This window comes from Pinus tabuliformis, chromosome 1_1 (genome assembly GCF_031772625.1).
Source record: "Pinus tabuliformis cultivar Carrire ecotype Pingquan chromosome 1_1, CPIR1, whole genome shotgun sequence".
Classification (NCBI taxonomy): domain Eukaryota; kingdom Viridiplantae; phylum Streptophyta; class Pinopsida; order Pinales; family Pinaceae; genus Pinus; species Pinus tabuliformis.
The window spans coordinates 975,738,415-975,810,503 of record NC_142297.1 but is presented as its reverse complement, the minus strand read 5'-3'; the positions used below and the strand labels follow the sequence as shown (position 1 = coordinate 975,810,503).

The following is a 72,089-nucleotide window of genomic DNA, read 5'->3' as shown; positions in this document are numbered from 1 at the left end:
AGGAGGGGCATGATGATGAGCACTGTTGGATTCTGCATCCAAAGCTGAGACCTAAGAAGTTCGAGGGCAAGAAGAAGAAGACTGCTGCAGCTATTTAGAAAGATTTGGGGTCAGACTCAGGAGATGAAACAATCATTGTAGCCACAGGTATAAAAGGTAAGAATTCTAAAGCATCTACTAGTAATTCTGCTCAATCTGTTATTGATGAAGAACATGAGAGAAAAAGACATGAGCTTTTCCATATTCGAGTTGTTTCCAAAAATCAAAAGATTGATACCTTGTTTGAGAGTGGCTCACAAGTAAATCTGATTTCTGAAGAAATTGTAAAGAAATTGGGATTAACAACTACACCTCATAAGAAGCCATACCCATTAGGATGGTTGAATGATAAAGCACAACTACAAGTGACTAGACAGTGCAAACTCAAGTTTTCTTTTGGGTCAGCATTTGTAGATGAGGTTGAGTTAGATGTAATTCCTTTAGATATATGTGGAATTGTTTTAGGAAGTCCCTACTTGTATGATAGAAAAGCTATTTTCTATAGAGCTGAGAACAAGTATCTACTTGTTAAAGATGGAATCGAGTACTTTGTAACGGCTCATAAGCTCAAGAATAACTATACTCTCATCAACTTAGGACAGATGAAAAGAATGATAAATTCATGAAAACAGTTCTTACTAATGGTTGTAAAGGAAAATAAATTTGATAAAACCAATGTATTTGGGGGCTGTAATGCCGATCAGCAAGCTGATATAGAAAAGATTGTTTTAGAGTATGATGTCTTATTTCAAGAACCTAAAGGTCTGCCACCCAAAAAGGGAATAGTACATGATATTATTTTGCAACAAGATGTTCCTTTGCCTAACATTAGGATGTATAGGTTGTCTGCTTTAGAGAATGTTGAAATCAAGAAGCAGGTGCAGGAGTTGCTCGAGAAAGGGTTCATTAGGCCTAGCACATCACCATGTGGGTCACCCATCGTCTTGGTGAGAAAGAAAGATGGCTCATGGAGAATGTGCATTGACTATCGAGCACTAAATAAGATAACAATAAAAAATCATTATCCCCTTCCTCGCATAGATGATCTTTTAGATCAATTGAAGGAAGCTGTTTATTTCACCAAGCTGGATTTGCACAGTGGATACCATTAGGTTAGAGTTGCAGAGCAAGATGCATGGAAGGCTGCTTTCAAAACAAAGCAGGGATTGTATGAATGGTTGGTTATGCCTTTTGGCCTAACTAATGCTCCTGCTACTTTCATGAGATTAATGAATGATGTACTCAGACCTTTTCTTGATGATTTTGTTATCGTGTATCTGGATGACATTCTGATTTTCAGTAAAACGTGGGAAGAACATTTAAAGCATGTTAAGTAGACATTAGATGTTTTGAGAAGAGAAAAAATTTATGTTAAACTCTCCAAATGTGAATTTGGCAAAACCTCTCTAAATTATTTGGGTCACATAGTAGGGGGAGGTAAATTCAAAATAGATCCCTCTAAAGTGGCAGTCATTGTAAACTAGCCTAAACCCCAGTCTACTACGGAAGTGAGAAGCTTCTTAGGAGTAGCATAATATTGGAGGAAGTTCATTTCAAATTTTTCCTCAATTGCAACTCCCTTACATGCTTTGACAAGATTGAACAAGGTGTTCCAGTGGGGGGGCAAACAGTAGAAAGCCTTCGACACCTGAAAAGAAAGGATTAGTACATCACCTGTACTAGCACTTCCAGATCTACAAAGACCATTTGAGATCCAAACTAATGCTAGTGACTATGCGATGGGAGCAGTGTTGACACAGCATGGTAAACCCATATGTTATCATTCTGAGACTTTTAATCCTACAGTAGTTAACTATCCTACCTATGATAAAGAATTGTGTGCATTAGTTCAGAGTGTGAAAAAGTGGAAAAATTACATAATGGGCAAAGAAACAGTAATACACACTGATCATCAGCCACTTCAATATCTACACTCCCAAACTAAGTTGCAACAATCAAGACATTACAGATGGATGGGTTTTGTACAACAGTTTCATTTAGTTATAAGATATAAAAAGGGCATACATAACAAGGTTGCAGATATGTTATCGACACCCAATATATATGCATCTACCATATTTAAGAATAATTCTATGCTGCATGAAAGCTACATAGAATAATATGCGCAGGACATACACTTTCAAGATGTATATGCAACATTGAGTCAAGGCAAAAGAGTAGAAGAATTGGACTATCATGTGAAGGACCGACTCTTATATCATTGTGGGAAACTCTACATTCCACAAACTGAGAGAGTAAAGATGATTAGGGAAGCCCACACTTCTCTAATATCAGGTCACTTTGGGGTAAGTAAAACAGTTGCACGGTTGCAAAGCTTCTGCTATTGGCCGAAAATGAATGAAACAATTTCTAGATATGTAAAGGGGTGTGCTATGTGTGCAAAAAGCAAGCCTAGAAACAGAAAACTAGGCTTATACACTCCATTACCAGTTCCTTCTCACCCTTGGGAGAGCATTTCCATGGATTTTGTTGGAGGATGGCCCAAATCTAGGAAAGATCATTATTATATGTATGTTGTTGTGGATAGATTTAGAAAAAAATGTATTTTGATACCTTGTAGTAAACAGATTACAGTTGAACAAACTGCAAAATTATTCTTTGAACATGTATGGGTTCATTTCGGATTACCCACTTCTATTGTATCTGATGGAGACACCCAATTTGAGGGGAAGTTTTGGTCAAGTGTATGGGAAATAATGGACACCAAGTTGAAGAAAAGCACAACTTTTCATCCACAAACAGATGGCCAGACAGAAGTAGTTAACAGGATGGAGATCCAGTTACTGAGAGGATATTGTAGCAAACACCCTAAGCTTTGGGATGAACACTTGTGTTATGTGCAACATGCTTACAATAGAGCCAAATACTCTTCTACACAGGGATCTCCTTTTGAGACTTGCTTTGGTTTCGTGCCGAGGTCTCCTTTGGATTTTTTCTTTGGTAAAGATACCAAGGTTGATAGACACATTGATGTAGACAAGGCAACTAGGTTCATTGAACAGATCCAGGAGATCCACCAGGCAATACAGGAACAACTGGAAAAGAGCCAAGCCAAGTACAAGGCTAGGCATGATAAGCATCGGATGGAGCATAGTTTTCAAGTTGGAGACCAAGTCTGGCTGTATATTAGCAAGGACAGGAAGCAAGGTGAAGGTAAAAAGCTAAAACCTATCAGGTATGGAACCTTTAGGATACTTGAGTAGGTTGGTGAAAATTCCTTTTGCCTTGAGCTGCCAGCTTACATGCACATCTACTCAGTCGTAAATGCAGATTGTTTGAGGTTGTTTGAACCTTCAATGATTGAGGACCCTGAAGAGTAGAGTCAATTACCTTCTGTTAACGACCTGCTACCTAAATATATTAATGAATTGTAGGTAGATACAGTGCTGGACAGGAAGGTAAGGACAATGCGCAGTGGACAAGTGGAATACCTCAGGATTGGGCTTAAAGGTTTGAAGCTGAGCAGTGTGAAGTGGATTGAGATTGGACAAGTGAGACAACAGTTTCCTCACTTAGTCGATGCTTGAAGAAAACCAACTTTTGGTGGTCCAAAAGTTTTTTCAGTGAGAAGGCGATGATCCAAATTGGATCCACAAAAGACTGTCGGGAACCTTGACTGTATCGAGTTGAACAAATCCTTGAAAATTCCAAAACAACGATAAAAAACGCCTTGAACCAGTGGCAATGGCTACCAACGTAGAACGATGAGGACCTTAGTCAAAGCACGCTGACCGAGGTCCATGGAGACTGCACGGGAGGTCAAAGCAGCCCCTGGGAGCCCCGGATTGGGAAAAGGAGGCGCTTAGTGCTAATCGTGTATCGCTGGGCAAACAGGGCCAAAGTGGAAGAGCCTTAAGCACTCAGTTGCGTTGGGAGCCAGAGAAATACAGGCAAAGAAACAAAAAGAGCTAAAGGACAAAGGCGGGATCTGTGCTCTGGAAAACTGGTGTTATTGATCAAGGCGCCCTTGAACAGTAAGAGGTTTTGGAGGAGAGCGAAGCGATCCCACTCAGCGATCGACGCGTGGCAGCAGAGGTGAGAGAAAAATTGTCGTTGATAGAGTGATATCGGTCGAGAAAGTCAATCGCGCTCGACGTGCGTATGATGTTGGATCTAGAGGAGCCCAGATCGGATGGCTGAGATTGTGCCCGATGGAGGAAGCGGAATTAACAGGGGATTAAGCCGAGTTTTAAAGAGATTTGGAGTCTGTTTGACCACCACGATGGAGAAAGAACACATACATGAGATAACGGAAGAAACGAACCGACGGAGCGTGCTGGCACCAGTTAGATGGAGGCACGTGGTCACTGCCTAAGCATTCGTGATGATGCCGAACAAGGAATTCCAAGCACAGCTGCAGAAGGTGAATCGCCGCAGGCGGGAGAGGAACCGAACAGGCATAGGGATCAAATGACTAAAGCCATGAACAGAGATAGTCGGAACAAGAGATCAAGTGGTAAGAGACAGAGAGAAGAGAAGAGTTAATTGGAAACTTGAATTTAGAGGAGTCCAAGCAACTAAGAGAGACAGTGAACACAGAGAGCAGTAAAGCCAAGCAGAGGAGACAGAGGGCTGAGCTGAACACAGGCAGAATCGAGCACCAGAGAGATTGAAGATTCAAGCCTTCCCATAGAGGAATTTATCCGGATCGAGCATCACAGTTGGCTCTATCCATTGTAGAACAAGGGTCACAGAGTTGGTAGGAAGAACAAGAGTTTGTGTACTTCGAGTGGCTTGGGGAATCCAAGAACCACCCTGCCAAGCAAACCTACTTCACGAGAACTCGCATTGAGTCCCTGCATTTGTAATTCTCTACTTAAAGACACAATAAAACAAGGCCACCAATGAGAGCTGGACCAGGGATGTAGCCCTCGAGAATAAGGTGAACTCCTTATTAAAAATTCTTGTGTCTTTGTGTTGCTTACTGTGTTTCTCTGCTGTCTCTCCACTCATTTTTGTGTATTGGAAATTTTATCGATCTGTTGTTTCAATAACATAGAACACACACACCAGCACATGAGTTTGTAATACCTTTTGTTTAATAAATTTTCAAACTGAGGTCACTCATAGAGTGATTATCATATCATAGACAGTACAACTGTAGTTCTATACTAATGTCGAAAGAATGATTACAACCATTGGTTGCATCAACCTTCCCTTACCCCTCCATCTCCTCTCTCTCTCTCTCCCTTCTTACCAACTTCTTATGCTTAGGTTTGAGACACTACTTGACAGTCAAGTAAGCTATCCTTTTAAATGATTTGAACTCTTTCACAATAGCCCTACCTCTGCTTATGTAGCATTCAAGGTTAGGGTTGCCAAGTTTCTCCATGAGTTTCCTTAGGTAAAAGTAATGATGTTTCCATTCTTTTTAGCTCTTTCCCATTTTTCTTCTTCATTAGGATTAGAAATCCCACAAATAGGTTGAAATTTGATGTTTCCTTGCTTTTTTGAGTTGATTTAGGAGAGAATATAGGGATATTTCTTAGTTAATTCGCTCCTCTGACCCTTAGATCCTCATTAGGGTTCACTAACGTTGTCCCCGATGTAACAAGTAGAGTTACTTGGGTAACTAACGCTCCCTTAGGATTGTAGAGAAGCTTTATAAAGTAGGTTGTAAGTATATAAGTAGCGTTAGCTTGGAAATAAGGCTTGTGTACTTGGTCATTGCTTCAGTCATCGTGTCTTTCCCCTCTGAGCTGATGAGGAGGTCATTTTGCTGTATAACAGTGGAGAAGGAATAATATTCGAGGGTCTCATATCATTTGGTATCTTATCATATAGACTACTCGATTGGGTATAAACTAGATCTAAATCTTGAGCACGAGAAATAACTTGATCTTCAGTCAAGACTCCTCCTTTGGCCACATCTTCTGTTATGGGAGATAACAGAGATTTGACAAACCATTTCACTAACAACTGATCGGAAATAGAGGTCTTGACTAACCAATGATGACACCTCCACTCTGAATGTGATCCAAAATGTGAGTAGAGTCTAATTGTTTGAATTTAGCCAATAGTTTTGCTCCAGTTTCATATCTAATGGGAAACTAGAAATGTGTGAGGAAGGTAGTAGCTAAAGTACTAAAGTCGTGAAATGATGGTCTAGGTAATTCAACATACCATTTAGTTGTGGTAGCTGTAAACGTTCATTGGAAAAGACGAAGTTGAATGGAATCATCATTAAGTGAATTAGATTAACACAATAGATGATACGTCATAACATGTGTCAATGGGTCTTCTCCAGGATTCCCATTGAATTTTGGGATATCAGATGACAACTTAGTGGGAATACTTAGCCACCATGGCGAATGCACAATGAGGTCATTAATAAGCCGAGTTATATCTAGTAATTTAAGAGTAGCCAACATAAGGAGGGTTGGGCTATTGATGGTAGATTTTCCCACTAATATAAGGGCTAGGGTGTTGCTCTATTCTAGGTGTATATGGAGGAAGAGGCGCAGACCTTGTGGCATTCATAAGAGAAGTACCAGACATTATTCCCAAATTGGATGACATGGGAGAGGTCTAAGGACTGGAAGCCACACTAGAAAAGGCAACAGATAATGATTTATAGCCAGGTGGGACAGAGGAACCACCATATAAATGAGCTTCTAGTGATTTTACAAACATAGATGAGGATACGACGCTTGATGTCTCAACCATAGTGGTGGACACAATCTAGGAGTTTGAATCAATTGTAGTCATTGTTAGTAATCCCAATGAAGATTGGAACGAGAGGTCCGCAAGTAGGCCCAAAGAATCAGGTAAAGGAAATTGTGTCTGAGGTTGCTGGGACGAAAGAGGATTGGTTTGATAAAAATAAAAAATTTCCCAATGAATAAGAGTAGAAGGACGAGGCTCTTCTTGAGGGATCTCTTCAATGCTCAGAATTTCGTGTGGAAGAGGTTCACCATCAGGCCCAAGATATATTGGTTATGTCTAAGACAAAGGAAGAGGGGAGGAAGGTCCCAAAGAATCAAGTAAGGATTGTTGAGGCTATTCAGGTTCAATAACCTTAGGAAACAAAGTTTCTGACTTGGGGAGATCAGATTCAGTGATCACAGGTAATAAAGTTTCAGGGATTTCTATTTCAATTGTGTCAATGTTACCAACTAGAATAGATGTAGTCTCGGGTTCACAAGTCAAAGGGACGGATGATTATGGTTGATCAACATCGGGAGGAGGGCCAGAAGTAGTTCCCAATTTTCCTAATTCGGTAGTTTGTATTTACCTATGTCTTGGACAACAATTAAGAGTAGCCTCTGGAGGAAGAGGAAGCTTTATTTTCATTCTATGTGAACAACGGGGAGGGGGATTTTGTTATTCCATGTTGGGCAATAAATTTTATTAACACAAAAAGAAATAAATCAAAAAGAGGGTAATCTAGGCATAAAGGATTACCAAGCAACCGTGAACTGCAATATAGATCTTAGCAAATCAAGGACTTAATGTACAACAACCAACATCGCCAAATGATATTTTCGGTGTATCAGACTCTACAAGGCGATAGAATCGGTTACATATGGATGGATAGAAACCTATTGGGGACTCCTAAAATATACATGACAGTACATGGGAGTGCAATCTGTAGTTATGTTGTCTAATGCATAACTGTTCAATGAGAGCGTTCCCATATACTTTACGTTCGTGGAACGAGATTTCACCCATAGGATGCAACGCCTAAAGATAATGACAACTCCTACATTTAATGACATCAGAACACTTCTATAGCCTAGACCTATAAATGTTTGCTATAATTTTACAAATGCTTCTTAGGTTGATTTTGCTGTTTATCTTTGATTATGATTCATTTTTTGGGCTCACCAACAATGTCACTTGAATATCCTAAAATGCAAATCTAACATGAGAAAATAGAAATCCTTTCTCTTTCAATGAACATCTAGCTAAGGAAGGGAAGAAACACTCAACATACAACACACAATATGCATCAAACAAGATGCAAGATGAAATTTCATTTTTGATGCAATTGTTCCTATGCTAATGCACATGCAAAACCCTAGATGCCGATGCAATTTCTTTTTTTTCACCACACTTAATTTTCGAAATGAAGAAAATTAAGATGTAAATTTTTAGTTACTGATTCAATTACACTTTTCAGAATGAGGACTAGAAAAACAGTTCATCAAAGCGACCAACAATCAAACGAAATCAGTTTGCAAGTGACTAGATGATAAGAATAAAGAAACATGAAAACCAATTATTACCAAAGGAAAAAAACACAAATGCAAACCAAACAGAGGCTTTAGAGAGACCACAAGAAACTTAATTCTTAGGGAAATTTAGTTGGAAGTAGGCTGACCAAATATAGGATCAAGAACCAAGCTAAAATTCATGCAAAAATAGGGGCCAATGCTAGTGCAGAAGAGGCACCAGTGCGTGCAATGCTGGTGTAGAGTGGGTGAGGGTGAGGTGCAATGCTCTGTCAAAGGAACAGGGGGTGGTTTGGGCTTCAGAAAGAGAATTCTAGGTTAAAAATTGAAAAAAGGGCTAAATCAAAACACTTCCTAGGTCTCTTCTTAGTTGGTTTATACAACAAAGGTTTGTTAAGGAGGTAATCAAACAAAGGGACAAGGAAACCACCAAGGGAATACTTCATTCTGCAGTGGAGTCGCCAATTTATTATATGGGATTTACGATTGTGGAATAAGTATCTCCCCTAGGTTGGTGGCTAACCTAGAAGAATAGAGAGACAAGGAACACAATTCTCTTCCTTAATGTAAATAGATGATGGAGTGAGGTCTACTTGGAATCCTTCACACACTTTTCTCCTTATTTAGCTTGAAAGCTCCAATTCTAGCTCTGAATGCTAAAATTAGAGCCTGCACAGTCGAATAACACAAACCAAGAAACTACAAGATCTATGTAGTATCATCTAAACACTTCATTTAATAGATTAACATGGTATTGAAATAAGTGAAATAACAAAATCACATATGGGAAAGCAATGAATTATTTTCATTAATAAAAATGGAAGGAGATTACAACCATAAGTAGCAGTTGATCTTGTATAAGAGCTCCTCGAAGTTGTTGACTTGTCCTTTCCTTGTCAGAATATGCACCTCCAATCACCCTAAATTAATGAGATGATGACAACTCACTACATTGGCATAAGGGAAGAATCAATCTCCAAAAGGCAACCCCTAACCACATAGAAGGTTGAGAATATATAAAGAAGTAGGGTAAATTGGGAGTTCTTATCCAATTACCAATCTAGGGCAAGAGATTCACCTTTGATGGAGGGATATGGTAAAAGGATAAGTGGTGAAAAATCCAAAGTAGGGAAGGATAGGATCTAAATGTTTTATCGAAGGTAAATAGTTGAAAGAACTTCTAGAAACTCCTATAAGGGGAAGTTTTTGGAATCTTGATCATTCTCCCAAATTCATGAAACAAAATAGGTGTAAAGGGGAGAAACCTGTTGGTGACCAACACATGCCATAGTGGAGCACCCTGCTGGTGAACACACCCGAGTAGGCTTACGAGGAGCGTTGGTCATCAGCCTAGCTCAGATGAAGTAGTTTAGGGCTTAAACTCCAGGGGATGAAGGGAACATGCTTAGGGCTTTGTGCAAGATGGTGACAAGGGGCAATGAGATGTTGATTGATCCCATTAGGAGGCTCACTAATCAGATGTGACAAAATGGCCTATAACACACATGGCAATGGGCTTTGTAATGACTTGGAAGATTGACACATGGAACATGAAAATTGGTCTAGTGTGATGACTTGGAATCCCTAACACATGGTAGAAGATTACATGCTTCTTGTACACATGGCACGACATATAATTTCATGACATTAACATGTTTATAGAGCATCACTAGGAGCTGCGACATGGCAGGGATAAATAACACCTTTTGATTGGAAAGAAGGTCAAAATCGGTGACACATGACACCTCTCATAGGCTTCCATGTGGCATAATGACATCATGCTGACATCATCACATAGATGACTAGTGACACGGTCATAGATCCTGGTCACATGGAATCAAGGCATTAGGTTTAAGGAGCTGAGTTGGAGCATTCGAGAGAGAATGGTCACATGGTAGGGCCAACCCTTGGTTATATGACAGAAGCAATGAAATAAATAAATTTAAATTCACATGGTTAGGTCCAGCCCCTGGTTGTATGGCAAGAAATGAAGTTAAAGTCACATGGTAGGGTGAAACCCTTGGCTATTTGGCTCACATATTAATGTATGTCGACCCTATTGCATAAGAAAAATCCATGAACATTTGGTTAGCCCTCCACATGGTTGGGACCATGAACCACTATAAATGTGTTCCCAAGCTACTTGATTCAACAACAAGTTATTAGGTAATATATTGGTAGCTCAATGAAGTCTCAATCTTAGTGGAGCAAATTGTTTGAAGTCTAGTGATTACAAGTGTTGTAATAACAATGATTGCATATCATGATAGGTTTTACAATGATAGTGATTGTAGATTGTGTTTGTAGATTTTGATTTTACTTATGCTTTAGTGATTAACAATTATAAATGATGACGATGGATCCAATTTTAAAATGATATGAAATAGAGGTCTGCAAGGAGTTGAAGAAGGAAGTGGATGCCTCCATTGACATTGAAACCTCAATGATCTTGAAACCTAGAGTATGTCGGAGCTCACTCATCGCCGACATTAGAACCTTATTTAGGTTGAAGCCTAAAGCAGGTCAGAGCCCGCTCATCATCAAGGTTGGTGCCTTAATCAAGTTGTAGCCTACAATGAGATATTGCTCACATAATTTGGAGGTTCATGCCTCAATTAGTTTGTGGCATACAATGAGCAGTTGCTTGCATACTTTGACAGTTGGTGCCTCAATCAGGGTGTAGCCTACCATAAGTGGAAATTTTCATTTCTTAGGGGTGGTTTCCTCTAGTAGGTTAGAGCCTACAAATCTATGTAATGAATTGAAGCATATGAAGAAGAAGACTTTGTGATTTTCTCATGTATGTTTCCATGTAAAATCTTGTTTCTCTTTGTGATGTGATGGATTCTTAAGGTGTTATTGATGTATGGGTAAATCTATGATGCATTGCTATATCTAATGATATGATGCTTATGGATATGGTTCATTACTACATGATTGTTTGATTATGAAAAGTTATGAAATGGTAAAATTGCTCTCACACTAATTCATCCTGCCTCTTAGTGTGACCTTTGGGACAACATACATATGACATCACAATGAAGGTACATTTCCATATATTCTTTTTTGGAATGAAATATTTGTATATATCAATTATGAAATCCTTTGTTGTTGAAAAATAATAGATTTTATAGTTTTCATACTACTCCTAGGAAACTAAAGCAATGTGATACTTGTAACCTTCGAAATCATAGCAAACAACCCTTTAATGGTTCCACTTCCATAGCACGTAGAAAAATTGGACTGAAACATTCTAGTTTGTATGCCCCTATGCTTATTCCTTCTACTAATGGTGGTAAACATATGTTGAATTTTATTGATGACTACACCAAAATGTGTTGGGTCACGATGGATTTCAAATGAAACACAATTAGTTATTATCTCCCTTCATATTGATAATGGAAGAGAATATACTTCTAATGAATTTGAAAAATATTGTCACCAACATTAGATTCAACATCAAACTACAATTTTATACAATCCCCAACAAAATGGTGTAGCGAAAAGAATTAACAAGACTATCTTGAATATGCTCCATTCCATGATGTTTTTAAAAAATGTAAAGTTGTGTTTTGGGATGATGTTGTTTTTTTTCCAATGTATGTGAAACTAGATGCCCATCACATCCTCTTAGAAATAAGACTCCTTATGAAATGTGTTATGGGAACATTCCTTCAATAAGGCATCTTAGGGTCTTTATTTACACCTATTATTGATGCAAGGAATTGGAAATGAACCTTCTTGGTGTACCCATATGCCACCAAGGCATATTATTTTTACAATGAGGTAAGAAAGTAGTTTATTCATTCCAGAGATGTGATTTTCCTTGAATCTTACAATATTGACAATATTGTTGAAATGTAGCTTGATCATTTGGATAGATTCATTCATGTAAAGAAACCTTATGAATTTGATAATAAGATTCCACATCTTGAAAAAGGGATCCCTATCTTGGACAATATTCAAAATATCCTTTTTGAGGCACCATATTCACCTCATGAACCTCTAACCACTTCAATACGTGAGGAAGATCCTTTCAATAATGTGATTGAGAGGATTGGACTAATGAATATTGATGCTATCCCTATATCAATCAATGGAGCAACCTGGACCAGGGAAAATTTTAGGGGCTAGCATTTGGAAATAAGATAATTTGCCATGGTTTTTGTGAAAAAATCCACTGATTTCCATTTTCTCTAAAAATGTTTCACCCAAAAATTTTAGGATAAAATTATTTTACCTTAAAAGTCACCAAAATTTTAAAGAGACTAAGTTAAAATCCCTAGAAATTTTATTATTTTTAAATAAATATATCCAATTACAATTTACATATTAAGGAGTAGTAAGATTCACCAAGATTTCTAAATTTTAAGAAAAAAATTCATCCCTAAAATTTTCCCTGACCTAGATCAACTCAGAAAGGTCCCCCAAAATGTCTCATCAACACATTTGAAATTGTTCATCTTGATAAGGTTACAAATATGGAAACTAGAAGTTCCACTAGACATGATGGAGGCGATGTAGATAATTATGATTCAGTTTATATAGATGATATGGATGTTTCATATGATTATGAATTAAATTTATTTACTAACTTTGAACCAAATTCCTTTAAATAATTTTCTTCTCATGATGAATGGAAATAAAATATGTAGGAGTATAATGCTCTGATAAAGAATGGAACATGGTATTTGATGGACCATCCATTCAAAACCAAACCAATTGGATACAAGTGGTTCTACAACAATAAGTTCAAATTATATGGATCATTTGAAGAGCACAAAGCAAGGATTGTGGAAAAATGATTTGCACAAAAATAAGGTGTTGATTATGAAGAAAATTCTCTCCTCACAACAAAATGGTCCACAATTTGAACTCTCTTTTCCTTGGAAGCTCAAAATGGATGGAGAGTTCGTGAAATGGATGTGAAGACTACTTTATTGAATCGAGATTTGTAAGAAATTTATTCATGTCTTATCCAAAAGGTTTTGTTGCAAAGGGATAAGAATAGAAAGTATGTAAAGTCATCAACCTTATATGGCCTAAAACAAGCACTAGAACCTTGTATGAAAAGTTAACCAAACATCTTTTAAAATTGAATTTCAAACCCTTTAATATTGATGGGGCAACTATATTTTTTCAAGAAATTTTACAAAATTATTGTATATATTGAAGTGTATGTTGATGATTTGTTGATAGTAGGGACAAATGAAAAATATGATGCATACATAAAGAAAAAAGTTGAAAAAGAGCTTTGATATGAAAGATTTGGGACATCTTCACTACTACTTTGGCATTGAAGTAACTCAATATCTAATGTATATATTCATCTCTGAAAAGAAATACATTAGAGAATTGTTAAACAATTTTGGCATGGTTGAGTGCAATGTCTATTTACTCAGATGGAAAAGAATTTGAAGTGGGGATGAAACCAAGTAAAAATAGCGTATGGGAAGTCTTAATGACCTCACTATTACTAGACCAAATATTTCATTTCCTATTGGTATTCTTTGCAGATTTATGTGAAAGGATTTTGAAGGACATCTCTTTGCTAGAAAAAGAGTTTTGAAGTACTTGAAAGGAAATCATAACTTTAAACTCAAATATTCACAAGTGGATGATTTTAGTTTGATTCAATATTTTGATTCAAACTTTGACAAAGACAAATGAAGTGTAGTGTCAACTTTTGGATATCTCATGAGTCTTGGATATATAACTATTCTCCTAGAGGTTAGGAAAACAACTAGTTCCAGCAGATTCCATGACAGAGGTAGAATATGTGGCAACTACAAAAGCAACAAATGAGATTATGTGGTTCATCAAGATACTTGAAGACTTGTAGGAGAAACAAGTGAATTGTACTCCTCTTCTCGTTGATAATACTACTACAATCAAGTTGCCTAAGAATCCTAGATTCCATGATTGAACCAAACACATCATCAGAAAATATCATTTGATTCGATATTATGTAAAGGCATAGACTGTTCATTTAAGACATTGTTCCACAAATGAGAAAATCATAAACATATTCGCTAAAGCCTTAGGAGGAGAAAAAATTGAAAAAATTAGAATAATGCTTGGGCCCACAAATGCCCCTTTAGCTTAAGGAGGGAATATTGGACATAAACCCTCGGGGTTTTTTTTCCTATAATTAAAATGGAAAAAAATTGTAAATAAAAATTATGAAAATAAAAAATTCCTTCAAAAATAAAACAAACAATCACTCATTGTATAAATTTGAGTGCACATCAATGAAATCTTAATTAAGGAATTATCTTACCAAAATATAATATCAAGGTAATGTGGACTTACTAATATCTTATAAAAATACAAATGATATATAAATACATAACACTTTTTTTAAATTTTAAGCATAAGCAAATATGTTTGAGTTGAGAGACCCTCTCTAGTCCAATACGACAAAGATGTTGTATTGTAGTATCTTATCTTATTCTATTATATAAACATTTTAAATTGATTAAAATATTTTTTCACACTCGAAAAATAAAATAAATTTTTATATATTTATTTTGAATATAAAAAATTAGTAAATATATGATCTTTTAATTTAATTTAATTTTTTTCAATTGAAAAACCATTTATCAAAAAATATTATTTTTAAATAAATATTGATTTCTTTCCTTATTATAAAATTTTAAGATTTATTAATTGTTATTTATTTTTACAAATAAATTTTAATTTTAAATTCAAATGCTTTATCAATTTATCCACTTTTAATTAAAAACCAATTTATCCACTTTTAATTAAAAACCAAATGATTCGCGTTAAATATATTAATATTAATTATTCTAACTTGTATTATATCATTAGCTCTACATGACCAACTCAATTAACAAGCACTATGAAAATTAAGTAATATGCATCAATGAATATAAATATTAATATTAATTATTCTAACTTGTATTATATCATTAGCTCTATATGACCAACTCAATTAGCAAGCACTATGAAAATTAAGTAAATATGCATCAATAAATAAAATTAAGTAGTACGTATAAAAAGATTCGAGCCTTACATAGCAAGCTTGGCCAAAAATAAGTGAGAGTTATAAAAGATTAGAGTTTCAAATTTAAGACCTACCTATGTCTACATCACAAATAGGCACCTAAAAATTATAATAATAACTGAAATTAAGTATCAACCCAACCTAAATACCAATTTCTCTAATTAAAAATAAAATTAAAAAAATATATTAAAAATTAAAATTTTAATTTATTATACTATTTTATATAAACTTCGAAATACTTATAAAAAAAGCCCAAACCCTTCACTCAATAAATATTATCCTGTCCTAATATTAATTATGCCTTTTCGCTCTCGATATTATTATTTGTTGATCGTAATATTAGTTATGAGTTTTGTAAGGTTTGTTGGGTTGGTTTATGTATTATTTATGATTAAATTTATGAATTAGTATATTTTAAAGTCAAGAAAGTAAAATTCTAACGAGTTAGCTGAAGTAGTCAATTTTGGACATATCGGGTAGATAATGACTCCGTTTCTCCATAAACATGTCTTCATACTCAATGAATTTTTGTATTAGAAATATGTGGAATCCCAAAATTATCAATCATAAATAATATAATGGAAAATAATTTAGTAATAAATACCATTTTTTTTTTTTTATTCTATTTTTTATGTTAAGTTTTTTTTTTATATATTTTTCTTTTAAATTTGTCTAAAATTTGACAGAAATTGGTTGGAATCATAAGTTTGATGTGTAAGTTTTGTGGATTTGAGTACTTTAGAAGTTTTTTCATTGCAATAAATTCATTTATATATTAAAACAAAATTAAACAACAAAAACACAATAATACTAAAGAATAATTTGAAGGATTCCAACCAAAAATTGCATAGCATAAAATAATTTGACAACACCCTTTTTGTTGAGCTATTTGAGTGTATTTTACTCATGAAAATATACAATTTTAGTAGATGAAATTAGGTAGATGTACAAATCTTCATAACGAGAGATCTGAAAATTACAAATTCAACCATCGCTGACTAGAACAAGCTTAGATTTTTCTAAATACAATGAACTTTAAAAATAATCAACATAGCACTTCTCTATTTTACAACATCAAGACCTAACATTATGAAGGCTGCCAGATTGGTAGGTGGATTTAAATCAGTCCCTAAAGAATCACATGTAAATGTAGTTAAATGGATATTCAGATACTTACAAGGCAATGCAAAATTATAGATTATGGTATCCTAGAGGAACAAATCTTAGTCTTAAGGCATGCATTGATGCAGACTATGCTGGAAGCATGGATGACAACAAAAGTATTAGCGGAGGAGAATTATTTCTTGGAAAATGTTTGGTTTCTTGGCTTAGCAAAAAATAATCTTTTATCTTTCTATACATTGTTGAATCAAGATAGATTTCCACAACTACATGTTGTACATAGGTACTATGGATGAAGAAAATCTTGAAGGATCTTTAAGAACATAATTTAGCATGTTGCTATCATGTGTGAAAATATGAGTGCAATTAATATCTCAAAAGATCCAACCATACATTAAAAAGCAAAGAATATTCCAATCAAATATGATTTCTTGCGAGAACAAGTTGCAGAGAATTCAGTCAAACTATAATATATTCCAACTAAGGAACATACCAGTAATATATTTACCAAACCCTAGCCATGGGAAGCCTTTGAATATGTTAGAAAAGTATGGGAGTCTCATCGTCGTCACTGGAAGAATATCTCACTAGCATTACAAAAGGCTACAAAAATATTCTTCAAGACTATTGTCCGTTGAATCAAAACTTCAAGAAGCATTGTCTACCAACAATATGAGCACTTTGAAGACAACATATGAAAACGTAACGAGGAAAGGATTTGGTTAGTATGACTTGATGAGAAGGTAGATAGTAGGCATATACTAAAGAGGGGAATATTTCATCACATACATAAGATCATAAGATAATTCAAGGGAAACTATAAAATGAAAATATAAATGAAGGAAGCATGGTCTTAGCGGGACACTTTAAAAGTACATGAACAATTATGAGCAATATGGGAAGTATGGTCTTAGGGGGAGACTTTAAAAGTATAGGAACAATTATGAGTAGCATGGGAAGTGTTTTCTTAGTGGGAGACCTTATCATAATGACAACATGGTAGCAGGAAAGGAGCATGGTTCAGTTAGGTCCATAGGACCATACATGAACAAGTTATGGAGACTTGACAAGTACTTAGAAAATGCAAGATCAAGTTCACCCATAAACTCGGAGTTATTATAGACATCCATGACCTTCTGCCATTGATTTCAAAGGGGGAGAGATTACAAACGTTGATACAGACATTGGCATCGACTAAGGAATGCATTTGTGTAGGGGTATTTTTTGACTTGTTGACATCGGTGACCATCAATGTATAATGATGTAGCCATCAGTGAGAAAGGGGTACATCATTACACATAGTGTTTTCATTTATGACAATAAGATATCGTTGATTTCAAACAGATGTTAGAGACAATAGGAGTATTATTCCTGATGCCTAAGGAAGCAACTGTACCCTATATGAAGCATATGACATATAGGTCTCTTACATGATCTCAATAGGAAAAGTTAAAGGACCCTAATTTTTTTTTATGTTTTTGATGTAGTTATGGTGTCCTAATTATGTTATAAATAATATAGTTGTAGAGGCATCATCGATAACTTTCCAACAATATTTCCCACTCTGAAAAAGTCCTCTCAGATGAAAAGTTATGGCCATTAGAAGTTTAGTATTTATGAATGGCCTAAAGGCTGTAACCAAAATAATAATGAGTTAAAGAGGGTGAAATTTTTAGGCAAATCCATGGTACATTAATCAGGTCAATGATGGATGACCAAAGAACATGCATGACATTTAACTTCATTAAATGTCACATATCTGACGCATTGACAATGGAAGTGGAGATTGAAATATAGATGATATGACAATTTGCACAACAATTAACAAGCCTCTAACTTACCATTGTAGTATCATAGAGTGACACATGTTGAACCTGTAGGGGATCAAATTTATGGTTGGGTAGATTCATGGCAAACCCAAAGTGGATCGGGCTGATGACTGGGAAGACACATGGTGAGCTCAGAGTGGATCAGGTTGATGATTGGGTATACACATGGCAAGCTTAGAGTGGATAAGTTTAATGACTAGGAAGACACATGGTGAGGCCAGAGTGGATCATGTTGGTGATTGGGCAGACACATGGAAAGCTAAGAGTGATACATGGTAGTCCTTAAATGGATCTTTGTGATGATTAAGAAGATGGACACATGTCACATGCATATTAGTCTGGTGTGATGACTTGGAAGCCTTGATACATAGCATAATATTACATAATTCTTGTACACATGACACGACATGTAATTGGATGAAATGAACATGTTGAAAGATCATCATCAAGATCTGCCACATGGCAAAGATAATTGATGCATTTTGGTCGAAAGAAGGTCAAAATGGCTGATATGTGGCACCCCTCCTGGGCCACCATGTGGCATGATGACATCATGTTGACATCATCACACATATGACTAGTGACCTAGTCATATATCCTCGTCACATCGGACCAAGGCACTAGGTTTAAGGAGTCGAGTTAAAGCATTTTGGAGAGAATGGTCACATGGTAGGGCCAACCCTTGGTTATTAGGTAGAAGAAACAAATTAAATGAAGTTAAAGTCACATGGTTAGGGCCAACCCCTAGTCATATGGTAAGAAATGAAGTTAAAGTCACATGGTAGGGCCAAGCCCTTGGTTTTTTGGCTCACATATTAATGTATGTCGACCCTATTTGACATGTCAAATCCATGGTCATTTGGTTGACCCTCCATAAGTTGAGAACCATGAAACACTACAAAATATGTTCCCAAGATACTTAATTTAAAAATAAGTTATTAAGTAACATATTAGTAGCTCAATCAAGTCTTAGTCTTCATGGAGAAAAATGTTTGAAGTCTAGTCATTACATGTGTTGCAATAACAATGATTGCATATTATGATACGTTTTGCAATGAAAGTGATTGTAGATTTTGTTTGCATATTTTGATTTTACTTATGATTTAAGTCATTAAGAATTATAAATGATGATAGCGGATCAAATTTGAAAATAATTTTAAATAGAATTCCGCAAGGAGTTGAAGAAGGGAGTGGGTTTCTCCACTAACATTGGAACCTCAATGAGGTTGGAGCTCACTCATCACCGAGGTTGGAACCACAATTAGGGTGAAGCCTAGAGTAGGTCGGATTCTACTTATCATCGAGGTTCGTTCCTTAATTAGGTTGTAGCCTACAATGCATTTTTTCTTGCATACTCCAGAGGTTGGTGCCTCAATTAGTTCTAGCATATAGTGAGCAACTACTTGTATAATTTGGCAGTTGGTGCCTCAATTAAGTTGTAACCTACTGCAAGTGGTAACTTGCATTTCTTGGGGTGGTTTCCTTTAGTATGTCAGAGCCTGCAAATCTATGTAATGAATTGAAGCATATGAAGAAGAATAATTTGTGTTTTTCTCCTGTATGGGTTTCCATGTAAAAGTTTGTGTCTCTTTGTGATGTGTTGGATCCTTAATGTGTTATTGATGTGATGGTATCTCTATGATACATTGTTTTATATGTTAATATGATGCTTATGGATATGGTTCATTTCTACATGATTGTTTGATTATGAAAAGTTATGAGATGGTAAAATTTCTCTCACACTAAATCATCCCCCCTCTCAATGTGACCTTTGGGCCAAAATACATTTTTCATCACAATGAAAGTACATTAATATCTATTCTTCTTTGGAATGCTAGATTTGCGGATATTAATTACGAAATCCTTTGTTATTGAAAAATAATAGATATTTTGGGTTTCCTACTATTCATAGGAACTAAATCAATGTGATTTTTGTAACCTTGGAGAGCATAGAAAATGACCCTTTAATGATTCCACTTGCAGAGCATGTAGAACAATTGGACTAAAACATTCTATTTTGTATGTCCCTATGCATATTCCTTCTACTAATGGTGGTAAACATATTTTGACTTTTATTGATGATTACACCAAAATGTGTGGGGTTAGGAAAGGATTTAAAATGAAGAACAATCACTTATTGTCTCCCTTCATACTGATAATGGAAGGGAATATACTTCTAATGAATTTTAAAACTATCTTCACTAACATTGGATTCAACATCAAACTTCAATTTCATACAATCCCTAACAAAATGATGTAGCTAAAAGAATTAACAAGGCTATCTTGAATATGCTTCATTTCATGATGTTTTTAAAAAATGTAAAGTTGTGTTTTGGGATGATGCAGTTCTATGTCCAATTATGTGAAAATAGATGTCCATCTCATCCTCTCAGAAATAAGACTCCTTATGAAATGTGTTATGGACATATTCCTTCGATAAGGCATCTTAGGGTGTTTAGTTCCACCTATTATTTATGTAAGGATTTGGAAGTGAACCTTCTTGGTGTACTCAGATACCACCAAGGCATATCATCTTTATAATTAGGTAAGTACAAAGTTTATTCATTCCATATATGTGTTTTTTTTAATATTCCAAGATTGACAATTTTGTTGACTTGTAGCTTGATCATTTGGATAGATCCAGTCATGTAAATAAACATCATGAATTTGATAATGAGATTACACACCTTGAAAGGGGGATCGCTTTCTTGGACAATATTCAAAATATCCTTTTGAAGCGCCATCTTCACCTCATGAACTTCCAACCACTTCAATAGGTCATGAAGATCCTTTCAATAATGTGATTGAGAGGATTGAATGGATGAATCTTGATGTTACCACCATCCCAATCAGTGGAGCAACATAGAACAGGGAACATTTTAGGGGCTAGCATTTGAAAATAGGCTAATTTTCCATGCTTTTTGCAAAAAAGTGTCAACGATTTCCATTTTCTCTAAAAATGGTTCACCCAATTTTTTTAGGATAAATTTATTTTACCCTAAAAATCGCCAAACTTTTATAGAGACTGAGATAAAATCATTATAAATTCGAATATTTTTACATAAATATATCCAATTACAATTTACACATTAAGGACTAGTAAGATTCACCAAGTTTTCTAAGTTTTAAGAAAAAATTCATCCCTAAAATTATCCCTCACCTAGAACATCTCAGAAAGGTTCCCCAAAATGTCTCATCAAAACATTTGAAATTGGTCATTTTGATGAGGTTAGAAAGATGGGAATGAGTCATTTCACTTGACATGATGGAAGTGATGTGGATAATTTTGATTTAAAAGATAGAAATGATATTGATGTTTCATATGATTATGAATTAAACTTATTTACTAATTTGAACCAAGTTCCTTTAAAAAAGTTCATTCTCATGATGAATGGAAAGAAACAATGTAGAAGGAGTACAATGCTCTCATGAATAATGGAACATGGGAGTTCATGGACCATCCATTAAAAACCAAATTAATTGGATACAAGTAGTTGTACAAGAACAAGTACAAATTAGATGGGTCATTTGAAAAGTGTAAAACAAGGATTGTGGAAGAAACACTTACAAAAAAAGAAGGTGTTGATTATAAAGAAACTTGTGTACTCACAAAAAAATGGGCCACAATATGAACTCTCTTTTCCTTGGTAGCTCAAAATGGATGGAGAGTTTGTCAACTAGATGTGAAAAATACTTTATTGAATCGAGATTCGCAAGAATTTTCTTCATGTCTAAGCCAAAAGGTTTTGTTGTGAAGGGAGAAGAATAGAATGTATGTAAAGCCGTCAACCTTATATGGCCTAAAATAAACACTGCGAACCTACTATGGAAAGTTAACAGATCATTTTTTGAAATTGAATGTCAAACCCTTTAATCTTGATGATGCAACTCTATTTTTCAAGAATGTTTAGAAAACTATTGTATATCTTGTCGTGTATGTTGATGATTTGTTGATAATAGGGAACAATGAAAACTATGATGAATACATAAAGAAAGAGTTGAAAAAGAGTTGTGAGATGATAGATTTGCTACATCTTCACTACTACTTTGGAATTTAAGTGACTCAAAATCTAATGTATATATTTATCTTCCAAAAGAAATACATTAGAGATTTGTTAAACAAGTTTGGGATGGTTGAGTGCAATGTATATCTACCCAGATGGAAAATAATTTGAAGTGGGGATGCAACCTACTATAAATAGCTTGTGGGAAGTCTTAATGAACTCACGATTAACAAACCAAATATTTCATTTCCTATTGGTATTCTTTGCATATTTATGGGAAAGACTTGTGAAAGACATTAGTTTGCTACAAAATGATCTTTGAAGTACCTGAAAGGAACTCATAACTTTGAACTCAAATCATTAGATAAAATTTGAGATCTAAAGTGGGCCTCCAAAGGAATATTATAAAGTAATAGTAGAAATAATAAAATAAAATTATATTACATCAACAAATTTAGAAGGAAAAAAAGGAAAAAATATTTTTTAATTTATTTTTCCAACTTATCTCCCTACAATTTTACTCAAATTTCGTGTGGGAACACTCATTGGATGCGAAATTTAATTCCTCATCAAAGGAGTACCCATGTTACATATTTTCGATGTACCCTGCTACAGGAAAAATAACAAATACATGAGAAAACATGATTGCAATCATGTTTTCATGTATTTCTCATTTTTCTTGTAGTAGAAATGATCAAAGGTACCAACATTGGCACTCCCCCAATAAGGAATTACATTCTACATCCAACAAGTGCCCCCACTTGAAATTTGAGTGAAAATGTAGGGAGATAAGTTGGAAATACGATTGAAAAAATAGTTTTTTTTTTTTTTTTCTAACATTTTTTTCATGTTGGAAGGTCCATTGAAAGTATGAAAAATGTGTACTCCTCAGACGAGGAATTAAATTTTGCATCAAGTGAGTGCTCTTGCTTGAAATTTGAGCAAAAGGGTAGGAAGTTAAGTTGAAAATACGAGTTGAAAAATTACTTTTTTTAATCATTTTACTTTTTTACTCCAAAAATGGTGAATGATCTCCATGGTTAACATCGTCATATTAAATCCTATTGGTTCTTATAAAGTTGATTTTGGTTGTACATTTTTGTTTTGAGGCCCATTTTTGACCTCAAAATTTCTCTAATGATTCACAAGTGGATGAATTTAGTTTGATTGAATATTTTGATTAAGACTTTGACAAAGACAAAGAAAATGTAGTGTCAACTTTAGGTTATCTCATGAGTCTTGGACCAATACTATTCTCCTAGAGGTTAGGAAACCAACTAGTTACAATAAATTCCATGATAATTTAGGTAGAATATTTGGCAACTACAAAAGCAACAAAGGAGATTACGTGGTTCATCAAGATGCTTGAAGACTTGTAGGAGGAACAAGTGAAATCTACTCCTCTTTTGGTTGATAATAATACTACAATCAAGTTGGCTAAGAATCCTAGGTTCCAAGATTGAACCAAACACATCATCACAAAGTATCATTTGATTCGATATTATGTAAAAGCATAGACTATTCATTTAATACATTGTTCCACAAATGAGAAAATCATAAACATATTCACTAAAGCCTTAGGAGGAGAAAAATTGAAAAAATTATAATAATGCTTGGGCACACAAATGCCCCTTTAGCTTAAGGGGGGAATATTGGACATAAACCATCGGGGTTTTTTTTCCTATAATTAAAATTGAAAAAAATTTATGAAAATAAAAAAATTCCTTCAAAAATGAAACAAACAATAACCCATTGTATAAATTTGAGTGCACATCAATGAAATCTTAATTAAGGAATTATCTTACCAAAATATCATATCAAGGTAATGTGGACTTACTAATATCTTATAAAAATACAAATTATATATAAATACATAAGAGCTTTTTTAAATTTTAAGCATAAAAAACATGTTTGGGTTGAGAGACCCTCTCTAGTCCAATATGAAAAAGATGTTGTAATGTAGTATCCTATCATATTCTATTATATAAGCATTTTAAATTGGTTAAAATATTTTTTTACATTAGAAAAAGAAAATAATTTTTTATATATTTATTTTGAATATAAAAAATTAGTAAAAATACGATCTTTTAATTTAATTTTCTTTTCAATTGAAAAACCATTTATCAAAAAATATTATAGACATACACTACAAGATATACAATAGTTTTCTAAACTTTCTTTAAAAATAGAGTTGCATCATCAAGATTAAAGGGTTTGAAATTCATACACGACAAGATATACAATAGTTTTAGAGACATATATTATTCATTTAAGACATTGTTCCACAAATGAGCAAATCACAAACATCAATAAAGTATTAGGAGGAGAAAAATTTGAAAAAATTAGAATGATGCTTGGCCCACAAATTCCCCTTTAGCTTAAAGGGGCAATGTTGAAATAAACCCTCAAGATTTTTTTCCTATAATTAAAATTTAATAAAAATAAAAATAAAAATGTTTGAAAATAAAAAATCCTTTGAAAAACGAAACAAGCAATTACCCATTGTATACATTTGAGTGCACATCAATGAAATCTCAATTAAGGAATCACCTCTAACAAAATATAATATCAAGGTAAAATGGACTTAATAACATCTTATAAGAACACAAAAATAAATAAATACATAATTTTTTAAAAAATTTAAGCATAAACAAGCATGTTTGGGCCTTTAGCCCAATATGGAAGAGATGTTGTAATGTCCTTCTATCATATTATATTATATAAACATTTTGAATTGATTAAATTTTCATATAAAAATTTTATATTTTGTTACTTTTTAGGACAAATAAAATAATCTTTCACATTAGAAGAAAAAATAAAAAATAAAAAAAAATTAATATATTTATTTTCAATATAAAAAATTAGTAAAAATATGATTTTCTTGAAAAATTAGTAAAAATATAATCTGATTTTAATTTTCATATGAAAAATTAGTAAAAATATGATCTTCAATCAAGATAATAAGAAACCATTTATCAAAAATACATTTTAAAACAAATATTCAGTGTCCCTATTTTAAGATTTTTAATTTTATCAATTGTTATTTATTTTACAATTAAATTTTAATTTTAAATTCAAATGCTTTATCAATTTATCCCCTTTTAATTAAAAACCAAATGATACCTAGCAAAGATATTAATATTAATTACTTTCATATTATTATTTTTTATTTTTATTATGTTATTAAGTTTTTATGGTGAAAATTAAATAATATGTTTCGAGAGATAAAATTAAGTAATATGTATTAAGAAATTTGTGATTAAAATTGCATGTATAGTGAAAAATAAGTGATATGTATCAAAATATTGAGTTTCAAAACCTAACACCTGGAATTTATATCACTAACTGTTAGAATAGACCCGTATCACCTAATATCAAAGCGACCCAAGTAGCAATTTTTTTAATAAAAAGTAAAATTAAAAAATATATTAAAAATTAAATTTTTTAATTTATTGAATTATTTTAAATAAACTTTGAAATACTTTTAAGGAAAGCCCAAACCGTTCACTCAATAAATATTATCCTGTACTAATATTAATCATGCCTTTTCTCTTTGGATATTATTGTTCGTTGATCGTAATATTAGTTATGAGATTTTCATTGAAAATATTAGTTTTGAGTTTTGTAAGGTTCGTTGGGTTGGTTTATGTATTATTTATAACTAAATTTATAAAATATTATATTTTAAAGTCAAGAAGGTAAGATTCTAATGAGTTAGCAGTCAATTTTGGACATCCGGGCAGATAATGACTGTTTCTCCATCAAACATTTCTTGATACTGAATGCATTTCTGTATGGGACATGTGTGGAATTCAAGAATTATCAACCATAAATAAATATAATGGAAAGTATTTCGGTTATATATATATATATATATGTTAAGATTTTTTTTTTGTGATATCTATATATAATTTAAAATTTTAGAAAAATTCATTGGAATTACAAGTTTAATGTATAAGTTTTGTGGATTCGAATGTTTTAGAATTTTTTCATTTTTATGAGGTTAAATTTATTTATACATTTAAAATGAAATTTAAACAACAAAAATACAATAAGATTATAGAAGAATTTCAAGGATTTCAACAAAAGACAGAATAATATAGAATAAGAGTGGGACTACCTGCAAATGAATTCCAAACACCAAAATTCCTGATTCCAAACGTCAAAATTTTAGAGCCCTGAATTGGTGATGGGACTTGCTTTTATATTACTTATATCTTCCTATACTATAAGCGTATGAGTAACACTTCCACATATTTGAACACAAAATGAAACTACTTACACATCCATTACGAACATCAAAACTACAGAAACCCAAAATAGTAATAATTTAACAACACCCTTTTTCTTAAGTTATTTGAATATATTCTACTCATGAAATATACAATTCTAGTTAATGAAACCAGGTAGATGTACCATTTTTCATAACGAGAGAACTGAATATTAGAAATTTAACCATCGGTGACCAAAACAAGATTAGATTTTTCCAAATACAATGAACTTTATAAATTGTCAATATGTAAGAAAATGTTGCATTGCAGGTACGAAGTGAGTAATAATTTGTGTAGAACATATCCGGTGTATAAGCCTAATTTGTCATAGCTTAGTAACTTAAAGTCAAAATCGACAGGCTTCAAATCATACGGGCTCGCTACTAGTGTTGGAGTGACACAAAGCTGTCCACAATATTAAACAACCACTGCCATAATTTTCTGCGCCCATACATTCAGTTAATTTTCCTCCAATTCTGATATATGATATGACCTGTGACCTTCTCCTCAGATTTGACAACTGTGTAACATGATTTCTGCGTGTTTGGAAGACTTCACAGTGTTGGAATGATGGGCATGAATATGAATAATTAGATGGAGACGTGACTGTCATTCTCATTATCACGCTTTTTCAGCCACCCTGTGACTAAAAAGCTAAGAATAACGGAGTTGGATAAACAGTGAAGTCTCTGTTTGTTTTATGAATCTGGGCGTTCTCATGGCCACCGTCATATTCCTGTAAATATTATTTTAGATGGTTGTTAGGGTAAAATCATGGCCACCGTCATATTCCCGTAAATATTATTTTAGATGGTTGTTATTGTAAAAAATTTTAGTGAGATAGCACATATTGTTAGGGTTTAAAGTTGAATTTAATAAGTTTTGAAAAAAAAATAAAAAAATATTTTTATTTGGCGAATCTTTTTGAAGAAGCTATGTAAGTCTAATTACAATTATACATAGTACATCATACAGGTGGGGACATGAAAACGGACTGCCCCAACTGTCCCAACATACACTCATGTGTTCTCAAATCATTAATTAAAATAAAAATAATTAAAATAGATAAATGTTTTTCTGATTAATCACATCATTAAGATTTAGTTGATTTTTGGAATTTTATTTTAAGCATCAATCACATTAATTAATTTTAAAAGTCAACCCAATCTTAATATATAATTAATCTCAAAAACATTTATCTACCATATAAATAACAAAAATTTCAAATCTAACAAAATATAATTAGATTTTAATACTTTTTATTATATGATTTTCCATGAAACTTTTAACGGAATTTCGTTGGCAAATTTCCACTTATTCCTGACCAACTGAACACCTCACCTGAGAAGCCATAACTGGTAATCCCATTTCAATAATAACATTGGGCGCTCATTAAACTAATTAACGAATGACAAATTTTCACTCAGACCTTATAAGTAATAATCCCAATTCAACAATAACATTGTCCGCTCGTTAAACTAATTAGCAATTTACCATATAACAATAACATTGTCCGCTCATTAAACTAATTAGCAATTTACCATACATAAATTTACTAAGAATTTGACTACGAACCTTCCTCACTGCAAACTTAGTATACATTATTACTGCAACATTGCATTTCTCACCCATTTTTTTTATAAGGACAGTATATATTGGAACCATGTAAGTTATGGTGGGTCCAAGGTAGAAGCCATTGAAACCATTCCTATCGATCCCAATCCATTGTATTCAACTGGAATTTCTCCAGCTTTGACATTGAGCTTGTGGTCGAAATGGATCTATCTACGCTAAAATTTGGAACATATAGGTGCTTATTTATGCAAATTATTTGAATAACGATTTTTTAGTTTTGAAAAATGTTTTAGTTTATATATAGATATATATATATAATTAAGACTTCATAAATATGGTTTTCATGGATAATAGTTTACCTAAAATGCAGTTGGTGGGAAAAAGATTAAATACGAATATGGTAATGGTTTAAATTTTCCTTAAATTTTCTCACATATTGAAAGAGGATCATGTCATCTCATCATAATTAAATATGAAAAATTATTAAAAATTATTAAATATAAAAAATTACTAATGCGAAAGTTTTAAAAGAGTTTTAAACTTAAAATTATATCTCACATAATTCTCACTATTAAAAACCTTGTAAGAAGGAAGATGATTCACTTTTTACAAGGAATTGGTTAGTCCATAGTATGAGAAAAGTTGAGAGGAGTACTAACAAAGCAAAGAGATAGAAGTATATTGTTGAGCATTATAAAAGACTAAAATGTTGAGTAACTTCATAATATTTTTGAAAACCTCACATTAAGTTTGAAGTTTTTTATATTTTGTATTGTTAAAGATTATAACATTCTATATTTGTTATTTTTTTATATAAATTTTCATAACAAATAATTATGTCACATTTTATGGGTAGATTCAAGGGGTAGAGCCTATATTTATGGGGTAGATCAATTAGCAAGTTCTAGCCCCAACGGCTTTAAGGAGATTTGACCAAGTGACCTCATGATAGGCAAGGTACTTAGCAACAAGAACTCCACCAACTCAGCTATCCCTTGGGGCTTTTCTTAAGGGTAGTTCACTTGAGTGGCCCAAAATCTAGGTATCTATTAATCAACTAAACTAACAAGGCCTAACCTCAAGAGCCTCTAGAAAATTTGACAAAATAACCTGTAAATAAAATAAGCTAAATACTTAACAACAAAAACTAGACTAATTAAACTATCCTTTGAGACTTATACTTCAACAATATGAAATTACAAAATATGATGATACTTAAACAATATTAATTTACAAAATAATATTTATATTTTTTTAATAATAAAAAAATTGAATAATGCAATTTCATTTCCAAAACTAATGAGTTATTGAAATATAAGCACACTTTTAGTTGTTTTAATTTATCCTACTGAGTTTGTATTTTTGTCAATGACACGATGATAAGATTGATTAATAAATGGGTAAAGTCCTATAAGAAATGTGTTTTTTTCGGTGATTTTTGCTCTGATCGATACATCCAAGCGTGGTCAGGTATCACCGACAGAAAATTTGTGGACCATTACTGTGTAAGATAACGCCATGATCTCCGGACCACATTGCCCAGATGCCAGTACTTGTAATCATTGCACTTTATAAAATCATGGGGCTGTTATGAAACCAGTATAATTATTGCAATGAATGATTTTTACAGACTGCACCTTTCTCGTGAGTCGTTGTATTCCATGTCCCACCCACAGCGAAGCTGCCTACTTTGCTCAGGACGACAATAAGTACAGGCAACAGGTGATCAGAGTAAGCAAATTACAATCATTGCCACAAAATAGTATGGAGGAGGAGGAAATTACTGAGTTGAGCCTCAAGCTTCGATGTGAGGACGAAGCTGTATCATTTATTCGTCCAAGGCGGGGCAGCTCGTTTTCTTGGAGGGCACTGTATGCAGAAGCGACAACGGCGGCGGCATATCAGAGTGGTAATAAGCCTTAATCTGAACTGAATTTAAGGTGGATATCTGAAAGTAAATTCTACAGTTGTTTGAATATACTGTGCCTGAGAAAGATAATCAAATATACTGAGCCTGAGAAAGATATTCATTTTGAGATGGTGATGTTATTTAAGGGGTAGTTTATTTGTTAGATATTTTGGAATTTCTGGGTGCATATGTGTTTAGTCAAAATTGTTTAGAATCTGTTAAAAATCACAAATTTGAGTCGTGAAGTCTCTGCAATTTGAGTGCTGATAGTTTTTAGTGGGTGGAAATTTATATATGTAATTAAAAACACGTTTCAAATAATAAAAATTATTATTTCTCCAAAAATTATTTTACCTCATTTTTCCAAAATTCCAAAATTTCTAATAATTCAAAATCTAGCAAAAATTTCTGGGAATCACAAAATTGAGTTCTGATCTCTATAATTTGAGTACTCTAGTTTTTCACCTTACTGAATCTATATATACAATTAAAAACACATTTCAAATAATAAAAATCCCTATCTACCCAAAAAAATTTCAAGGCTTAACGTTTGCAGGCTGGTTAATTTTTCATGAGGCTTCCAAAGAAACATTAATTAATTCTTATACTATAAATTCTTACTTTAAAAAGGTTTAATTAAGGTTCATTCTAGTCCTATTTTCCAAATACATGTTAGGTGTGATTTGATTGTGAGTCTGTTCTAGATTAATCCTCAAAATTACCAATTGGAAAAAAAATCCAAATTCCATTGAACTTATAAATAAATTTTTTAAAAGTTTGAATATACTGAAAATTTCTATACTTCAAGATAAATTTATAAGATAGTTTTTTATTGGTAAAATTTATAGAGAAATAAAGATAATTGAGAATTTCTATACTTTACAATAAATTTCTATAAATTTCTACTGTTAAAATTTCTGGAGAAATAAGGATTATTAAAAATTTCTATAATTTTAAATAAATTTCTATTGTTACAATTTCTCAAATTTCTATCGTCACAATTTCTGGAGAAATAGGGATTACTGAGCATTTTTATACTTTAAAATAAATTTCTATTGTTAAAATTTCTCTCTTATTTTGGTAAATTCCTTTTGTTAAAATTTCTCTTATTTTAGTAGCTGCGAGCTGTGAGTTTGGAAATAGAGAAATATCCGAACTGGATGCAATGAGTTGCAGAGGTGAAAGAAATGAATCAGATGATACAATTCGACCGGAAACACCCAGAAAAAAACTCCGCCTGTCAAAGTATCAATCGACCATCTTGGAAGAGACCTTCAGAGAGCAGTCTACGCTCAGTCCAGTACCACTTAATTCCCACATCCCGCACTTTACTTTATTTCCTCAGCACGTCTGCTAATTAATTCGCCGCCATAGTTTACTGTTACTGTTACAATTGTAACGTAAGTTTCTTATGGATGAAACTTGCAGAAGCATAAGTCAGCGTTGGCGAGCACGTTAAATCTCGAACCCCGTCAAGTGGACGTGTGGTTTCAGAACCGGAGAGCAAGGCAAGATTGAATAGTTGGGACATTTGTTTCTGTTATTAGAATTACAGAGGCCATTATTTACTGAAATCTTGCTGTTCTCAGGGCAATTAATGTATTTATTGTGTGCAGAACAAAGTGGAAACGGAACGAAGTGGAGTGCGATAATCTGAAACGGTGTTGCGAGAGTCTGAGGGAGGAGAACAGAAGATTGGAGAAAGAAGTGCAGTCGCTGAGAGCCATGAAAGCCCCGCAGTCACCTAATTCGATGCCTTTGGCAGCCGCCACCCTCGCAATGTGTCCGTCTTGCGAGGGCCTTGCAATCAAGAACCGCGGCGCCGCCACTTCTTCCACCGCGAGGTCACAACAATCCCTCCATGCAATTATGGGGATTGGGGATGTAAATATGATATCCAAAAATAACCAAACCCCTTCAATGGGAATGGGAGATGAAATGAATTGAAGAAAGTGAACTTAAAACCTGTCCAAAATGCATTAGGAACCATACTTTTGTAAAAAGATTCCATGTCAAGGAAAGAGATTTCCATGTCAAGGAGCTGTGATGAGATTCCATGTCAGATTTGCTGTGTTAAAACTTACCAGGTTAAATAGTTTTTTCTTATTTATTGGAATTATGTGACAGTCTCCAAAGAAGTTTTTGGTGGAGTTAGTTTGGGGGATCATCATAGGATAGTTATTTGACAGGAGATAGATATGCTCTATAATCTTGTTTTTATATATATATATATATATATATATATATATATATATATATATATATATAAATCAATAATATTTATTAACTTTTTTAAATCACTTATTTTGAAAATTGAGAATTTAATATATAAAAAATTAAAATATAATATTTTTTGGAATAATATTTATAAAATTTTGTTTAATATTGGGAGTAAGATATGTGGAAGGATTATAGGATAATGTTATTTTATATATATATATATATATATATATATATATTTTTTTTTTTTTTTGAGAAGTTTGATATTTATATTTTTTATTATTTGTTTTACATGCATATTAGGTTATGAATATGGAAAATTTTAGGGGTTAATATTTGGAGGTGGGTTAATTTTCCATGAATTTTCAAAAAAAAATCACTAATTTCCATTTTTTATAAAAATGATTAGCCCAAATTTTACAATATAAAATTATTTTATTTTAAAAATAGCTTTATATGGAGAGTATATATAAAATCATTATAAATTTGAATAATTTTATAAATACACCAATAAACATTTTATAGTTTTCATATTAGAGACTAGTGAGATTAGCCAATATTTTTAAACTTCAAGATAATTTTACATCTTTAAAATTTTCCATAGTTATGAATGATGATAACTTGTCATTCTTTGTTGCTAAGAGTTATTTAAAAAAATCTGAAGATGAAATTAAGGATTATGATGAATTCTTTTGAAATAGTTTGGAGTGATGAGAGTGTTATTTTAATAAAGAGATAAGTATGAAAAATATTAAGAAGTAGTTAAGAGAATGTGAAACATAATTGTAAAGTTATAATTTTAAAATACAAAAATTAATTAAATATACAAAAAAAAATTAAAGTTGAAGAAAACTATATCTATATTTTAAGAATTGAAATAGTGAAATGGGGATAACAAGGCAATCTATAAGTTTTGTGGTGGTGCAAGAACATAGTTCCTCCTTATGATGGGTTAATTGCAATGAAAATCTTGAAAAGCATGAATATGTTGACAAGGAAAACTATTCAAAGTACATATATACAATTTATTTAAATATAGTTTAAAAAATGAAACTTAGGAAATTGACTTGGTTTGTAGAATATAAAATTTTTATTTTGAAAAATTTGTATACCTCAAAAAGATCATGTTCTAATAGTGATATGCTACATGTTACTTTTCCACTACAATGGTTAGGAGGTTACCCTTAACTTCTTACTTTAGGCTAACGAGGAGTTAATAATTGTTGTAGTTGTCATTGTCTTTGAATAACACCTATTTGATAATAGTGTATAATTATATACTTGAGGAGATAACAAGTAGCTAGGTTTTTTTTCTTTTCTTCTATTAGCATTCTATTTAAAGATATAAGAGACTATGTAATGTTTGTCTTATGTTAAGTATATAGCAATCTAATCAGTGAATGATCACCCCACCTTAGGAGGCAAGTGAACATTATTTTCTTCTTTGAATTATCTTAACATAAAGATATCTATTACATCTTTGATATTATTTTCTCATATATCTAGTTATTACAATTATATTGTCTATATACTTGGTTGTGGTTCAATTTTAAGGCTTAAAGAACAATAACACTGCTATTAGAGATATTTCCTGAACCAACATACCTTGAATTTTTAGTGATTTTTTTTCTAGTGAGAGACATGTTTTAATATCTTTAAAATAACTCGACTATTTGTTATATCTAGAATTTGAAACTATATTCTCTTTATAGTTAGTTGTGTTTCAATTTTAATGGTTAAGTGACAACACAAATTCTATTAGAGATCTTTCTTGAGCCAACAAATCTGTGGATTTTACTAAAATTTCTGTAAGGCTAGAGACATGCTTTATTAAATTTAAATAACAAAATGATCATGATGGGAAATGATGTGGTTGGGGAAGAATACATGTATGATATAAAAATGAAATAATTTTGTTGGAAACCTTTGTAACCATTATTGGTACCCTTTCAAGTAGTATCCCTTCAAGCAAGACCTACATAAGGAATCTCACTTCCATGTACCTTCAGGTATATAAAAGTGCCATAAGTATATTTGAAAATAACCATAGACCAACCAATTGGTTTCCTTGTTTCTACAATACACCATGAACACATGAGGATACCATTGTCTAGTAATTAGGTAGTGAGGTCATATGGCTAAGGGCACAATTGATCCTCCTTAGTTTAGTGCCTTGGGGTATTGGGTTAAGTTCTATTGTTGGACACTATAGGTATATCAAACATCTATAAAACTTGACACTCATGTGCCTCTAAGACCTTACAAAGACTAGCTTTTGAAGCTAGTCAAAAAATTCCTACATATTTGCATTTGGGAAAAATTTAGAGATTATGTTACCATGGTAATAGTTAGCTAGGAGTAATGCTACCATAAGAATACTACTCAGAAAAAATAAAGAGAATGGGTTCTACTAACACCATTATGGGAGACCTATCTTTGAAGACTCCTAGTGATGTGCTAATCACATATATATCCCTCTCCAACAACCCTTTTTTTGTGTGTGGGCACAAGATTACAACAATCCAAGGTGTATCTTAATAGGAATCTTTCAAGTCATTTATTACAATTAGATAAATGGAAACTAAAAATTCTACACTATATTGGTGGTCCCAAGATTTCGACTCACAAAATGGTGAACTTAAAGAGCCAACAAGAGACCCAACCCACTCAACACCAAGACAAGGATAACAAGATTATTGGAATTGAGGTTGTACTTAACATCATGAATGAAAAAATGAAATCACATAGTGGAAGTGTTAGGTGAGCACTTGAATCTCAAGGTAATAGATCCAATCATTGATCCAATTAAGGTGGAATTTTTTTCCCATGAAGTGTAGGACACACACATGTTTTTGTATAATCCTTGCCCACACTTTTAATATCACAAATCATGTCTTTGTTTTCTGAAGTGAAATATGAAAAAATTAATGGGTTTAGTTATTTAGGTTGGGCTATCCAAATGGAACATTATTTCTTTTCCATGGAATTACTAATGACCTACACAAACTAAAAGTGGGGATCATATATTTTTATGTTGAATGTTGGAAGTGGTGGAAATGGTATAAAAAGGCTTATAAAGCTTATGTTTCATGGACTTATTTTGTGCAAATAATTTATGTTTGTTTTAAATGTGACACTCACCATTTGGGATACCTAATAAAACTATGCCATATCAGCACAACTATAAATTATATTATTGTATTTGAGAAATTGACAATCACACACAAGGCTTATATAATTCATTTTTTAAAGAATGTTTCATTAGTGTTCTTAAGGAAGAAGTTTGAGCACATGCCATGATGTAGCTCTTAAACATGGTTGGAATCTTGTGATAAATCTAAAGAAGCCAATATGGTCATCCATGCACAAGCCAAGTGACCTATATTCACTACTTTCCCTAAGCCCATTTTCAGGTCTTCACTTCTATTAGAAGTGCAAGTCTTATCATTTCCACTCCCTCCTATAGCCCTATTATCATTCCTACTTTTCACAAAATTTTATATTATGGCCATCAAAAACTCATGAGGTATGATGTTGTTAAATACAATGTTTTCCTTTATTTTTAATGAATTATTTGAGCTAGAGCATGCTTTTGCTAATATGGGTACCAAATCTTGTAAACTCAGTATAGAGTTAGTAACACAAATCATTGGTTGGCATATGTGTGTGCATCCTAGGGGAAATGTTCCACATGGGTTTTGTTTTTGTGTGGCTTTAGATGGATCATTATTGGTTAGATCCACAGGGCTTCAGTGGGGGAGAAATACCATATCACATGGGTTGATATTGGGGGGTATTTATTGAGGAAAAAATGACATAATATATTTGGGGATATATGGGGGGTAGGGGGTTTTCGTATTGGTAGGTATAAAAGATGGAGCCCAAAGTTAATGAAAAAATATAGAGGGGTATAAAAAATGTTAATGAAAATATGGAAACCTACAATATGTAGTGAAAGTAGGGGTTTTTAAATTTGGAAGGTGTATTGGGTACGAATTGGTAGGGGATTAAATACTCTGATTGTTAGAGATATTTTCCAATATTTAGTTAAATAACAGTATTGTTTAATATGTCACGAACACACATGATATGTCAAAGGTTCATTGAGTGAAGCCCCCATGGTTAGATCACTCCCATGTCAAATAAGGAAGGTACCATATTATGGTCAATGTCTCAATCAAATGTGAGGCATCATGCACATACAATGTGACAACAATTGAAAAATTGATAGATTTCAAGGTTTTGACATGTGGCATGGATATTTTCATGCATTCCGTGTCACAGAAATATCCTATCCAACAAGCACTTTGTTACCCATGTCATCCAGAGTCACATTTTCAATGGAATTATGCCATACTTTGTTTTTGGGTATGTAAACAACTAATATGTATGGATGTTCCCAAGAGCTAGTTGTGGCTCAAAATGCCCTTCCTTGTCTTATATAAACTCGATGTAATGTAAAAGAAAGAGTTGGACTGGTCGAATATGCTGATGTTTATGAGACTGAGAGATTGGTCAATGAAGTAGTCAATTTGTATATCTCAGAGTTAATAGGTCCAATGTGATGGTTTTGTGTTGATGCATACTATAGATTAATGACATAATGTGTGAAGATGCATGCTAAGTATTTGCAAGCCCTTTTCATGACTATAATGTGAACCTTTGCATTACTCCTTTAATATAAATGTTATTTTCCCCATATTCATTATGTAGCAAAATACTTGTACTGTAGTTTTCTTTACAACACACATCAATAAGTAGCCACCCCTTCCTAGTTTGCATTGTGAATCCATTAATTTCTTAGTTATATTATTTAATTTAGATAGATTTGTATCCATGTTTCTATTCCATATATTAATATTTCAATTCTTATCATTTAAATTTCTTAAAGTCTTGCATGCTTTTCACTGTAAAAGTGTGGATTTCCCCTACATAGGTTAGGCATTGAAGGCTAGAGATGAAAGTTCTTCTCAAGAACTCACAAAACCTTTTGATGTATCCGATTCCAAACAATGGAATATGATCAAAGCCCATAAAGTGCTATCATAAAAATAATCCCATTGATCCTATAAACCCCTATAGCATTTTACTTTCTCCCTAATTGAATTTCCACTTTTAATTAATAAAATGTGGATTCCCCTACAAAAGGTAGGAACTAAAGGTTGAACAATTAAATTTCTTCTCAAGCAATCAAAAAGTTGTTTGATGCCTTTGATTCCGAACAAAGGACTATGCTTGGAACTCATAAATTTCTCTTGTAAACATAATCCCATGGATCTAAATTATATTTGTTGTATTTTACTCTCTCTAATTCGATTTTAAAATATAGTTGCAATGGTGTTCTTCCCATATTGAAGTTATACATTGAAGGTTGAAAAACAAAAGCACTTCTCAAGGTATCATAGAACTACTTCATGCCATTGATTCCAAAAAGAGGATTATGATTGGTGCTCATAAAATTCTCTCATAAGCGTAAGCTGAATGACCAAATTCACCTCTATATCCTTTTAATTTTCATTTTGATAGAATTTTATTTTCAGTGCATGATTTAAAGTGTTAGACTGTAAAATTTCTTCCATGGCTTAGGAATATTTATGTACTAGTTTTACAAATACAATGTTGAAATAGGATTTAGCAATTTAGTTGCTTGATATTTTTAGTTTTTTTTTTTTTTTTTTTTCGAGGAAACATTGAAAAGAACTAGAAAATTTATGATTCACTTTTATAATTATAGCATTTATGATTCAATTTTGATTTCAAGAACATATTTTTTTGTAAATTAAAATAATTTGTATTATTAGAATATCTTCAGAGTACATAATTGTTACATCTTATCATATGTGGGGATTCTCATTGCCTCTAGAGAATTCAAGAGAATTCAATACTATTCTTTTCAAAGATGTCTAGAAGACAGAAATAGACATTCTGGATAGTAAATACAAAACATAGGTAGAGTCCAGATAAAGTAACAAACTTAAAAACCATTAAGAGTCAGAAGAATAAATGGGAGCTAGTTCCTTTGCACTCGAACCAAGAGTTGTAGTAGTATCAAAATCACAATGAAGATGCCCTTTTACATGGGTCATTCTTTTGTCGAGCCTATCCATGGGGAAACATTAGTTCCTCATAATCCTTTTAATATCCTCCAGTGAATTATCAAACACGTTGTACCTTTCCACTTGTTTATCTTTCAATACTAGTCTAAATAGAGACTTTATTTACCAATGTAGTGCTAGAGAGTTGAGGTATTTCTTTTTCAGTCCCCTAGTGTGACTAGGGTTAGGAACTGAGTAAGAGTCATCCTCTAGTATCTCACAATTAAAGTAGGATTTCTTCTCGATATTCACCTTAATTTCTAGTTTTATGATATCACACTAAGTCTCAGGAGGTACCACATTGAAATATGTTGCAACCATGTCCTCAGAAAATAAACGAGCTCTACATTATCCTTGCAAGCTATTTTCACCACCTCCCTTCTTGCAATGCATGTGTTTACTAGGAGGCATAATGAATAGGAGGTTTTCAAACCTTTGAATACTCAACAAGCAACCATGACCAAAAGCCCAAAACAAATGGATGCCTGAAGCAAGAACACTAACAAAATACCAATTAATTGTGTAACTAGAATTGTCACCACACAAAAAGGAGGATTTCTTAGGAATGGAATGGGTAGAGAAGCTTCGATCACCCCATGCCATACCACTTCATATACTACTTTCTGGTAGGAAAATCTATAATAAGAGGATATCTAGAAAAAACTCCAATTATATAATCAAACACAAGGCTTGTAGTGGATAGCTCAAGGACGTACAAATCTGTAGAAAGAAAGATCTTGAATCCTAAAGCCTCTCCAATACATCCTATAGTGAATGTGATAGTAATAGGTGAACCAAGAAAACAATAAAAAATTGAAGAGGATTTCAATATAAACATGGAACCAGAAACTCCCAATCAAGAATTTGAGTTTGTCTTGTTAGGGGGTAAAAACATGGGAGAAGGAAAAGGTAAGGTGCATTTCAATGGTGAAGGTGAAGGTGATACAAAATAGGCAACTTTTGGCTTTCTAATTATTCATCTCACCACAACAATACAAATAAAGGACATCCCTCCATCAGTTTTGAAGGAGGTGCATTAGGGAAATTTTGAGGTCTTAAATGGGTCTCCTAAGGAAATTAATAAAATAAGAGATGTGAATTTTTAAATGAAAAGAAAGAAAACTATTTTTTTTAATTACATTTCTACTTTCTCTCCTTATAGGTTTACTTTAATTTCAAGTGTAGGCACCCATTGGATGTGGATTAAAATTCTACATCCAATAGCTACAACACAGTTACCAATCAAACGAGAAAATTACCTAGTACCTGTTTTTTTTGAGGTAGCAAAAAATCACACTATTTTGAAAAGCAGTGATTCAGAATACACCTTTTCTTTAGCATATTTTTTGCACTTTAAAATTTCTTATGCATCAAGTATGAACATTTTTCTTTAAATGTTAGTGATTTTCATGCCAAATATGAAAAATGTTGATGCAGCTTCAACACTTTTTTTAGAGGGCTTATTTTTACAACTTTAACTTTTTTTTGTATCAAGCATGCACAATTTTTTTTTTGTTAGTGATTTTCATCTTGATTTTGAAAAGAGTTGATGCAACATCAACTCTTTTTCTTTAGAGGGCTTGTTTTTTGCACTTTAAATTTTCTAATGTATTAAGTGTGTCTATTTTCTTTTAAATGCTGATGATTTTCATGTTGGTAATAAAACATAAAAAAAAAAAAACATGAAAAAAAAAATCAAATATATAAAAATATAGAAAAGATAAAACAAAAATCCGTAAAATTGTAAAAAATACAAAATTAACTTGTAAAAAAAAAAAAAAAAAAAAAAAATAAATAAATAAATAAATAAATAAAGAAAGGACAATATTTCAAAAACATATTATTTAAAGAAAAAAGAATAAAATTTAATAAAAAAATAAAAAAAATTCTAAAGCAATTTTTTTTTTTAAGTTATAAAAAATAAAAATTAAAAAAGCCTCCTAATAAAAAAAAATAAAACTTAAAAAACGAAAAAAATTCCCGCGGCTTACCCTTCCCGCCCACCCCATGGCTGAAATGGCCTAGGGTGGCCAGCGGCTGGGTGGGAGACGCGGTGGATGGGAAAGGAGCTACCTACAACTCCCTCCCACAGCTAGGATGGTGGACTGCGTGGACTCTTTTTTCGTTTTTAATTTTTTTTTTAATTTTTAATTTTATTTCTTCTTTTTTAATTTATTTTTTTAATTTTGAGGGTTTTCTTATTTTAGTGTTTTAATTTATTTTTGTAATTTTTAATTTTTGTTTTGTTTTGTTTTTGTTTTTTTTTTTTGTAACTTAAAAAAATGTTTTTGATTTTTTTGGTTAATTTTTAACCTATTTTCATAAATCATGTGTATTTTTGAAATATTTTCCCTTTTTTTTAATTTATTTTTTTTGTTTAAATTTTACAAGTTTTTTTTAATAGTTTGTTTGTTTGTTTGTTAGTTATATATATATATCTATATATTTTTTTTTTTTTTTTTTAAGTTATTTTTTATTTTTTTACACTCTATAGTTTTTTGTTTTTTGTTTTTGTTTTGTTTCGTTTTTTTTTTTTTTTTTTAATTGATGTTTAAATTTTACAAGTCAATTTTGATTTTTTTACATCTTACTTTTTTTTGGGTCAAGCTTTAAATTTTATTTTATTTTTTTATTTTATTTTTTTATTTTTTTAATTATTTTTATTTTTTTTTGTTTATTTTTTATTATTTTTATTTGTTTTCAATAATTTTATTTTTGTTTTCTTTTGTATTATTTTTTGTGTTTTTATTTTTTTTCAATATTTGAATTTTTGTTTTCTTTTGTATTTTTCATTTTAATTTTTTTTGTTTTTTTAGAGGGTCCATGTCAGTGCTCATGTAGCAACCAAATCTCATTATGTGCAACTTGATAGTTGATCTTAAAATTTTCATTATAATGAATCGAGTCTACCCCCACAATGTGTCAATTTCATGGTTGGTCTTGAAGTTTTCATTACAATGGGTCAAGTTCATCTACACTCTATGTCAAATTGATGGTTGATTTTGAAATTTTTGTTGCAATGTATCAAGTTGTCTTAGGCTAAGATTTTAAAATCACTATACATTTAACATTTAAAAAATGAATTACTCTTGGTATAATAACTTTTTCATTCAGGTGTTCATTTTTAATGTTTTTTCTGTCATAAAGTTTTTCCATAATGTCACGTTTGAAATATTTTGAAAACTTAATTTTTTTTTTTGTAGTCATAATATTTGGTTTTAATTCCATGGTTGAAAAATTATCAAGATTTTAATGTTTTTCTAAGTCATGATATTTTATTTTTAATGCTATGGTTGAAGACAATGATATGCATTTTTTTCTTTGCACTATGGATGAAAATTGTTGGAATTTTAAGATTTTTCAAAGACGTGATATTTTAAATTTAATATCATGCCTAAAAATCGTTGGAATTTTAAGGTTTTCCAAAGACATGATATTTTGTATTTAATGTCATGCTTGAAAATCATTGGAAATTTAAAGTTTTTCAGAGTCATGATATTTTATTTTTAATGTCATTATTAAACAATGTTGAAAGTTTACTGTGAAAAAAAAAAGACATTATTCTAGCATCAATAATTTTTGTTTTCAAGGTGTTTTTTGCAGAAAATATTTTGGGTTTATTGCATTTTTAAAAAATGTTGGAAGTGTACCCTGAAAAAAATGTTATTCCAGCATCAACACTTTTTATTTTCAACCTGTTTTTTCATGTCTTTTTGGGGTTTTTTTGGCTAAAGTTCTCATTTTGAGGTAATGGCTTTCGTTTGATTAGTAGCTATGTTCTACCCACTCAATGTAATTTTGATTAGACCCACACCAAAAATATTTAATATATAATAAATAGGATTTTTCATGTATATTCTTTTTTTTTGAATGTGGGCTTATTCAAAAGTATATAGAGTAGGTACTTATCATATGCATAAATTAACTCTACATCTAATGGGTGCCTACACTTCACATTTGAGTAAATAAATTAGGAGATAAGTTGACAATACAATTAACAGAGTAATTTTTTTCTCTTCCCTTCAAAAATATTTACCCCTAGGGATGACATCACCTATTGGTTCTTTTAAAGTTGACTCTTTTAGTACATATTTTGTTTTGAGACCTATTCTTTACCTAAAAATTCCTCTAATGAAAGACCTACAAATGGTGATGAACACCAAATGCGAAGGATATTCATTTATCTAATACTAAGGATTTGGATAAGTATATAGCTATTATAGAAGTAATGTATAAGAAAGAAAAAGATTTTGATATGAATATCCATGGATTTTGAGATATCTATTTGTAGAATTTAATTTTACGTGAAGTCTCTAGAATATCAAGACCTACTTTGAGAAAAAGAACCTCTATAGTTCAACATCGCACACATTTGGGGTTACCTCTTTGACTATTTTCCCCTTAGGAAGTAATAATATCTTTGTGGCAAAAATATTAAAAACATATAAAGAGATTTCTACAAACACAACCCATGATGTTTCTTTTTCTAAACATGGAAAATGCATATATTATAGGTCAATGATTCTTTTTCTTATTATTATATATAGGTGTATACATTGTCAACAATTATCTAAGACTTATGATGAGGATGCAACTACTTTTTTATGAATAAGATTTATTTAGATGTATACATGTTATGTATTGTACCTAAAGATTATTATAATTACATTCTAGGAGCACTCACATCTCTTTGTGAAGAAAATATCATTTTTATGGAATGATGTGGCTACTTTGGCGTTTTGTCTCTTAGAAAATTCCATATCTTATACATGAGTATTGACAATACTTCATTTTGGCAAAACATTCATAGTAGAATGTGATGCATTAGGAAAAGGAATTGGAGTAATATTGATACAATAAGGATACCATTGGATTTTGCAAGAAAAAAATTGAAGGGAAAATATTTGATGAAATCGACACACACAAAAAAATTAGCAATTCTAGATGCAATTAAAAAATGGAGACAATATCTCATAGGGAGATACTTATGAGATTGTCTAAAGTTCTTTTTGCAGCAATACTACAAAGGTTTGATTTTGAAATAATCTACAAGAAGGGAAGGACAATGCGGTAGTAAATTCTCTTTCTAAAATAGAAGAACCCGCAAGTTTACATTCTATTACATATTCTATTCGAGTATGGGTAGAATAAGCTCACCATGAATGGAAAAATGGCAATACTACTAAATAAAAAAATATAATGTATAAAGGAGAAATGTACTATATGGAACATTGGGAGTTGAAAGGAGATATACATTGGTAAAAAGGTATAATAATTTTATGCCCTCAATCAAGGTTGAAACAAATAATATTAAGTGAGTCGAGTGACTCTGTGATGACAAGGCATTTTTGGTTCCCTAAAACATATCAAAGGATTAAAAATATTTTTTTTGGGAAGAAATGAAGAAATTTATTCAAAACATTGTAAGTCAATGCCAAACTGCATCAACCATTGCATATATCTAATCAAATATGGTAAATTTTTTTTATGGAATTCATTACAAGGTTATCAAAATATGAAGGTAGAGAATACATTTTTGTGATCATTGATAGACTCACAAAATATGCATATTTTTTCCCAATTCAAAATACATACACAACAAGCCAAGTGGAAAAGAATTTCATGAAACAAATTCATAGACTTTGTAGTCTTCCAAAAGGTAATATTAAGTTCCAACAATCCAAAATTCACAAGATTTTTTTGGAAATTATTGTGGAATATGAGTGGAACAACACCAAATATGAGTTCAACATATCATCCATTAAAAAATGGTCAAACGAAAATAGTTAAAAAAAAATAGAGGGTTATTTACAATGTTATTATTTAGATAAGAGATCTCAATAGATGAAGTGGATTCCGCTAAAAAAAGATGGTGGTATAGTTCTAGCTATCATGCATATACTAAAATGGATCCGTTTGAGGCTCTTTATGGATATCCAAATCCTATTATATCATATGTTTTGCAAAATAAATTCAAAGTATAGGTGATAGAGTCACATATGGAGAAAACTAGAGAAACTTTGACAATTCTTAAGGAAACCCTTCAAATGGCACAAAACAAGATGAAGAAACAATAATATCAACATCGAAGTGAAAGATAATTTGTGGAGCATGATTAGGTATTTCAGAGACAACAACCTTGTAAGAAATCCGTGCTCAAGAAAAAAAGAATAAAAATTAAACCCAAAATTTTATGGACCATACAAGGTTATTCTTATGATAGTGAAGGTGGTGTATGAGTTATATTTTCCTTCTTGTATTCATAAATTTTTCTTGTATATTCCATAAAAAAGGTTGTGTGGCAAGTTATGTCAATTCAAACATAAATTCTAGAATTAGATGAAGAAGGGAATTTTATTCTTCAACCAAACAAATTTTATTGATCAATGTTCTCTATCCTTTTGCAATAAAATCATCATGGAATATCTAATCAAGTGGAAGAATATGCCTCTAGAAAAGGCTACATGGGAAAATGAGCAGTGCATGAAGAAACACCCTGAATTGTAAGCTTTGAAGGTAAATATTTTTTAAAAGAGGGGGGTTATGTTAAGGCCCTTGGGCCCCTATATGAAGGCCTTAATAAGTATTCATTATTAGTTTATTTGTTATATTAGGAGGTTAGATAGAATTTTTTTATTGTAATTTTTCCCTTTGTTTCTTGTATATATACCAAGGAGAGCTAGTGTTAGAATCATCATATTTTTTCTCATACACTGAATTATTGCAAAATTAGGTTTCCCTCTTGAAGTCCAATTACAATTATTGGATTCTTATCATTTTTAGGTGCATGGTTCTTAACAAATTGAATTCTTGCATGCCAGCTAAATATATACTTAAGTGTTTTGAAATAGGCCCATGGAGCCTGGTATGAGAAAATTAATCACTTTTTCTTCAATCCAAATTTCGAACTCTATGAATCTAATCACACTATTTATTTACTACATGTAAATGGTTAATTATTAAATGTTGCATTATGTGGATGGTCTAGTCATACTAGAATTAATGCTAATTTAATTTTGGATGGGAAAAAAAATTAACACATACATTTGAGAAAATTAACCTTTGTATGTTGCATTTTCTTTTAGGAATCTAATTCTTACAAATGGATGATGGTATTTTTTCTATTAAGCCAAATATATGTTGAATATTTTACAAAGGTTCATAATGGAAGACTATAAACCACATTTTAAACTTATTAGTTGAGAGTGAAGATAACCAAGGAGTATGGTTCTTCAAAGGTTGATGCTACAATTTATTTAAAAATTCTTAGTAGCCTTATATATTTAAATTATGCCACACTTGATATTTTCTATGTTTTTAGTGTGGTTTATTTGTTTATGTACATTTCATGGAAAAACCACCTTGATGATGTAAATAGAATTGCTTGTTATATCAAGGAACCTACCATCTTGGCATAAAATATTCTAGTGATAAAGTGAACTAGTTCATCAATTACACCAACTTAGATTTGGATAGATTTGGTGATATAGGATGTATATACCTACTTATGTGTTTTGTCTTGGCTTTAGATCCACTGTCTGGCCTTGCAAAATATAGAACGTGATATCTCTTTCGACCACAAAATTAGTGCATCATAATTCAATGCATGATAACATTGATTCCATCTGAATTCAACATCCCATGGCTGTAATTTCTCTTTCACTCAAGACATTGATTTTGGGTATATTTAAACAATCAAAATGTGATATAGGTTTTAGAAAATACTATTACACATAACAAGATGAATCGTGTGGATTTTATTGATCCAGGTTTATGCAGTAACACAAAAGAATACATATATACACATAAACACAGAGATGTAGTAGAAATAAAACTTCATTTCATTAATATCACGAACTGAAATTTTCTTACATACAGAAATGGAGATAAACTAGCTTGGGAGATGGTAGGTTATCTCTAAAAAGAGATGTGGTAGATACATGCCTTTGAACTGTGTTACAATGAGGCTCAAAGGCATTTTTATTATTTAAAAATAAGGGAAAACAATAAACAACTTAAACCCTAACCCTAGGAGATGGAATGCCAAGAGTTTGTGGGCCCCGTTGGGGTTAGTTGGGCAGCCAACTTCTTGGGGTCATAACTTTGTCACATTATCTCTGTTTAGCGTGTATGATACCTCGTTAGAAATACCTCTTCGAGTACTACAAGATTTGTTGGACGCCCGTAACTAAGGCCATGGGCCTACTGTAGACCTAAAAAAAAACTTTTTACTGTGTCAAAACTGCTCAAGAAGTTCAAGACCTGAAAAATTGCTAAAAGTAATAAATGTTGCTATAAACAAGGAAACTAATGAAACCAACTGGAGGTACAGGTGGAATAGGTAGGTGGCAACCAATATCCACCTAGATCATTCCTCCATCCTTAGTAAGTAATGGTCCCCATTGTGTGCAAAGCCCTCATGAGGTGAGGAAATTTTTGTTGAGCCTAGTCCCTGATGAATCACTTTCCCTGGTGAAGGAGTTGGCTCGCTTTGAGAACTCGATATAGATAGATCCTCCATTCACAATTTTTCTTGATCTGTGTGTCCATTATCTAGTCAATCGTGGCCTATTCCATGTAGTCTAGGTTTAACTCACTTTGTGTGAGTTGTTATGCAATGTCAGATGTGTTCATCAATGGTGGAAAATATGGCATAAGGTGGTCCACATTGAATACTGGGTGAAAGCCAAGGAATGGTGGAATGTTGAGCTCAAAGGCATTGTCCCCTACATCCTTGCTGATGGTGTATGACCCATATCAGAGCGAGAAAAGCTTATGGTGGGGCCTAGAAAGGTGTTCCTTTTGCAGATGTAGCTAAACTTTATCACCCACCTAGAACTTGTGTGGCAACAGATGTTGATCATGTCACTTCTTGTACTTAGCATTGGCTTTGTTCAATATGTCATGGACCTACTGGTGGATGTGCTGAATGCACTCAGTGAAGCTATTAGCCCTATTAGCTTTAGATTTGACATGAGCTGAATCTACCTGAGTAGATGAAAATGTATGACCACATCAATGGGACATGGTGGCTAGAATCCCAATCCCACCTGAAAGGGGTTGTCGCTAGTTGAGCTATGGAGAGATATGTTATAGCTGTGCTAGATAAAGGGGAGGATTTCATCCCATGTGCGTGGATGCTTCGAGTTGTACATGCGCAGAATGTGTATGATTGTCATGTTGATGATATTTGTTTAGCGATCAGTTTGGGGGTGGAAATCCTTGGACTTAATGAGTTTGGTATCCAACATCAACCGTAGACTTGACCAAAATGTGCTTAGGAACCTGTTGTCTCGATCTAAGATAATGGACTGTGGGATCCCAAAGTGTACCCACACTCAGTCAAAGAAGAGCCTACTAGTGGCTTTTGTTGTGATACTCTTCTTGCAGGCTACCATATTGGCCATCTTAGAGAATTTGGTGACGACCACGAAAAATGTATTCGTTTCCATGCTTAGTGGAAGGAAGGTCCAACATGTAATCCATGGAGATGGATTCCAAGGTTGACTAGGAGTAGGCATAGGGGTATATAGGCCTTGCTTCTTAAGGTTCGTTTGGAAATGGAACATGAAGTTTAGGATATTATGTACTTCCCAACATCATGTTGAAGGTTCAAATAATAAAAATACTTCTGCAACACTGCCACTATTTTCTCTACCCGAAAATGTTCAGCAACCTGACTGTAGTGCACCTCACAAATCATCTTGGCATGCTTGCTTGAAGGAACACATCTGTGTCCTAAGTGGCATAATAGTGCATCTTGGAGGTGAAAATTTGCAACTTGATTGCCTTCCGAGAGCGTTTGGTATGTGTTTTCAAATTATGGATCACTCTTGTAAAGATGCAGCCACCGCATAGTCTTGTGCCCACAGTAATCAAGCACAATGGTTAGCACCATGACCCATGGTCAGCTATGGTAGTTTGCAACATTGTTGGTGCTTCCCTTCTTATACGTAATGTTCAAATGGAAATGTTGCAAGTATGTGGACCATTTCTGATGGCGATCATTCTAAAACTTCCCTTGTGTCTGTATGAAATGCAAGGGTCGGTGGTCTGTGTGGATGATTGTTTCCTTTCCCAGAATGTAATGCTTCCATTTTTGGTAGGCCTACTTAATGAAATACATATCTTTGTCGTGGTGGGATATTTTCAAAATGTGTATGAAAGTGTCTCACTGTGATATGCCACCAGATGCCCCTTCTGAGTGAGAACTACACCAAGAGCATAACCAAAGGAATCTATCTCGATCTCAAATGCTTTTTGCAGGTTTTGTAATGTGAGCGCTAGTGTAGAGTAGAGGTGATGCTTCAACTCGGAAAATGCCTTCTGTTGGGATTCAGACTAAAATAACTTTTCTTTCGCTACTCCCTTTGTGACTTGAATCAAAGGCCAAGTGATATGAGATAACCCAAAAATGAAGCTGCGGTATAAGTTGAAAAGACCCAGAAAGATGTGGAGCATTATTAGAATGGTTTGGGTTAACCAATCTTGAATGACTCGTATCTTGGATTTGTCCGCATGCACACCCCACTCATTAATGATGTACCCTAGATATTGAACCTGGGTTATACCAAAAGTGCATTTCTCAAAATTGGCACACAATTTGTGTTGTCACAAGGTTTAAAGGTCCTATCGAATATGGTGGAGGTTCTTTTCCCAAATCTGGCCGAAGATCAGAATGTCATCCAAACATACCACCAGGAATGAGTTGGTGAAGGGTCACAAGATGTCATCCATTATCCTCATGAAGGTTGCAGGTGCATTCGTCAACCCAAAAGGCATGATTAGTCATTTGAAAAGAACCTCCTCACATTTGAAGGAAGTCTTCCACACATCAGAGGGTTCAATTAGTACCTGGTGATAACCGGACTTCAAGTCAATCTTGCTGAAATATTTGGCCTCTTTGATTTGGTACATAAGGTTATTAATCTATGGGATTGGAGACCTATTCTGGACAATGATTTTTTCAGCACCTGATAGTCAATATAGAGTCTCCAGGTCATGTCCTTCTTTTGTACCAACATGATCAGGTTCCCACAGGGTGATGAACTTGGCCTGATGTTCCCTTTCTATAAAAACTTGTCAATCTACCTCTTGATTTCACCGTTTTCCAGAATAAAGCGATGATAGATCCGTCCATTGGGTAGTGGAGTGTCAAGGGTCATATCGATGGAGTGCTTGACCTGACAATGTAGAGGTACCCATGTGGGTGAGGTGAATATATCCTTGTACTCCTCTACAACCTTGTCCATATACTACTACTGTGCAAAGGAACCCTATGTGGAGGTCATGGTCACAATCTTCTTCTTTCCCTAAGGGAGAATAATAAGGAAAAAAAAATTCCTAGTTTTGGAAATGATCTTACTGCATTGCTTCATAGTGATCAAAGAAGTGGTGGTAGGCAGTGCTACCTCCAGTATCCTGTACAACTTATTTCCCAAAGTAATAAAAACAATGTGAGGCTTAGCTTCATACATAATGTGTCACATCCATAATTATGGTTGGCCTAATAAAACATCACAAAATTCAAGAGGACAAACATTGCACAATACCTCATCTATGAAGGGCTTGATGCTATAGGGAAGGCAACATTGTTGGCTGATGTGGAGAAATTGCCCTTGGTAAATCCACCTGATGGTGTATGACTGTGGGTGTTGTGTGGTCGGTAGGACCAACTGATTCACAACCTCTTCTAAAATGAGGTTCTTTTGGCTCCTTTTGTTGACAATGAACTATAGTGGAGAACCATTCAATCACATATGTGAGTGGAAGAGCCGCTGCCCCTCCTCTAGATCTTCAAGCTCATCCTTCTGGATCTTAGTGGTGGAAATAGTGGCACTAGCTCCACATCAATAATCTTCTTCCCTTTTTCATTCCCCTTGTCAGTTTCTAACTCAAAGTCCGAAAATGCATTTGATTCAGAAGCCTTCAGCTTGTCCATAGGTAACTGCTTGGCTCAACATTCACTTGTGTTGTGAGTGGGGCTGTTATGGAACTCACACCATTTCCCCATGTCCTTCTTTATCTTTGTGGTGTTGATATTTTCTTTCAACTTCAAGGGGTTGTCTTGGGTCACCCCGCCTTTACTTTGTCCTTTTTTTTTGCAGTTTGGGGGTGCTTTCCCTTGCTTTATATTAGAAGATCAAAAGTCTCACTTATTCTGTTTAAATTTTTGCTCGATCTTGACAACATATCAATAGGGGGAACCAAGAGAGGAGATGTCCAGGAAATCCATCTCGTCTTGGATGTACTTGTGTATATAGCTATATTACTTCAGTACCAAATGCCACTCAGAATCCTTGATACCCAGCTTCGTGCAAAGGGTATGAAAAAAATTTGCAAACTCGAACACATCTTGGTCCCTTCCCTACTACGACATGGTTCACCTTATGTATTTATATTCATAGCTCCCGACAGGGTAATATTTTCCTTTGATGGAATTTCAAAAAGAATTCTAAATGGGTGCAATTGAAAACAGTGAGGATTTGCTCTCGTTTTTTTGTTCACATTAGGTTTCCCACTAGTCCTTGACATGTGGGGTGTCTTTGAGGAGTGAAAAAGTAATATTTTCTCAATTGGAAAAGTCATGAACTAAAAAATATACTTCCAACAGATTTAACCATCTATCTACGACATATACATCTCTCTAGCCTTCAAATATGGGAATGTAAAAGTTAACTTGTACCTTAAAAGGAGTGGTGCTTCCAGAGTGGCTGGTGGATGAAGATGCGTAGCCACCAAAGGATCTGGGAAAATTTATCCATCATCACTTTCCTTTGTCGCTTGATGGCTTCCTGTAGTAATATTTTGAAAGAATCTCCTTCCCCCTCATCTTTATTTCATTCCACCATGGGAGGTCACTAGGGTTTGCGAGGCTGGTCTTGCAAAGGTTCAACTAGTTCGAGCCCTAAATCCTTATACCCTAACCTCGTTGGGGACATGCAAATAAAAAAGAGAAAGAGCAGACCACTTTGATACCACTGATCCAAACATATGTAGGAATGCAACAAAATACAAATATACACATAAACATAGAGATGCAAAAAAAATAAAACTTCATTTCATTAATATTAAGAACTGAAATATGCTTACACACAAAAATGGAAATAAACTAGCTCGGGTGATGGTAGCTTATCTATGAGAAGAGATGTGGCAGCTACATGCTTATGAACTATGTTACAATGAGGCTCAAAGGCCTTTTTACTATTGAACAATAAGGGAAAACCCAAAATAGCCAAAACCATAACCCAGGAGCTGGAACACCAAGAGTTTGTGGGCCTCGTTGGGGTTATTTGGGCAGCCAACTTCCTGGGGTCGTAACTTGGTCATTGTATCTCCATTTGGGGCATACGATACCTCATTAGAAAGATCTCTTTGATTTTTATAGGAGTTTCCACACCTTTTCAAAGGCAATGAGACTACTGTGTACCTCAAAGAACTTTCGTTTAGGGGGTCAAAACTTCTGCAGAAATTTAGGACCCAAAAAATTGCTAAAAATAGTAAATGTTGTTTTAAACAAGGAAACTAATGAAGCCAACTAGAGGTCTAGGTGAAATAGGCAAATGGCCACCAATATCCATCTAGATCATTCATCATCATTACTTGAGATTGTTAGTACAAGATAAGGTTATGGATCTTGTTTATTGCAAGATAAATGATTTTTGTTTCTAATAAATTTACAAAAAATCTATCAAAAATTAATTTTATAAAACTTTAGGGTATGCTCGAGCTTAAAGAAGTTGAAAATATAATGGGGTATACATAAGTAATTCCACCTTTAAAATCTCTAATGGATTGTATTGATGGGGTGGTATATGGAAATTCATCATTCCTATATATATATATATATATATATATATATATATATATATATATATATATATACACTGAAGTGTGATTTGGTTCTCTATTATAATACTAGATCTTTGATCTACCTAGTTTCTTGGTTCCTAGTAACCTTTAAATTTATACAAATGAATCCCATCCATTTGTAGTTATTAAATGATAATAAAATAGAAGGGTTGAGACAAAAAACAATGTGAAATTATATAAAGAATTTTGATTTTTAAAAATAAAAGAATATCATTGAAATTAAAAAGACATAATAAATAGAAAAAAATGATATTACACTAACAATGTCAACAAGAATTCAATTTTTAGAGCTGGAAGTCTACAAAATAACTAAAATACATTTTAATAATACAAATAAGCACAAGTCCCCATTTATAAAATACAACTAATGTTAGGCCCCAAAATTGTTGTATCCAATGCATCTTTTTTCCCATTTGATACCTCACTTATTCCCTTGTTTTACTAGTTTATGAACCTTTATGTTGCACTTACATATTATTTTGATCAAATAGCAAAGATTTACATTTGGTTTGAATTTTATACCTTCTCTATATGCATTTCTTAGGTTTGATGTTCGTTAATGTTGTTAATATAGGTCCTGCACTCCATAGAGATCCTGCACTAAAATGGAGGTATATGTCAGCTACTTCATCATTCAAGCTTTCCACGGAGGAAAATGCTAGCTGGTATTTTAAACACGTGTATAGAATTATCTTGGATCATTTTTTATAGTAATAGGTGCACGCATCTTTCATTGACATGTTCGTTCACTAAAGAGCAGCGTTCTTACACTAGAGAGCAACCAATTTGAAGCTTCGACATCTCGACACGCTTCCAGGGAAAGCTGAGGAAGGTTTTTGTTAAAAATGATGTTCTAACACCTTCCCATGAGATGGATTACACCCAGGTCGCACGTGTGGTTCTCTAGAAGAATATCAACAAATCTGCTCAAAATCCACACAGTTTCCAAACTTCCAAGTTTGACCTCGATTTCCATGAATATGGAGGAGAATCTCAGAAATCTAAGCATATGGGTTCTTTACCAGTATAACAATTTATCTAGAAGTGAAACCATTTCCAAATATTCACAATAGCTTGAAAGTTACACGAGGGTCTTTGAGGAAGTTTTATAAAAAAGGACTATTTTTCCAAAATTTTAGGATCTCAACCAAATTTTCCAAAAAAATGGAAAATTCGTATCAGATATGTATTTTATCAATGGGAGAATGGTTTTACTGGTCTCCTATTGATGGGAATTAGTTGGGATTCAATCCCTCAACTTGTTTGCAAAGGATTGGCTTGGCTAAAGCCAAACTTGTAATGTAAAATTATTATAAAAATAGAGCTATGGCTCCAAGCATAGCTAGAAAATCATTCTTGGTATTCTCATGCTATCGAGATGAGTGTTGTCAGTTCTACCCCTTCCTTTGGTCAACTGGAGTTGGAATACTAACGTTTGTAATGTATTAAAGTTTGAGATCTTTTCAATATAAAGCATCAATGTCAAGTTCTTCTTCCATTTTGGTTTAATTGTGTTAATGTTTCTCATTTTGTTGTAGTTTAATTTATCTTTAAGGAGGGTACGAGTTGGTTGGTTTGGACCCAACTAGTCCAGCTCGTTACTCCTAAATTAGGTATTATTATGTGTATTTCCTTCGAAATATATGTAAGGTCCCCTCTTAAGGTCCTTTACTAGATCTATATTTTCTAATTTTTAAAAGAAATAAAATTGAAATTATTTATTTTCTGACAAGACATTTAACGATGATAATTTACCATTTAAAATTTAATTCCTATAATTTAAATAGCGAACATTTTAATTCCATCACTTACATGAGTCATCTATGCATAGAGGAATACCTATACTGATAGCTCAGTGGAGATGCCATTGAGCTACTCCTCCTGCTAGAATGCTCCTCTGGACTACCGACTGGATTTACCTCCCAGCCAACTAGGAAGTATTTCTTAGCCCAGGAAACCTCCACAGGTTCCTTAGCTCTCCGAGCCCAAGTCCAACCAGATGTAGTGTGTCCAAAATAAAACAATACTCCCCTCCTCTCTCTCAAACAATTCCTCCAAAACCACAACCCAACAAAAACCAAAGCAAGACCAATGATCCCCTTTCCTTCCCTCATCTTTCCCCTTTTATGCCCCCCTCTCTTCTCCACCTCAACAACCTCTCATAAATTCCATAACTTCTCCCTCATCCTTACATTTTACTTCTCTTCTCCCAAGTAAACATGAGAATACATTTGGAATGTGATATGAATATAAAATTGGGTAATTAATTGGAGAGAACTATGTCTTCTCCCAAGTAAATATTTTGGGGATGAGAGATGAATATATAAATTGGTAATTAATTAGAGAGGACCATGTCTTTCCCCAAGTAAATCTGAGAGGACATTTTGGAATGTGATATGAATATAAAATTGGATAATTAATTGGGGAGGACCATGTCTTCTCCCAAGTAAATGTGAAAGGAAATTTTTTTTGGGGATGTGATATGAATATAAAATTGGGTAATTAATTGGGGAGGTAAATTGGGAATAATAACAAAATTTATATTAGTAACAAATTTATAGTTTCACCAATGTAGGTATGTACGAATATTTCTTGATAACTATAAGTCCATATTTAAGTAAATTTAAACACTTAGTAAAATTTGCAAGATAAGATTAAATAGGGCATTACATACACTCCTGCTTCAGAAAACTTCGTTCCAAAGTTACATTGTAAAAGATACAAGAGTTTGAAGCAGTTTGGCAATAAGGCATAACAATGGAGAGAGAGTTATAGTAGTAAAATTTGATAAGCTAGACAATGAAATTACTTCCCATCAAGAGTCTCCAACTGATCCATATCCTCCTATCCCTCCTGACCTACTTCTATTCCCACCCTATCCATCCTCTGTTAAGATATACGGTGGCATCGTCTATACTAATCTAACCACTAATAAAACCATCATGGAGGAAGCAATGACTATATCGACCTAACTTCCCCAACAAGCAATTGGAAATTATCATCACATGTCTAGGGGAGAGTGTCAACCATTGCCCTCCCATAATTCTAGGTTTGGAGGTTACATGGTGGGAAATACCTCCACCCCTCCTCACAACTACGGTCAACACCCTAATATGGACCACACTACAACGCTGGTTGGACTTGTCATCAAATAATCCAATGAGATCTTCCTGTCACCTATCATTTACATTTTACTCATGTCATAAGAGTGCATATTGAGTAGATACCAAATGTAATAGAACAATGTACATTATATCTTTCCCCATGAGATTTCTCGACCTTCCCTCAATGAGAGAGTAGATCTCGGCTATCATATAGTTCTTTCCAACCTACGGGTTAGCTCTCATTCATGCATTTATATAACAACAAGATATATATGTGATCCTTAATCATCATGTTATTAAGTCTAGTATCCACGTGTCAATCTTCCAGTTTATATTGGAAATAAATCATAAATTCACTAAGTCATTCATTTAAACAAATCATATCCACTAGGGCCATATATGAAACAAAATAATTCTGATAAGTCACGCACTAGATAATTCATCACTAAGTGAGTCATACATTTAGGCCATACATCAACCATTTCCATCATTAATACCAAATCCATCAATTGATTTATATAAGTAGTTTCACGTGTCCAACCAAATGCATCAATATTACATAATGTTCATAAATAAATAACATGGAATTGCAAAATAGAACCTTAACATAGGTAGCTATCTAAGTAAAAATATGGGCATCACAGATGCTCAAAAAGTGGGGGGTAGTCTCGACGTATAGTCTCTACATCCTCCTAGGTAGTAGATCCTGGGCTATACTTGTCCCACTGGACCTTAACTTGGTCCACCGTGCGATGTCTGAGCTGTCGAACTGTACGGTCCAATATGCGTAATGGTTCGACCACTACGGTTCCCATGTCTGAGACCTGCAATTACCTCCAATCCAGTTTGTGAGATTCATCAAAAACATAATGTCATAAAATAGATACATGAAAAACATCATGAGTTTTATGCAAATGGGGTGGCAGTACAAGATGATAGGAAACTGGTCCAATCTTCTCCTTGATCCTAAAAGGTCCTACGAACCGAGGTGACAATTTAGTCCCCTTCCCAAACTGAATGGTGCTTTTTTTGGGTCTGATACAAATAAAAACTTGGTCCCTTAATTCATAAATGCAATCACTCCTATGTGAGTCAGCATAACTCTTCTGTATATCTTGTGCTTCCTTTAACCTTTGTCAAATCTGCTTTACTTGTTCCTCCATTTCTTGAACTAATTCTGGCGAAACTATTACTCGGTCCTCTAACTTTTCCCAACTCAACGACGTCCTACATGGCCTTCCATGTAGAGCTTGATAAGGAGGCATCCTGATTAAACTTTGGTAACTGTTATTATAGGCAAATTATACCAATGGTAAGTACCTTTCCCATTGAGTCTGATTATCCATGACCTACATCCTAAGCATGTCTTCCATAACCTGATTTACTCTTTCAGTTTGCCCATCTATTTCTATATGACATGCAACGCTCAGGTTCAACTGAGTACCTAGTGCTGATTGCAAACTTGTCCAAAACCTAGATGTAAATCGAGAGTCTCTATTAGAAATGATCTGTGTGGGTAACCCATGTAGTCAAATAAGTTCACTTATAAACACTCATGCCACATCAGTAACATCCTAAGTGTCTTTTACTGGAATGAAATGGGCACTTTTGGTCAATTTATCAACTATAACCAATATAGCATTGTGCCTCTATGAAGTGAGTGGCAAACCCACAAAACAATCCATGGAAATTTCCTCCCATTTAGATATAGGGATGTCATGAGGTTATAGGAGTCCTATTGGATGGTGATGATCCACCTTCACTTGGTAACATTCAAGACATTTTGTGACAAAATAGACTATGTTGTGCTTCATGCCGAAGAGTTTCTTCGTGTCTGCGTACATATTCTTTACTCCAAGATGTGCACAATAGAGTGCTCTATGTGACTCCTCGAGGATGGTTCTTATTATACCCCCTTCCTTAGGTACGTACATTATCCCTTGAAATATCAATAGCCCATCTAGTTCAAGGACATATCCCTAAAACTTTGGTTCTATCTGCTTCCCACTCTGGAGTGCTGAGATGATCTATAGATACCAACTATCTTCAAAGAGTTTCTCCAACACACGTTCCCTTAAATCTACCTTTAAGGCTACTAGGGAGAAGGTTCATGGTCTCCTGCTTAGTGCATCCACCACCAAATTCTCCTTTCCCTTGATGTATGAGATCTCAAAATCATACTCACTCATGAATTCGCTCCACCGCCTTTGTCTGGCATTCAAATCCCTTTGAGTGAAGAGATGCTTCATGCTTTGATGATCTGTTCTTAACTCAAATCTTCTCCCAATGAGGTAGTGTCTCCACAGTTTCGAGGCTAACATCACCACTGCTAATTCTAAGTCATGGGTAGCATACAACTCTTCATGTTTCTTCAATTTTCTAGATGTGTAAGCTATTACGCCACCTTCTTGCATCAATACTGCACCCAATCCTTGAGACAAAGCATTGGTGCAGACAATGAAGTATTTTTCCATGTTTGGTACTTGAAGGATTAGTGCACTAGTTAGTAACCTCTTTAGTTCTGTGAAGGTAGTGTCACATTCATATGCCCATTCATACCTGACCCCCTTTTGTTGTAATGTGGTGATGGGTTTTGCAATCCTTGAAAACCATTCCACAAACCTACGATAATACCATGCTAGCCCCATAAAACTACATACCTCATGGGCATTTTTTGGTACTGGCCAATCCATTATGGCCTTCACCTTTTCCAGGTCAACTAAAATCCCTTCTCCTAAAATTATGTGCCCAAGGTAATGAACTTTCTTCTGAAAGAAGGAAAATTTTGACAATTTCCCATACAATTGATTTTCCCTTAAGCAAGTCAATACCACCCTTAGGTGCTTTTCATGCTCCTCTTCATTCTTGGAATACACAAGAATGTCATCAAGGAAGACTTGTACAAATTGGTCCAAATACTTCCTAAACACACCATTCATGAGGCTCATGAATACTACTAGTGCATTGGTTAAACCAAATGGAACAACTAGAAACTCATAGTGCCCAAACTAAGCTCGAAATGCAGTTTTTGAGATGTCCTCCTACTTAATCCTCAATTGGTGGTATCCACATCATAGATCGATCTTTGAGAAAACCGTTTCTCCCTTCATTTGATCAAATAAGTCATATATTCGAGGTATCAGGTACCTACATTTTATTGTGGCTCTATTTAAGTCTCTATAATCTATGCATAGCCGCAAGGAACCATCCTTCTTCTTGAAAAAAATCACTGGTGCACCCCAAGGTGAAATACTAGGTCTGATAAATCCCAAGTCTAAGAGCTCTTTTAACTACAGTTGCAACTCACAAAGTTCCGGAGTTGTCATCCTATAGGGTGTCTTAGATATTCGTTCTAAACCAAGCTTTAGGTCAATTGTGAAATCAATCTCCCTTAAAAGAGGTAATCCAGACAATTCCCTAAGAAAAACATCCTTGAATTCTGACAAAATTGGATGTTGATCTAGGGAGGGTCCTTTCTGGTCACGTACAGCCTCGAACACATATAGTTTGCAACCTTGTCGGAGACAATGTTTTACCTTCATCATGGATATGAATCGTAACGACACTCCCCTCTTGATTCCAAAGATCTCAATTGACCTACCTTCACCATCTAAACAAATCACCTTCTTCTTGAAATAGACTACCAAAGTTCAATGAGCTTCTAGCCAGTCCATTCCAATAATTACATCATACGTCCCCAATGTTGTGACGTATGCCTTCAACTTAGTCATACACACCCTGAGGTTTACCTAACAATGGTCAACACTAGGTCCTACTACTTGTTTTATCCTAGAAGCCATCTCAACTTGTTTAAAGTCATCGTGCTCATAGGCTGCCAACCCACATTTTTCTAATGCAACTGGTGAAATGAAACTATCTGTAGCACTAGAATCAAACAAAATTTTAACTTTTACTTTGTTTATCATACCTGAAGTTTCTACCACAGTAGACTGGTGTTCAAATTGCTGGTTATCAACTGCTGCATAGATTCGATGGTGGCTACTGCCCCCCCCCCACTGGTGATTTTCCTTCTCTACAGTTGTTACTAGCTTGTAACTTAGGGGAGTCTCGCTGGTAATGAGTTCCTCTACATCCCCAACAAGTGATGTGCAGTAAACCTTGAACCGAATGTTGTGGAGTTCTTTGGAAAGAGTTTGTTCTCTTGGGACCCCTGCCCTTCCTTGTTGCTCCTCACGTATGGCCTTGGTTTAAACGTGCCCTTGAAGCTACAGGTGAAGTTGCGCTAGCAACCATTGAAATCCCCACTATTAGTGCTCTGGGTACGACCCTGTTTCCATATGGTGGTGGCCTCAGAATTCCTCCCCTTTGGAAGGTATGAGGGGCCTTCCCCATAAATCTTGGTTGGCATGGAAAATGGTTTTGTTTTAACCCTTTAATTCTAAGTGTTCTTCAACATAACAAGCCTGTTCCACAACTTCTGCAACTGAGGATGGTTTCCACATTTGAACCATTTCCCTAATCTTAGGGTTCAATCAATAAATAAAATGATCTGCTTAGCACTGATTAGTATCCATGTAGGAGACATAGTTGACCAATTCCATGAATCTAATTTCATATTCCTCCACCATACGATTTCCCTGTACTAGGGTATGGAAGGCTCCTACTTGTTGTTCTTCATAATATGCTGGCAGGTACTTTTTCCTGAATCTCTCCTCAAATAATTCCAAAGTAATTGTGTTTGGAGTGATGCGTAGTTGACGCTCCAAATTACCCCATCAATTTAGAGCACTGTCTCTGAGTTGGAATATTGCTATTTTAGCTTTTGAATTGGAATTGTAATCCCTTAGTGTGAAGCACCTTCTTATTCCTTCTAACTAGGCTTTTGCATGTTCACTAGCATAGCCTCCTGCAAACTCTGGGAGTTTAATCTTCTGGAGCTCCCTAGTAATGTCCTCGACTGGAGGTCCTCTATCAGAGTCTCTAGATCCCTCGAGATTCCCTAACCCTGATGGAGGGTGTTCCACTTCCACTTCATTTTTTTAGTGCCCTTTTAAGGTCTCATTAATTTCTTCTAGGGAACACAAGATGAGAGTCAACTCCGATGAGGGTAATGGGTTATTTGTAGGAGGTCCTTGTGATGACTATCCATGACATTGATTTCTTCGTGTCCTCACCATTTTGAATTGTTCAAAATCTGCATGATACCTAAGATTTATTAGCACAACTTAGGGCCTTCTCAATTCTTACTCGGTTCACACATGTTTTGCATAATGATAGATGCAATTTTTCCTTTTGTTATACTTGTAACGACTATTTATAATATAGAGATGATAACTGTGGGTCTACTAAATTCTCTCGCATTGCTATCTAAGCAAGTGCTACCACCCACTGCTAGTCACCCTCAAATATCCTTATATATCCCTAAACAATCATACTAAATCCACCTTATACATTTTGAGCATTCACATAATCATTAACTTACCATTTACAATCACATTATTATAACTAGGTGCCCTTTTGAAATTTCATCAACAACGTTAGATTAGTTTTTAAAGTGGGTGCCTAGCTATCTCAATCAACTCAATATTTACATTATTGTTAGATGTATACTATCCAATTGATGTATATAGAATGGCTAGTGCTACATGCATGAAGATAATAATCAAATGAAATGTTTTAGGTGATCTATATTCATGGAACCACAACATAAAATATGGCCTTGCCATTAGTGTTGATGGAACATTGGAGGCATATACAAAGAAAACCACAAACCTAGATGTTTTTTGGATACAATTTACCATTCTAAGCATTGGAAAATTGTTAAAGAACAAATACCATGACTTATGTGACAAATATACACCACCAACTTGGACCCCATTCATATGCATTGTAAAAAAATTTCTATGTACCTGGGTACAATCTTAATTCATGGTATGGAAACAATTTCCAATTTAGTTAGCATGTGTTCAAATGATACATAGAACTCAAGGATTTAATTTAGATAGATATGCATTTGATCCAAATAGGATATCGACACATGGATTAGTATACACAACATTATCATAAGCCAAAACCATGGATTCATTGTATCTTCTCAAGGAATTAACACAAGGAAACTTTCATGTGAATGAGAAGTAATCAAAGAAGTAAGATTCTTAGCAATGAATGCAACATGGAAAATAGAACACTTACATAGGCTAGTAAAACGTGTATATATATATATATATATATATATATATATCCTTTTTTTTGAAAACATATAAACTACTATCACAGAGTGACATCCTACAAGATGAATATTTAATGAGCAATTTGATCACACGCTTTTGAAAAAATCATTCAAACTACCCTCTAAGAAATAGTGGATATGCAAATTTCAATTTCAACCTCACATACTTGATTCATAGTGTTCTCTCTTACATACAAAAAAAATGCCTAGACATTGCTACAACAAAAGGCTTTTGTGATAATAAAATTGAGTTTAGTGATGGATCAAGGAATCATAAAACAGGGTATGCAGAGCCTTTGGATTCCTATATTAAAATTAAAGTGCCAGATGATGACTATGGTCTTTATGCAATTGATATGTTGGATCCCTCATGGCTACCAAAACTTCTCCACATTAAGGAATTGTACTATTTTCATGATCTGATTGATACACTACTTGATTGGGTTACGAAAAGGGGGTCACATTATTTGGCTATGGCTTTGACTTTCAACAAAGCAATAGAATTACCAAAACAATGGATGGATTGAAAGAAAAACTGAAGGCAGCTTACAAGGCTTCTGGTGGAAAGAAAGTGAACATAGTTTCTCATTCGATGGGTGGATTGCTTGTCAAGTGTTTTCTTTCACTATATCCAGATATATTTGAGAACTATGTAAGCACATGGGTGTGCATTGCTAGTCCTTTCCAAGGTTGTCCAAGTGTCATTAATGATTGTCTTTTGACTGGTATGCAATTTGTTTATGGGTTAGAGAGCTGCCTGTTTATATCTCGCTGGACCATGCATCAACTGTTGATTGAATTCCCATCAATATATGAGATGATGACAAATATAGAGTTCAATTGGAACGAACTGCCACAAATACAAATTTGGCGTAAGGAATATACAAAGGAAGGGGCATCATCTGCTAAGCAAGAATCATATGGTCCTAGCAAGAGTATTTCAATATTCCAAAAGGCACTGAAAGAAACATGTTGAACTATGATGGGAAGTCAATACCTGTACCATTCAATATGGCCATCTCTGAATGGTCATTGGAAACTCGTCGAATCCTTGATACAACAAAGCTACCAGATGGAATTAAATTTTATAATATTTTTGGCACAACACATGAACACCTTTTAGTGTATGCTATGGAATAGAAACTTCCCTGATTGGAAAGATGGAAGAAATTTGCAGTTCACAACCTCATTATTGTTATGTGGATGGAGATGGAATTGTTCTTGCAGAGTTAGCAAGAAAAAGAATGCCATGACCATGGGACTTAAAGATGATATAGTTTCTATGGAATTCCTCGCATTACATGGTATTTGAGTGTACTTGTGGAGAAAGCTCGCAAGCTATATCAGATTTCTCTAGAAACTAAGGCCAGAACCAGTCCATTGGTCATAGAAAGGAAGAAACTATTTAATGAATTAGTAACTATAAAAGGAAATATAAGGGTATTTTGCCGTGTTCGCCCTATGTTTGAAGATGAGGGGGGTACTAGCAATATTTTTCCTGATGATTTTATGATACGAATAAATCTTGGTGGTGATCCTGTTACAAGTTCTATAAAGGATTTTGATTTTGACAGAGTTGATGGACCTCTTATTAGCCAAGGGGATTTCTTTCAAGATGTTTAGCCTTTAGTACGGTCTTCTTTTGATGGATACAACATCTCTGTATTTTCTTATGGCCAAATGGCTATGGGGAAACATATACAATGGAAGGTTCAAGCCATGACCACAGACTTTATTTTAGGGCGTTTGAGGAGCTATTCGATTTTTCTAATGCTAATGCATATTCTTATAAATTCGACTTCTATGTTACAATGTTTGAGCTCCCCAATGAGGAGGTTCATGATTTGCTTTTCAACACCAATGGAAATCCCTAAGAAATGTGTATGGGTCCAACAAAGTTTCCTGTTGAACTTGTATAGGAAAAGTTGAAAATCCAACTGACTTTTGAGTGTGCTAAAATTGGGAATACAAAACTGAGGAATGGACACCATGAATGTTGAAGAATGTAGTTATTCTCGTTTGGTTGTTACAATTCATATACAATTGTCTAGAAACCTCACTGGGGAGTGACAATATAACAAGCTTTCACTAGTTGATTTAGCTAGAATTGGGTGTTTGCCTAAGGAGGAAGCTAATGGGGATTGCCTGAAAGAGTTGCTGCATGCACATAAATCATTGTCTGCGTTTGGGGATGCTTTATTTTTCTTGACATCAAAGAAGGCCCGCGTCCCTTATGACAACTCAAGGCTCACTCAAATGCTCTCATATTCTCTAAGTGATGATTGCAAGACTTTGATTATTCTTAACATGAGTCCTAGCCATGTAGAAGTACATGAGACAATATCGTCTCTAAATTTTGCTGCAAGAGCTCGAAATGTTGAACTAGGTCTCCAAAATCATGATATCATGAAGAAGTGGGGAGATGTGGTAAATGAAGCTCACAAGGAGATATATGAAAGAAAAGGAATTTTCAGAGGTAAGGAAAGAGGTTATGCGTTTAGAGGAAGTGCTGAAAGAGGTAGATGATCAATCTCTTCTCTTATTCAACGAAGTAAAAAAGAACTTGGAAAGTTGCATTTGGATTGCAGGCAGATCTAAAAACAGAGAGTGTAATGCTACAAGAGAAACAGAAATATGAAGAAGAACATAATGCCCAACTAAGAATCAAGTAGCACATATTATGAAGGTTGAATAGGAACATAAGATCCAGTTGCCAGAACACACAATTATGATTCAAATTCTCAAGACCAAAGTTAAAGAACTGGAAAATAAGCTTGCTAAGGCTGAGGCTACTAAGACATTTAGAGGTGCTGATGGTCACTAGAAGGGTGATTCAGCAAAAAAAAACAAATGGTAATTCAGAGACTGAAAATTTTGAGATTGGCAATGTTAGCTACAGAACCAAACACAAGTCAAGTTGGAGTCGTTCACAATGGGTCCATTTGGCCATTGGAACAAGTGGTAAACCTATCAACTAACATTGATACATATAATATTAACAATATGATAGATGTCATCAATCATTGGGACTTTCTTCATAGTTGTATAAAGCTTGAAGGGCCAGGTATCCCATTAGAAGATGTGAAATTGCTTGCTACTATGCCTATTCTTTTTGGAGCGATAAAATGTATTGATAACAATTATGCTGACCATGTTAAAGAAATTGATACATGGAAAATGGCTCCTTCTCCTAATATACCAAAGTATCCCATCATCTTCACAAGGGCACCATAGTCAGTTATTGGATGGGAGTCGCAATAAGATATCCTCACTCCATAACAACCAAGTGGACTATGAAACTGTGCTTGCAGTGCCATATGCGCTATTTGAATATCCAGATTGAATGTTATAGGTAGTCAACATTGTAACTATTGCCGTTTAAAATGGAACGAGTATTTTCTAAATAACTGATTTTGTTTGAATCGGTAGTTAAGGATAGAAGACCGTGAGAAGCCAACGAATTGAATATATTGAAACAATGACTTATTGAGAGTAAGGTGGAGAAATCATTTCCGCATACCTTTTTTTTTTTAATTTCTTAGTGGAGATTCGTGTCTAGTGGGTCTTGCATCTAGATTTTGAACCCGCACTGATACCATGTGTAAGGTCCCCTCCTAGGGTCCTTTACCATATCTATATTTTCTAATTTTAAATGTAATAAAAGGGAAATTATTTATTTTCCAACAAGACATTTAATGATGATAATTTACCATTTAAAATCTAATTCCTACAATTTAAATAGCGAACATTTTAATTCCATCACTTACATCAGTAATCTATGCATAGAGGAATACCTGTACCGATAGCCCGGTGGAGATTCCCTTGAGCTGCTGCTCCTGCTGGAATGCTCCTCTTGACTAATGACTGGATTTACCTCCCAGCTAACTAGGAAGTATTTCCTAGACTAGGAAACCTCCATAGGTTCCCTAGCCCTCCGAACCTAAGTCCAACCAGATGTAGTGTGTCCAAAATAAAAAACTACTCCCCTCCTCTCTCTCAAACAATTCCTGCAAAACCACAACCCAACCAAAACCAAAGAAAGACCAAGGATGCCCTTTCCTTCCCTCATCTTTCCCATCTTATGCCCCCCTCTCTTGTCCTCCTCAACCACCTCTCATTAATGCCATAAATTCTCCCTCATCCTTACATTTGACTTCTCTTCTCCCAAGTAAACATGAGAGGACATTTGGGAATGTGATATGAATATAAAATTGGATAATTAATTGGAGAGGACCATGTCTTCTCCCAAGTAAATATTTTGGGGATGAGAGATGAATATATAAATTGGTAATTAATTAGAGAGGACCATGTCTTCTCCCAAGTAAATCTGAGAGGACATTTGGGAATGTGATATGAATATAAAATTAGGCAATTAACTGGGGAGGACCATGTCTTCTCCCAAGTAAATATTTTGGGGATGAGAGATGAATATATAAATCAGTAATTAATTGGAGAGGACCATGTCTTCTCTGAAGTAAATCTAAGAGGACATTTGGGAATGTGATATGAATATAAAATTGGGTAATTAATTGGGGACGACCATGTCTTCTCTGAAGTAAATATTTTGGGGATGAGAGATGAATATATAAATTGGTAATTAATTGGAGAGGACCATGTCTTCTCCCAAGTAAATGTGAGAGGATATTTTTTTGGGGGGATGTGATACGAATATAAAATTGGGTAACTAATAAATTGGGATTAAAAACAAAATTTATATTAGTAACAAATTTACAATTTCACCAATGTAGGTATGTACCAATATTTCTTGATAATTATAAGTCCATATTTAAGGAAATTTAAACACCTAGTAAATTTGCAAGATAAGATTAAACAGGGCATTACAATATAACATTGTAGTGTGCATGTTTATTGGTTGATTATTCTTGTGAGGCTTGCTTTCTATTCTTTTATTTATTTCCATTACTCTGTTTCATTCAAATAGTCATTGCATACATTTGAGATGATTTTGTAATTCTTATTTAGCTTAAGTTGTGTGTAGATCAGTTCTTGAAATCACTTCTTCATTCCTTTCAGATTGGTTACATTTATTTTCAACTCAAGGTTTTCCCTTTGTATTTTGGTAAGCCTTGAATTCAAGAGGATTTTGAAGGAAACTAAGATTTAACATTGGTTCATGAAACACTCTATTCTTTGAAACCTTGTTCCATTAATATATGTTCTAGGTTTGTGAGATCTACCTTGAAGGTGATTTTATTCTTTCTATATGACTTGGTGAAGCTGTGAAACTTTTATTCAGAATAATTTCTTTGGGTATTGGTAGTTGTGGCTTGAAGACTTTAATGTTTTGAGATGAACACTTAATGACATTTCTCTTTGAAACCATTGAGTTGTTCCATATCTAAGATATTGAGGGTTCCTTGCTTCTTTATGAATATCTTATAATAAGTAAAGTCACATTGAATTTCTAAGACCCTAAAGTTTCTTGTAACAATTCAAGTCATATTCAATGATTATAACATGTATGATTAAAGTGCAGGATTGACCTTGTTACTTTTCCTTACCCGAGACTTGCCTACTGTTATAATTCTTGTTTTTTCTTGGTTTAAGATACAAAGCCACGTTGAGGGGAAGCCTTTGTATCACCCAACCATTGAACATTGGTTAAATTTAACAATTTCATTTGAATAGAATGTGATTGGTTAGTAAGTGCAACCGATTAAATTTTCTGGTTCATTTTGCAAGTGTGGAACAAGAACCTTTGATGATTTAAATAAACTAGTGTGAGAAGGTTGTTAAGAATTGACTTATTGTTGGTTTCATTTTCTTTCTCTTGCAGACCTTTCTCTTAGGTGCAGCTTTAGACCTATGATTTGGGATACCTTTTGGTTTGAGAAGATATAATAGAGTATGGTTTTCCTGTTATGAAAGTTTATACATTTGATTTGTACACCATAGTGCCACAATCTACTTTTGAATGTTCAAGAAATGAGAAGTTTAGATAGTGCACGAATGATTAAAGATTTGTTTGATTAATTTAAGCACTCTTTTGAACTGAATGACTTAAGACTTCTGTTCCTTTGAGACTTTTGATTATTTATCTAGTTTGAAATCTTAGTTTGCTTGACAAGTTAATAAGTGAAGTAGCTAGTGTCCAGATTGATCAAGTTCTTTTTCTTTTAATGAAATTATCAAATCCAGTGCAGGAATTGAATTGAGAGTTTATGCACTATTTTTCAGGAATTACAAGGTTGTTAATGATTTTGAAAGATAAGTGCTTCACTTTTAATGAATACGTTTGATTGCAGGATTGGAGTGGATAATTACTATTGTTTGCATGACAAATTAGGGTTTTGTTTTGTAGGTTGCTAGAGTCTTTCTTTGGCATTTCCAGTGCTACGCCTCTAAGTTTACGAACTCCCAGATTGATAATTAAATGTTAGGTTGTTTGTTACACCCAACATTTTTGTGCCGTTTCCAGCGAGGCGCTTATGGGATTGAACTCGGTAACCTACTGTAGTTTGGTTTTCTCTTTACCTAGTTTTTTTTGCAAATTTTATTTACTTTGAATTTATTCTTTGAATTTGTTTCTTTCCTACATTCTTTTAAAGTTTTACTTTTTAATTTCTTGGGTGTTGTAAGAACCCCCCCTTTATCTATTCAACGACGTGCTAACAATACATACCAACTAGCTTGTAAAGGCATAGAAATGGTATTTCGAGGCACTTTTCAATGTAGAGTTTTTCATCAATGCACCTATTTCGTTGATTAGTTTCCAAGAACATTCAAAGAAGGCGTCTCAAAGTAGTACATGGAGAACCACTTTTTGTTTGGTAAGAAATGGAAAACATTGTTACTTTTGAATTTCCTATCAAAGATCTAGGAGTGGCTCAAATGCATAATATTCCCCCATCTGCACTACCAAAATTTCATGGTTTGGAAAATGAAGACCGAGATACATTCTTATTTGAGTTTGAAGTACCTTGTAGAGGATATGGTTATTGTACTATTTCTCGAAGGTTGCAAGTGTTTTCTCTTACTCTTAAAGGAGCATCTCTCCGATGGTTCATGAGCCTTGGTGGGAACTACATTCAAACATGGGAAGACATGAAGAATTGTATTCTTGGAGAAATATCAAGACTACTTCTAGGCCTGTGAAAACATTTTTGGAATAAAACAAGAGAAAAATGAAAGCTTGGAGGATTATGTGGAGTGATTTAGATACAACCTCCAAAATTCAAAACATAAGAATTTGGTAAAAGAGACATTGAAAACACTCTTACTCAAAGGAATCAAAGATGAATTTTTAGAACCTTTAAATTTGATAGGAGCAGGTGATGTTTCTCACTTACTATATGACAATGTTTGTAAATTGTGCATTAGTTATTCAAGAGGAATCTCTAATATTGATAAGAATTATAGAGAAATTTCTTCTCAATTTTTGGAATCTACTACAAAAATAAGAGCTACAAATTTTTTTCTAAATTTACAATTGGATGATTTGCAAGAAGAACTAAAGAAGTGTAAGGAGGATCATTCAACAAATTATTTCCCATCACTGTTGGGGTTTCAACGAGTATTTAAGGAATAAATTAAGGAAATAAATTGACCGCCAGGTATAACTCAAAACTCCTCATCATTTAATACTTGGAGTAATATTTATTGTCCCCAGCAGGTTCCTCAACACATCTGCAACCCCACAGTTCCATGGTACACTTATAATCCTCCTTTGATTCAATACCCCACCATATTTGCACAATGGCCCTCTCCCTTGAACCAGATATTCCCACAGCCTCAAGGATGGTTTGGAGCCTCCTCTCTAGGGAAATTCGCCATGCAGATTCCATTACCTGAGCCACAACAATTGCAATTCCTGTCCAATGTACCACCATGTTATCCCTCTCTATGGTCTGAACCATTTGTGCAACCAGACCCTAATTTCAACAATCAAGTTTCACATCAATTTGAAACACCTATTTTTCCTACTCACTCCCCTATCAAATGTAATGTCATATCTTTTAGAGAGGTAAGAGGAGTGAATCCAAAAACTTCCCTTATTACCACACATCATTTACCTCGGGAAGAAACTTTAATCTATAAACTATTAGAGAAACAATCTATGATTGGAACTTGTTTGAAAACTGTTGTTAAACCTCACAAAGAAGAAAACCCTATAGATTCCCTTAACCATCCTTGTCAATCTAAAGAGACAAAACTTCAAGCTGTGGAAGACCTATACAAATTGGAGAACCATGAATATGTGGGTCCTATTGAATCCTGGTTCCAAACAATTATTCGTACACCCTATTCCCTCATCACTCAAAAACTCTTGGTACCATATCCAGTAAGTAAGTTTGTTTCTCATACTCCGATATGTGTTAAGGTTTACATTTTAAACCTGAGTGTGAGTATATTTAGTATTTTGCTATGCACATGGTTACATTGGAAGTATTCCTACACTTGAAGGAAATATTCCTCTCTTTAAATTAGGGTAGGGTAATATAGAAACAATAAATAAAAATGCCATTTGGAATAATCATAGCATAGCTAGAAAATCATTGTTGGTATTCTCGTGCTACTGAGCTGAGTGTTGGGGGTTCTACCCCTTCCTGTGGTCAATTGGAGCTGGAATACTAAAGCTTGTAATGTATTAAAGATTGAGATCTTTTTAATATAAAGCATCAATGTCAGGTTCTTCCATCGCAGTTTAATTGTGTTAATGTTTCTCATTTTGCTGTAGTTTAATTTATCTTTAAGGAGGGTACAAGCTGGTTTGTTTGGGTCCAACCAGTACAACTCGTTACTCCTCAATCAGGTATTATTGTGTGGATTTCCTTTGAAATATAACATTGTAGTGAGCATGTTTATTGGTTGATTATTCTTGTGAGGCTTGCTTACTATTCTTTTATTTATTTCCATTACTCTATTTTATTCAAATAGTCATTGCATACATTTGAGATCATTTTGTAATTCTTATATGGGTTAAGTTGTGTGCAGATCAGTTCTTGAAATCACTTCTTCATTCCTTTCAGATTTGGTTACAGTTATTTTCAACTCAAGGTTTTCCCTTTTTATTTTGGTAAGCCTTGAATTCAAGAGGATTTTGAAGGTCTGAGATTTAACATTGGTTCATGAAACACTCTATTTTTTGAAACCTTGTTCCATTAATATATTTTCTAGGTTTGTGAGATCTACCTTGAAGGTGATTACATTCTTTCTATATGACTTGGTGAAGTTGTGAAACTTTTATTCAGAATCATGTCTTTTCGTATTGGTAGTTGTGGCTTGAAGACTTTAATGTTTTGTGATGATCACTTAATGATATTTCTCTTTGAAACCATTGAGTTGTTCTAGATCTAAGATATTGAGGGTTCCTTGCTTATTTATGAAGATCTTATAATAAGTAATGTCACGCTAAATTTTTAAGACCCTAAAGTGTCTTGTAACAATTCAAGTCATATTCAATGATTACAACAGGTATGGTTAAAGTGCAGGATTGACCTTGTTACGTTTCCTTACCCGAGACTTTCCTACTGTTATAATTCTTGTTTTTTCTTGGTTTAAGAAACAGAGCCACATTAAGGGGAAGCCTTTGTATCACCCAACCATTGAACAATGGTTAAATTTGTTCATTTGAATACAATGTGATTGGTTAGTGAGTGCAATCGATTACATTTTATGGTTGATTTTGCAAGTGTGGAACAAGAATATTTGATGACTTAAATGAACTAGTGTGAGAAGGTTGTTAAGAATTGACTTATTGTTGGTTTCAATTTCTTTCTCTTGCATACCTTTCTCTTAGGTGCAGTTTTAGACTTATGATTTGGGATGCCTTTTGGTTTGAGAAGATATAATAGAGTATGTTTTTTCTGTTATGAAAGTTTATACATTTTATTTGTACACCATAGTGCCATAATTTACTTTTGAATGTACAAGAAATGAGAAGTTTAGATAGTGCATGAATGATTAGAGATTTGTTTGATTAATTTTAAGCACTCTTTTGAACTGAATGGATTGAGACTTGTGTTCCTTTGAGACTTTTGATTATTTATCTAGTTTGAAATCTTAGTTTTCTTGATAAGTTAATGAGTGAAGTAGCTAGTGTCCAGATTGATCAAGTTCTTTTTCTTTTAATGAAATTATCAAATCTAGTGTAGGAATTGAATTGAGAATTTATGCACTATTTTCTAGAACTTAGAAGATTGTTAATGATTTTGAAATATTAGTGTTTCACTTTTAATGAATAAGTTTGATTACAGGATTGGAGTGGATAATTATTGTTGTGCGCGTGAGAAACTAGGGTTCTGTTTTGCAGATTGCTAGTCTTCCTTTGGCATTTCCAGTGTTGCACCTCTAAGTTTACGAACTCCTGGATTGAAAATTAAATGTTAGGTTGTTTATGACACCCAACAACTTACTCAATAAATTCAATTACAAACTTTTATTAAATTTCTATTAAATTTTTATTTTATTTATTAAATCTTAAATATATTTATTAAAAATCTTGTAAAATTTAAATTAAAATCTTCTTTCTAATATAAAAACATATATATAAATATATGTTATAAAAGATAATGGACATAACTGAGGGAAAAAGGAGCCACGAGTATTAATAATACAAAACATAATATTGGATACACCTAACATAAAGGACATAAGTAAGAATAATATAAGACATA

General features: G+C 33.7%; 1 protein-coding gene and 1 pseudogene across 2 annotated transcripts; both read left to right on the top strand.

Moving 5' to 3' along the window:
• The first annotated feature begins 29,705 nt into the window (after positions 1-29,705).
• On the top strand, positions 29,706-31,546 carry LOC149217776 (homeobox-leucine zipper protein HAT1-like). 2 transcript variants are annotated; one of them, XM_089391416.1, is made up of 3 exons: positions 29,706-29,971; positions 31,090-31,271; positions 31,400-31,546. In XM_089391416.1, exons 1-3 carry the CDS (start codon positions 29,827-29,829, stop codon positions 31,487-31,489), a joined length of 417 nt encoding a protein of 138 aa, XP_089247542.1. In that variant the 5' UTR covers positions 29,706-29,826; the 3' UTR covers positions 31,490-31,546. The 2 variants fall into 2 exon arrangements, with proteins under 2 accessions (XP_089247542.1, XP_089247541.1); XM_089391415.1 differs by having other exon boundaries at positions 31,087-31,271.
• A 150-nt stretch (positions 31,547-31,696) lies between these two features.
• Positions 31,697-64,276, top strand: LOC149217775 (kinesin-like protein KIN-14L; annotated as a pseudogene).
• Positions 64,277-72,089: the final 7,813 nt, after the last annotated feature.

What these genes read in the sequence shown, in the direction of transcription:
- LOC149217776 (XM_089391415.1), top strand. Translation starts at nt 29,827, where the DNA reads ATGGAGGAGGAGGAAATTACTGAGTTGAGCCTCAAGCTTCGATGTGAG. An exon ending in GGCGGCGGCATATCAGAGTG is followed by an intron (nt 29,972 to 31,086) that starts GTAATAAGCCTT and finishes CTCTTATTTTAG; the next exon opens with TAGCTGCGAGCTGTGAGTTT. An exon ending in AGCAGTCTACGCTCAGTCCA is followed by an intron (nt 31,272 to 31,399) that starts GTACCACTTAAT and finishes TGAAACTTGCAG; the next exon opens with AAGCATAAGTCAGCGTTGGC.